This window comes from Pipistrellus hanaki (assembly GCF_964339955.1).
Source record: "Pipistrellus hanaki genome assembly, contig: scaffold_62, whole genome shotgun sequence".
Taxonomy (NCBI): Eukaryota; Metazoa; Chordata; class Mammalia; order Chiroptera; family Vespertilionidae; genus Pipistrellus; species Pipistrellus hanaki.
Window position 1 is genome coordinate 66,740 of NW_028182273.1, and position 67,906 is coordinate 134,645.

A 67,906-nucleotide genomic window follows, 5' to 3' on the forward strand; every position below is an offset into this window, starting at 1 on the left:
CCAGGGCGGTTCTGATGCTGCAGCCAGTGTCCTCGGAGGCTGCAGGGCGGGAAGGCCGCTGAAGCTCCGCTGCCCGAGGGCTTCGAGCATGGGGCGGGGCCTGGATTCCACCCGACGCCCTCATATGCCTGCCCTCCCACACACACAGGCACACACCGGGCCTCAGCTGGCCTGGCCTGGGGGCCGAGCTGGCCTGGGGGGGCTTGTGGGGTTTGGGGCCCTCCTGACTGTCCACGGCCACAGGCTGGCGTCTCCACCGGCCCAGGTGGGTGACCCGAACCCACCCGCCCACCAGCCTCAAGGCCTGAGGGGAGGGGCCGCACGGCTGAGTGGATGTGGGGGGGTTGGGGGGGAGAGGAGCGCGGGGACAGGCCTCCTGGGCCCCCTGGGGGCGGGAGAGCTGGCACAGGACGCCCAGACCAGCACCCGCTGATGCGAGTCCCCAGCGAGGGCCCTTCTCCTGGCCGTGTCCACCCCCTTCCCTCCTGCGCCTGCTTCGTGCGACCTGGGGCCCTCTCCGCTGGGGAGACCCCACAAGGCAGCGCCCCAGAAGCAAGCAGTGAGCCCCAGCTCGCAGACTGGGGGTGCGAGGCCTGAGAAGGGGGGAGACCCGGTGGGGTGGCCACTCTGGACCAGACCCTCCCGGGACAGGGAGTGACCCCCCCACCCCCCCGGCAGATGCCCGCGACGGGAGGCAAACACAGGGCCAGCGACCACACCCAGAGAGCCCAGGCAGGCCCCATGGCTCCGGCAGAGAAGAGGGGCCAGGCCTGAACCCCAGAACCCCACCCGCCTGCAGGGGGGAGGGACACTCCCCAGGCAGCTGGGAGGTGGAGCCTCCTCGCCCACCTGCAGTTCCTCCTCAGCCCACCGGGGGCAGGCCGGGCCCAGGAGGGGGCATGGGAGGCAGGCAGGGGAGCTCTCCCAGGGTGCACACAAGAAGGAAATGAGCCCTGGCCAGTGCTTCTCAGTGGATAGAGCATTGGCCTGCGGACCGAAGGGTGGTCAAGGGAACCTCAGTGGCAGGCTCCTCCCCGGCCTGGTGGGGGTGCTTGTAGGAGGCAACCCATCGATGTGTTGCTCTCCCATCGGTGTTTCTCTCCGTCTTCCCCTCTCACTTCCACTCCCCCTAACAGTTTACGGGAAATGCCCTCGGCGGAGGGTTTAGAACAAGGAAGACAAGGAGGCCCTCAGCCAGGCCTGTGACCCCAGGCCATCCGGCCCAGCAGCCCCTCCCTCAGGAGACACTGTGGGGGGAGGGAGAGAGGGGCCAGGGGTGGGCAGTGGGCAGCGAGCTTTCCCCCGGGGCCTGAGGGCAGCCCAGCACAGCAGTCACTCTGCCCGGATAGCCCAGCCCCCTCCCTGGCTTCTCAGTGCCCCCCTAGCCCTCCTGTGCAAGCACGGCCCAGGCCACCGGGTTTGAACTGACTTTATTATTCTGTAAATGTGAACTTTACAAAGCGCTTTACAACGACCGGGCGTGTCCTCCGTCTGTCCGTGACGGACACCCACACACGGGGTGGCTCTGAGCACGCCGGGAGCCGGGAGCCGGAGCCGGGGGCCGGGAGCCGGGAGCCGGAGCCGGGGGCCGGGAGCGCGGGGTGGCCCGGCGGGCGTCTCGGGGGCTGAGTCATTGGAACAGCGTCAGCCGTGGCGAGGAAGCCACAGCTGAGCCGGGCCCAGCGACAAACACCCGGGTTTCCTCCTTCTTCAAAGAAAGAAAAAAGCAAAAAAAAAAAAAAAAAGGCGAGGGTCTGAGGCCGCGGCCGCGGGGGCATGCGTGGAGCCGGCCCCTCGGCTCAGGCGTGCGTGTTTGGTTTATGGTTGTAACAGTCGAGGCGGCGGCGGCCGGCGGCCCACACCCCACGCCCTACGGCCACGGCTCCGGGGGAGGCCCGACGAGGAGGGTCCGTTTGCTCCCGGGATCGTCCGAAGGTTCAAGTCAACAACATCCGTCCGGCTCTACACTCAGCTCTCTTCTCTGGTGAGAACAGTATTGCGAGTTTTGGCTTCTGTGGACGTAGAAATTACAGTCATGTGCAAAACGCGAACAGGGAAGCGACCGGTCGGAATGCGAGCAGGTGGTCCAAGCCGAACCTTTAGATCCTGCGTAATTTTCCTTTCCAGGTTTTTTCCCCCCAAAGAAACACAACAAACAAACGAACAACAACCCCAAACCTTCGCCACGATGGAAACAACTCGCACTGGCCCTCGGTCTTGGTCCCGGGTGCCTCGTGGGGGTGCCGGGTGGGGGTGCCGGGTGGGGCCGCCGGTGCTGGGCCTGGCGGCAGCAGCTAAGGCTCAGGGCACCTGAGCGCCCTGTTCTGCGGGGTTGCTGCGGCAGAGGCAAAAGGCTTTCTCCGAGTTTCCAGGTGGTTTGGGGCCATCGGCCTTTTCCTACGGCAAAGGATTGCCATAAAGATCGCCCGTCGGAGGCGAATCGGAGCAGCCATTGCCAGGGAGGCCGGCCCTGGGCCAGTGCTGCTGCCGAGGGGGACAGGCCAGGGCCGCATCCCCGAGTCCCTCACCCGGGGACCCCAGTCCCCCCTCCCGCCTTCCTCCCAGCTCTCAACACTAACACACCCGCGCTCAGGAGCCCTGCCTGGTCGCCCCCTGCAGGGTCCCCCGCCCGGAGGCCGAGAGGGGCTGTGGGTCCGCCCTGAGGGCTCTCCCGGCCTCGCATCCGGTCAGGGCAGTAAGACAACAGGATCCAATGCACAGTTAGTGACCACAGAGAACTCTGGCCGAGGCCAGACACAGTGCAGAAAACAAGACAGAATTCAAGTACTGAGGCCGCCGGCCATGGCCGGGGCCCCACCGTGCTCACAGTATCCGTCCCACTGCTGGTCCCACCCGGGGGACCCAGGGACCCTCGCCCTCCGTCACCCCAGCCGCTCCCTGCAGGAGGGCGGGGCGCGGCCGGACCCCGGGCCCGTGGCCGCCACGTCAGCCACACCCGTGGGTGCCCGCCCCTCCCCAGGTGCCTCGCTCTGTGACAGATGCGTGTGGGTGCGTGTCGCTAACAGTCAAGCTCGGGAGAAGGTGCAGCTTCTCACAGACGCTGAGTGGCTTGTCTCTCGTCCACGGGGCGTGGGGTGAGGGCGTGGGGCGAGGGTGGCCGGCGGGACGGGAAGGAGTCGTGTAAACAGAGGAAGGGGCGGGTGAGGGGAGAGGGAAGGTGCTAAGGCACTCTGGAAGGCCTGCGGGCCAGGCCGCGCCGCCCCCAGGGACGCCCGGCCGGGCGCCAGCACATACAATCATCAGCCACGCCGCCCGCCACGCGCCGGGCCCACGCCCACGCCCACGCCCACGCGGGGCACTTAGTGCAAAACGCCGGCCTGGCCCTCGGGGCCGGGAGCTCAGGCCCATTCACATTGAACGATTCAAGTTTCACCTGCGCTCGGCCTTTCCCCCTCCCCGCCCCCCGGAGCCACAGGGCGGACGGCGATGGTCAGCCATTTGGGGCGGAGGCCACGGGACATTGTGCTGGCCTGAGCCTCGGCCCGGCCTTCTCTGTGCGGCCATGCTGGCCGGCCGAGCGCCCTCGCTTCCTGGCCCCAGGCGGGCCGTGCCCGCTCTGGGGTGGAGGAGAGAGAGGGAGACAGAGGGAGCCCTCCATCCGTCCGCAGCCGGGACGGGGGCCCGAGGTCCCCAGGGGGCGTCAAATTAAAGTGCAAATTTGGGTGGGGGAGCAAATCAAGGAAACTCCGCGGGGAGATGGGGGTCAGCCTCACCCACCACCACCTGCAGGGCCCCGAGTCCACCTGAGGGCACGGCCTCCTCTCACTCCCGGGAGGACCCAGGTCTGGTCCCTCATGGGCGGGGGGGGGGGGGGGGGGGGCGAGGCCAGGTGGCTGGACTGAAGCCCCAGAGACGCAGCCCCTTGGGCACAGGACCCCGGCAGGGACAGCGGTGGAGGGACTGAGCTCAGCTCCGGGTCCCTCCCACCCAGGGTCCTGCCCCCCCCCCCCAGTCTCCACCCCTTCCGGAAGCTGCCAGATCTCTCCGGAGGCCAGGCACAGGTGGGGGGGTGGGGGGTGGGGGGCAGGAGGCTCCGAGCAGCCTGGGAAGAAGCCCCCCACCCCGCCCCAGGCTGCCCCACCTTGGGACCCCATGTGGCTTGGCTTTGTGGGTCCTGAGTCACAGGGGGTGGGGGGCTGGGGAGGTGGAGCCCCATTCCTCCCCAAAACCAGCAGCCGAACTGCAGAGGGACCCCGCAGCCTCCAGCACCCGCTCCGGGGGCCCCCCTCGCCGCCCCTCCCCGTGCCCTCTGACCCCCGCACCTGCTGCCCGGGCGCCCTGCCACCTGCCGCGCTCGGCCCGTGCTCACTGCCCCCCGCCCCCCGCAGCCTCGGCGTGGGGCTCCCCACGGGTCAGCGCACAGCACGGGCCCCGCTCCGCCCCAGCCCGGCTCCTGCCCCACCACGCAGGCCCCCCACCTGCAGGCCGGCCCAAAGGCCTCCCCTCGGCATCACTCTGGCTGCCGTCCGGGGCCGCCTGCCCCCAGCGTGGCCTGTGCACAGAGGACCCGCCCCCAACCACAGTGGTCGGGGCAGGGACACCCCGTCTGCCCTCACCGTCCGCTCTTTGGGTCTGAAAGGTTCCAGGTCGTGCACGGAGGAGCTGAGTTCAGACCCAAAGGCACACACAGAATCCTAACACGGCCGAGCACCGGGCACCCGGGAGGCGGCCATGCCCCACAGGCCAGTGGCAGCCTGGCCAGAGCCGGGGAGGGGGCCCCGGTGCGAGGGGGAGGGGGGCCGCGGGGGCGGAGCCCAGGTCCAGCCAGGAGCCCTTTCTCCTGTCCCGGGACAGCAAGGCCCATCATGGCTGGTCACCCTCCCACACGCACACGCACACGCACACGCACACGGACCGGCCGCCCGGCCCGGTGCAGGAGGAAGGAAACAGCAGGGGTTCGGCCACAGGGGGGCGGGCGGGCGGGTCCCTGGCTTCGCCCTGGCAGAGGGGCAGGGAGGGGTGGGGCTCGGGCCGGGCACTGGGGCCGCGCGCCCGATCCGTCCAGAAGGGGGAGAAGCTACATGTGGAGACCGAGCTGGAGCACCCAGGGGCCTCCTGGCTCGCAGGCCGGGCGCCCTGTCTCCTTCATGAACCTTAAATACAAGCAGGGTAGGAATCACATTGTTTTCAGGCAGCGCCGTTCGTGGGTGAGTGGCTCGATCACATTGTTGTATTAGTAACGCATGCAAGCAGCTAGCAGGCCGGCCGGCCTACAGGGTCCCGGCGTAGGCGCCGTCCGGCCGGCGGGCCGCGGGTGTGGGGGGCCGGGAGCCCGGGCCGCCCTGCTCGAAGGGCCGCGGGGGGCTCTGCCCGTCGGCGGGCAGCGGCTCGGGCGCGGCCACCTCCTGGATGACGGAGCCGGCCCCCTCGGCCTCCTCCCCGGCCTCGAAGGGCGGGTTGGCGGGGGCGGCCAGGTCGGCGGCGGCGTTCGCGGCGTCAGTCCTCAGGGCCGCCAGGGCGGCCGCGTCGCCCCGCCGCTCGGCGTACAGCCGCTGCTCGAACACCTGGGCGGCGGCGGCGGCGGCGGCGGCGGCGGCCGGGAACTCGGGGTCCAGGGCCACGCCGGCGGCCGAGGCGCCCATGACGGAGCGGTACATCTCCACGCCCTCGGGCAGCATGGACTTGATCTTGGGCAGCCAGCGCTTGCGCACGCGGCGGGCGTTGGTGCACATGTCGGCCGCGATCACGTTCATCTCGCTCTCCTTGAAGCTGGGCGCGAAGTTCTGGCAGTACACTGGGGGGACGGGACGGAATGGGGGGGCATGAGGGCTGCCGGGAGCCCCATTCCTCCCCCAAACCAGCAGCCGAACTGCAGAGGGACACCGCAGCCTCCAGCACCCGCTCCGGGGGCCCCCCTCGCCGCCCCTCCCCGTGCCCTCTGACCCCCGCACCTGCTGCCCGGGCGCCCTGCCACCTGCCGCGCTCGGCCCGTGCTCACTGCCCCCCGCCCCCCGCAGCCTCGGCGTGGGGCTCCCCACGGGTCAGCGCACAGCACGGGCCCCGCTCCACCCCAGCCCGGCTCCTGCCCCACCACGCAGGCCCCCCACCTGCAGGCCGGCCCAAAGGCCTCCCCTCGGCATCACTCTGGCTGCCGTCCGGGGCCGCCTGCCCCCAGCGTGGCCTGTGCACAGAGGACCCGCCCCCAACCACAGTGGTCGGGGCAGGGACACCCCGTCTGCCCTCACTGGAGGGACGGGGGCGGGGGGAGCTGTGAGGGGCTGCTGCTCTCGGACTCCGAGCTGCCTGCCCGCCCCTGCCCTTGCGCGGGGGCCACCGCGCCCACACTGAGCCGACGGCACAGCCCCTTTGTGCTCTAAATGGTGGTCGGCAAGCTCCTTTGTCAACAGCCAAATGTCCACAGCACCACGACTGAAATTCCTCTGGAGAGCCGAACACCGACTTCTGCCCGTGGGCCACCAGGTTTCCATCACACTGTCCGTGCGCTCCCGCACGTGGTGCTTTGTGGAAGAGCCACACTCAAGAGGCCAAAGAGCCGCATGTGGCTCGAGAGCAACCGTTTGCCGACCACGGCCCTAAAACAGCAGATGCTGTTTAAGCGGGAAACTGGCCGCCTGCACCCGCGGCCACAGGAGGCCGCACGCTGGCCATGGCCGTGGCCGCCCGGCACCGCTGCTTCTCCCAGGGGGGGTCGGGGGGCGGCGTCTGCCACCGCGGCGGCCGGCCTCACCCCACGCCCCACCCCACGCCCCGGGTGCGGGAGGCAGAGCCGCCGAGCAGATGGCAGAGGCTCAAAATAGACGCCGTGTCAGGAACGCGTTTTGTTTAAAACGGAACGCCAGATCCATTTCACGTGCTGAATCGTCCCACGGACACTCTCCTCACACCTGGCACCGGCTCCCGGGAGCCGAGCCCCGAGAGCCATCCTTCCTCCTCCCCGACCCCAGCCGACCCGGGTGGCCACTCCCCAGGCCCCCCATCCCCCCGCGCCCCCATCCCCCTGTTCCCCCCTGCCGGGCCTCCCACCCCCCTAGGCCCCCATCCCCCTCAGCCCCCCATCCTCCCGGCCCCCCATCCCCCTGTTCCCCCCCAGGCCTCCCACCCCCCCTAGGCCCCCATCCCCCTCAGCCCCCCAGCCCCCCGCCCCCCAGCCCCCCCCCCGCGCCCCCCCCCGGGCCTCACATTTCACGGCGTTGAGGACCCGGCTGTCCAGCGGCTTGCGGCTGGGGTCGCTGGTGGACGAGCGGATGCCGGTGCCACAGCTGTTGGCCAGCGTGTTCCTGGAGGAGGAGGAGGGAGGGGGCGGTGAGGCTCAGAAGTCCGGGCGGCTCAGAAGTCCGGCCCCTCCGGACTGTGCTCACCCTGGGGGGGAGGGTCCGGGGGGTGGTCCGGCCCCCCGGACTGCGCTCACCCCGGGGGGGAGGGTACGGGGGTCCGGCCCCCCGGACTGCGCTCACCCCGGGGGGGAGGGTATGGGGGGTGGTCCGGCCCCCCTGGACTGCGCTCACCCCGGGGGGGAGGGTACGGGGGTCCGGCCCCCCGGACTGCGCTCACCCCGGGGGGGAGGGTACGGGGGGTGGTCCGGCCCCCCTGGACTGCGCTCACCCGGGGTGGAGGGTCCGGGGGGGGGGGACCAGGCCCGGTGGGTGGGAGGAAGGAAAGCCCTTGGGGAGGGCTGCTCGGTGCACCCCGGGGGGAGGCGGTGGCTCCTCACTTTGGGGGGGCCCCCCCGCGTGCTGGGTGCTGGGTGAGGTCAGAGGGGGGCGGGGGAGGGCTGGGGCTCGGGGACCAGCTTCCGGGCGGACCCACCTGTCGAAGAAGGTGGCGAGCAGCCGGCGCAGCAGCACCTTGTGCTTGACGCCCGCGCACAGGTGGCAGTTCATGAGCTGGCCCCGCGTGATGCAGACGCCGGAGCCTGTGGAGGCACACGGTGAGCCGCGCCGGGCACATTGGGGGGAGGAGAAGGGGGACAGTGGGGGCGGGGGGGGGCAGCAGAGACACCCGGTGAGCCGCGCCGGGCACAGCAGGGGGGGGCAGCAGGGGCGGGGGGGGGTCAGGAGGGGGCCAGCGGGGCCTCTGGAGCTCTGTGAGTGGGACCTGCCAGGCCCGGGGCCCTGTCCCCTGGGGCTGTCCCTCGGAGAGCTCCCTGCTGGGCCCTGTGAGATGCAGACACCGAGGTGGGTGAGGGCGGAGGCCGGCAGGGCCGGTGTCACCAGTGAGGGTGCCAGGCCCTCAGCATCGTCTCCCCTTATAGCGTGACAGCCTGAGAGCCTGGCTCAGGGGGTGAGCATCGACCTAGGAACAAGGAGGTTCCGGGTTCGATTCTGGCCAGGGCACAGACCTGGGTTGTAGGCTCGATCCCCAGTGGGGGTCGTGCAGGTGGCAGCTGATCCATGATTCTCTCTCATCATGGATGTTTCTCTCTCTCCCTCTCCTTTCCTCTCTGAAATCAATTTAAAAAAGAAAAAATAAATTTTCTGACAAAGACATGGACCTGATGGGCTTCTTGACCTGCTCACAACGCCTGGCCCTGCAGACACGGCGGGGGCACCATGGGGGTCGGGGGGCACCATGGGGGTTGGCAGGGGGCACCATGGGGGTCGGCAGGGGGCACCATGGGGGTCGGGGGGCACCATGGGGGTTGGCAGGGGGCACCATGGGGGCCGGGGGCACCATGGGCGGGGGGCACCATGGGGGCCGGGGGGCACCATGGGTGTCGGGGGGCACCATGGGGGCCAGGGGGGCACCATGGGGGTTGGGGGGCACTCGGGCTCAGGGTCTGGATGGGGGGATTCCAAACTGCATTCCTGGTTCTATCTTGGACACAGTCCAGGCTGCTGCCCGCCCTCCGAGCCGGCCCAGCCCAGAGATGGGAGTGAAGTGCTGGGTCCGCGCCCCTGACCGACCCCAGTGCACATTCTGAGGGGACGCCAGAGGGACAGAGACGCCCCGTCTGCCCTCCTGACGACAGCGTGGAGGACCTGGCTCGTGGCTCAGGGGAAAGCCGTCCGGGCTCGGCCCCACGGCCAGGGCCTCACCTGCCACCAGCTCCAGCTTCTCGCCCGGGTCGCCCTCCGAGTACAGCTTGGGGTGGCAGCGGTACCCGATCTGGCTGATGAGGCTGGCGGGCAGGGCCACCAGGTCCCGGCGGATGAGGACGCAGGAGCGGCTCTCCAGCGGCACTGGCTCCGGCTTCTCGGGCACTGCGGGCACAGAACCGCGGTCAGGGGCCCCGGAGCATGCCTGGCGGAGCGGCCGCGCTGACTCTGCACCCTCCCTGCCCGCCCAGCCGGGGTCCCCGCCGTCTGCAGGGAGGACCAGAACGAACAAGTGGGCGAGGAGGGCAGGGGAGGCGTGCCCGCCCGCCGTGTGCCCAGAACAAGTTGCCGAGGCCCCGGGGCTCCTGGGAGGGTCGATCGACCAGCAGAGGCTCGGGCGAGGCCCAGAGGAGGGGGCACAGCCCCTCCATGAGTGGCGGCCCCCGGAGGCTGCACCGTCCCTGCCTGGCAAGAGGCTGCTCGATCGTGTCTGCTAAGCACTTGCCAGCCACAATGGCAGGCGGCAGCTGTGAGCGTTCCTGATAGACCCCCCAGGGAGGAAGAGGGGGCAGTCAGGGACCCTGAGCCAGCAGGCCCGCGGCTACATGGGGCCGGGGGCCGGGTGGGGGCTCAGGAGGCAGGTCTACGGGGCACATGCTGGGCACCCACCATGCCCACTGCTGCCCAAGGGCCAGGAGACCAGGGGCAGGGGCGGGCAGGGCAGTGCCAACACAGACTACAGAGGGCCCAGCCCCCCAGGCCTGGTGCTGCCCGAGTCCCCCCAGGGGCCCAGGCCACTGCCCCCCTCTGCCCCCTGTGCCCTTGGCTCGGACCCTTCATAGGGGGACACCGGCCAGTCCATGACGTCAGTCCAGCTACGGCCCCATTCCAGGAGAGAGGGACCCCCCCCCGGCCCCCCAGTTAGCAGGCCTCAGCCGCACAGAGGAGGGCGGAGTCGGGGGGCATTCCCCAGGAGGCATGTGGGGGGACACAGCCGGTTGGGGGGGATCAGCCGACAGCAATAGAGAATCTTCCACACCCGGAACCCCCACCCCGGCACTGGGGGTGCAGGGACCCCCCTGGCATCTTACAGCATCCCCCCCTCCCCTGCCACTGTGGGCCTGGCGGGCAGACAGGCAGCCTGGCGCCCGTGCGTTTACAGAGCCGGGGCCGCCGCCCGCCCTGTGCTTTCTCTAAACAGCACGCCGCCCCCCGCGCCCCCCAGCCCAGCCCCAGGAGCCAGAGTCAGATCCAGAGCAGGCGAGAGCTCACTATCCCTGCTGGGCACGAGCCAGGGCCACGCCGGCTAAAAATACCAGCCCCAGGGGGCGCCTGGAGAGGTGCCCCGGTTCCTCCGTTAGCGGTTCTGAAACCGGGGAGCTGTGCCCGGATGTGTCTCCATGATGTGGCCTCTGGGTGGGTCACTCAGCCTGGCAGGCGGGGCAGCCCCTGGTGGGCGGGGGCGTGGCCGCTGCAGAGACTCCGCCCAGGACACTGAGGTCCTGGAGTAGGGACTCAGGGGCCCCCTGCCACCGGCCTTCACCACCCACGGCCCCACTTCAACCAGCAGCCACGGGGCCTCCGGGCGGGGGCTCCGAACAGCGGGCACAGACAGGGCGGGGGCTCCGAACAGCGGGCACAGGACAGGGTGGGGGCTGGCTCCGAACAGCGGGGACAGGACAGGGCGGGGGCTCCGAACAGCGGGCACAGACAGGGGCTCCGAATAGCTGGGACAGGACAGGGTGGGGGCTCCGTGCAACGAGCACAGACAGGGGCTCCGAACAGCGGGCACAGACAGGAGGCTCTGAACAGCGGGCACAGACAGGGCGGGGGGCTCTGAACAGCGGGCACAGACAGGGGCTCTGAACAGTGGGCACAGACAGGGCGGGGGGCTCCGAACAGCGGACACAGACAGGGGCTCCGAATAGCTGGGACAGGACAGGGTAGGGGCTCTGTGCAGCGGGCACAGACAGGGGCTCCGAACAGCGGGCACAGACAGGAGGCTCCGAACAGCAGGCACAGACAGGGCGGGGGCTCCAAACAGCGGGCACAGGTGCTGACTCACACCGGAGGCAGCTCGTGGCCCAGAACCAGGGCTGTGCACACGAACACGCTCGGCGGTCTGTGACAGAGGGCACACGCCACGTCACGCAGGGCATGCCTGGTCACCGGGCATCACACACAGAGCCCCGGCCCCAGCCTCACCCCTCGCCCAGCGACAACAGAACGGGACCTCGGACCTGAACCTCAGGCACGAAAGGATGACACTTTCCCGGAGAAAACAGGAGGCGGTCTCTGAGATCTGGGGTTCGCGAACAACGTGGCCGTGGCTACAAGCCACCCCAGACAACGACGACTGGCACGGTCGATCCCAAGGAAGGACTCCTGTCTGGGACGGAGGGAACCCCCTGGGAGTGGGCGGAGGGAGGGAGGACCTCGAAGGTGGGAACAGAACCCAGACACCCGAATGCAAACACCGCTCCCTGCCCCCCCCCCCCCCCCCCCCCGGTGAGACAGACGGGCCACAGGGGCCCAGGGCCCTGCTCGGGAGGTCCAGGCGCAGCTGCTGGGACGAGGCGGGCGGGCAGCTGTCAGGCCCGGGCGTGCGGCAGAGTCGCTGTGCCGCGCCGGGAGGTGGACACCCCCCCCGCCCCCCACAAACATGGAGCTCCGGGACCTCGACACCCAGGACAGAGCACTCCTCAAAGAGAGAAGCGAAGTGAGCGGCAATGGTGGAGGCGTATGCGAGAGAGAAAGACGGCCCCGAGGCCGGACTCGGACAGGACGGCACCCCGGTCCCCATCGAGGCCACGGCAGGCGCTCGGCCACACCGGCTCTGCCGCACACACATCCTTGTCCGCTTTTATTTTGTTAAAAATATATACATATATATTTTTTTGATTTCAGAGAGGAAGGGAGAGAGAGAGAGACAGAAACATCAATGATGAGAGCGAGAATCATGGACCGGCCGCCTCCTGCACGCCCCCACTGGGGATCAAGCCCACAGCCCTGTGCCCTGGCTAGGAATCGAACCCTGAGCCCCTGGTTCCTAGGTGGACGCTCAGCCCCTGGTCATGGAACGGTCAAATGCTCAGCCCTGAGCATGGACCAGGCACCCCAGCAGCAGTGACCTGCACAGAACCCTGACTCCAAGCCCAGCCCAGCCCCCGGGCTGGGGACGGGAGGTCCGGGCTGGGACTACTCTGTCGAATTTGAGACACACGTTAGAATAGAAACCTCTACATTAACACCAAGTACTTAACAGAATAAATAAAGGAGTAAAAAAGAAAGAGTAGGGGGCCCTGGCCGGTGTGGCTCAGTGGATAGAGCGCCGGCCTGTAGGCCATAGGGTCCCGGGTTTGATTCTGCTCAAGGCACGTGCTTGGCGGCAGGCTCCTCCCAGGCCTGGGCCGTGGCCCATCGATGTGTGTCTCTCACACGGATGTTTCTCTCTGTCTCTCCCCCTCTCTTCCACTCTAACAATCAAAGGGAGAATACCCTTGGGTGAGGATTAACAAATATATATATATATATATATATATATATATATATATATATATATTTATTTATTTATTTATTTTTTAAGAAAGGGGGTGGGGGGCGTGGGCCCAGGGCGGGGCTGGAGCGGGCGGGAGGCTCAGCGCTCCTCCGAAGGGACGGCAGTAACTCTCCCCGGTGGCGAGGTCACGCACGCTCAGAACCACCGGAGGCAGCATGGCGCTCGCACGGAGGACCCTCTGCAGAATGGCCGGGCGCTGGGCCGGGAGGACCGTGTCACAGGACGGAGGCGGGAGGTGACCCCAGAATAAAGCGACACAGACGATAGCCCGGTGCCATGTCTGATTCCGGTCAGCGCTGGTCCAGGCTCACACTGCCGTGGGCGAAGGGGAGGCAGCTGGAGGGTTTAACCTGGCGGTGCGCCCCAGCAACACCGCGGAGACAGAGCGTCCTGGGGAGCCATTTAAATATGTTTTTACTGACTTAGAGAGAGTGGAAGGGTGAGGCGGGGAGAGAGAGAGGAGAGAGAGAAACATCCATCAGCTGAGGAGGAAAGCTGGTCAGAAACAAGGAGACATGGCAAAGAGAACTTTTAAAAAATGTCAACAGCCCTAACCGGTGTGGCTCAGTGGACAGAGCGTCGGCCTGCGGACTGAAGGGTCCGGGTTCGATTCCATCAAGGGCATGTACCGTGGCTGCGGGCACATCCCCAGTGGGAGGTGTGCGCGAGGCAGCTGAGAGGCCGCACATGAGGCAGTGCCGGCCGCGGTGGCCCAGGGCGCAGACACCGTGTCCAAGAGACTAAGCCTGAGGTCAGCAAACCGCGGCTCTCGAGCCACATGCGGCTCTTTGGCCCTTGAGTGTGGCTCTTCCACAAAACACCACGGCCTGGGCGAGTCTATGTTGAAAAAGTGACATTAGAAGAAGTTTAAGTTTAAAAAATGTGGCTCTCCAAAGAAATGTCCATCGTTGTGCTGTTGATATTGGGCTCTGTGGATGTGTGAGTTCGCTGACCACTGGGCCACACAAACCCCGAGCAGCAGGCACCCATGTGAAACGGCACGGAGTCACATCACCCCCAGGGTGGCAGCCGCTTGAAAAGAAGACACTCCTGGGAACAGAGACGGGGGACCCCAACACCCCTGAGAGACGCTGCTGCCAGGAGATGAGAGAGAAGGACGGTCACCCAGGATTCCATTCCTGCCAAACAGCCTGTGAGGGCGAGGGCGAGGGCGAGGGCGGGGGCGGGGGCGAGGGCAGGGGCGAGGGAGAGGGCGAGGGCGGCTGGATGCACGTGAACCGGTTTTACATTAATATTATGCTTCCATCAGGAGATTATTTTAAAAGGTGGCATCATGACGTTTTAACGCTTTTCCCAGAATCCACCACGAGTCGTCACTGGGATGGTTAGGCACGTGAGATGCTGAGCAGGAGAGGGATGCCAGACGGGAGTGTTAATCTACACAGAACAGGCGGAACAGGGCGAGTGTGTGGGCAAACAGAAAAGGCTTTTAAAGACATTTTTAAACGCCTCCCACAGAAAACGGGACATTGCATAAACACCACGGAACCTGGCCGGCCGGTGTGGCTCAGTGGTGAGCGCCAACCTATGAACCAGGAGGTTGCTAGCTCAGCCCCAGTCAGGGCATGTGCCTGGGTTTCAGGCTCCGTCCGCAGTGAGGGGCTTGCAGGAGCCAGCCGATCCATATTCTCTCTCACCAATGTTTTTCTCTCTCTCTTTCCCTTTCCCTTCCTCCCTAACAAAGAAAAAAATTTTTTTCAATGAAAAAAAATAGAACATTGGCCTGTACTTTACACCTTATACAAAAATTAACTCAAAATGAAACCTAGATTAAATGGAACTGAAGCCATAAAATATCTAGAAGCAAACACAGGAAAAAAAATTCTGCAACCCTATTGAAAGAACTAAAGTCAACACCAACGCATAATTTGTAAGATAAACAGCTGATCATTTAAGTTCGTCAAAATTAAAAACACACACACACACCCCCACACACACACACACTACAAAAGACATTGTGAAGAGAATAGAAAGACAGCTGTAGTCTGGAAGAAATGTTTATAAGTCACATATCCAATCGAGGACTTTGGTCTGTAATATGTAAAGAGCACACAATACTCAACAATAGGAAAGGGGAAAGACTCGCCGAGGCAGGCCCTTGACAGGCGTGGAAGACGTTCACCGTCAGACCAGACAGAAAGACAGAAGCACCACAAACTGCCACCCCACTGCGGCTTCGGGATCGCAAGACAAAGCCAAGTGTGGGCAGGAGCAGCGGCAGCCGGCAGGCCTGGCGGGCGTGGCTGGTCGGACACAGCTGAGCACACGCTCCCCGGAGGACCTGCAGGCTGGCTCCGCGGCTCATTTACAGGAACGGAACGCTGACCTGTGTGCAACCCCTGGCACAGGTGCCGCCCAGCTTTATTCGCAACTCTGCAACGCCAGCCACCTACACACCCTTTAGCGGGTGGACACACAAACGGGCACGGCCCAACAAGGGACGGGGCTCAGCAGCAGCGGGGAATCCACTGGGAATCCACCCAACAGCACCGATGGGTCTCCTGGCTCGAAGGGACGCCGTCTGTCCGCCTCCATTTCAGGGACAGAAACCAGATCCGGCGGCCGGCGTCAGCGGAGGCGGAAGAGGAGGCGGTGAGGGCTCGGGAGGGCCTCCGGCCGGGACGCTGTTTTGTGTCTCGGTGTGGAGCGGATCACGTGACGCCGGCACGGTCAGGCCCAGAGCACCGTCTGGGTTTAAGTTTAAAAGGTGAGAGGACGACTGGCTGTTTCAGTAAAAATAACACGAGGAGGCCCGTCACCCACGAGGAGGCAGAACGCGTGACAGCGGCACCGGGCGGTGTTGTTGTTGATTTGGGGAAGGTTTTGTTTGTTTTTAAAGATTTTTTTAAATTGGTTGTTAGAGTCCAGGGAGAGGGAGAGAGAGAAACACTGATGTGAAAGGGCAACGTCCACCAGCTGCCTCGCTGGTTACAGGCTGTGGCGGGATTAGGAGCTGCCTGGGTGAGCTGACTCGGGGTGGGGTGGGGGGAATGGGGCTGGAGGAAGGCTAAGAGACGTCACCCCAACACGTGCTGCTAAAGAGAACGACACCCCAACTCGTGCTGCTAAAGAGAAACCAGAGCAGACAGGAGCCAGCAGCCACATCGCAGACCTGAGCCAAGGAAACCGTCAGAGGCACCGGGCCGGGGGCGCGAGGCAGAGCCGCCGGGCGAACACCCACAGGAACCGTCCGTGGGACACGAGAGGGTCACAGGCAGTCACAGGCGGTCACGGTGAAGAGATGGAGGCGCCAGGCCACGAGGCCGCAGGTGCACGGGAGCCGGACCGGCTGCATTCACACCGAATAGCCCAGAGATGGGCCAATGCCACCAAAGACACACACACACACACAGACACACACAGACACAGACACACACACACACAGACACACTCACACAGACACACTCACACTCACACACAGACACACACACACAGACACTCACACACAGACACACTCATACTCACACACAGACACACAGACACTCACACACAGACACACTCACACACACACACAGATACACACACACAGTGTCTTGATGCAGTGACCCAGCGGGGTTTGCCCAGGAATGCAAGGATGGTTCGCCGCTGAAAACTGGCTGATGCAACACCCCCCTCAGCAAAGCACGGCACGAACCCACGTCCCCATCTCCACAGACGGACAGAAAACACCGATTAAACGGAAGAGAGAGCTGGGCCGCCCGGCAGTGGGAGTTAACACGCCTCCCGGGGCCCAGCACGTCGCTGCCCACGACGGTCCCAGCAGCCCCAGCGGGGGCACGGGTGGTGACAGCAGCCCCCCCCCCCCCCCCCGAAGCTCCCCACGTCTGCCGCCGGCGGCACAGCCCGGCACGGGGAGACCGAGCGCCGAGCGCCGAGCGCCGAGGACCCAGCTTAGACCACAGGGCGCATCTCAGGCTGCAGTAAAATGTGGTTCCTGCTGCATACGCCCCTCACAGACCTGGCCACTGCGAACCCCGTGGCAGGGAGAGGGAGGGGGGAGGTGCGGGGGGGGGGGACCAGGAAACTCTCGGGGAGCCCAGTTCGGTGTCTGACCGGCCGGGATGCCGGCTGACGGCACTCCCAGCAGCGGCCCCGGCACTGAACGGCACGGTTACTGATGTGAACACGTCCACAAACAAGGAAGAGGAAAGGCAGGCGGGCCCGGCGGCTCCGGGTCAGAGACGCACTGGGCCGTGAGAGAAGCCAGACGCTGCTGAGGGGACGTTCTGGAACAGCCAGAGGACCCGCGTGGGGGGGGCGGCCGCTGCCGGTGGGGGGCGGAGCCGGGAGTGTCTCGGGGCCACAGAATCACCTCCCTCTGATGTGCCAACGGGGCCTCCCCGAGGCTCACAGGTTCTCTGTTCACTGACCCCAGGAAGTGAGTCAGTCGCCCCCCAGCTGGTTGGGTCAAGGACTCAGGGCGCCAGGGGCCGAGGGTGAGATGCGCTGCTGCTCAGAAGCTGGGAGGCCCCGCATCCTGGCAGCGGAGGCCGAGGCCGAGGCCCAGGCACCCGGAGGCCGCCCCGGAGGCTCTCAGGGACGACCCCCCCCATGGCACCTGGGGTGCCCGCGCCCTCAGGCAGCCTCCTGGGTGCTTGGAAGGACAGACACAACAGGACCGGCACCTCCTTCACCCAGGCCGCTGCCAGTGGTTGTTTCAAAGGGGAAGTTACATCCCCAGAGGCCAAGGCCAGGCCTGGGCCACGCACACGCCTGCTCCCGGCCCCGAGGTGGCTGGGCTCTCAGAGGCTGGAGGGACCACAGCTGTGGGCCGCTCTCCCCGACCCCCCCAGCCTTGGCTGCACGTGGAAGGTCAGAGGGCAGCGTGGCCTTCAGGGTGCACAGAGCGGGGCCGGCCCGGGCGGGGCTCGCACTCGGGAGCACGGGGAGGGCGCCCGAGCAGCCTGGCGCAGGCACAGCCCCCGGGGTCCTCGGGGAGGAGCGCGAGGCAGCCGTGGCTTTTAAAGAGGCGGCGGCCTGTTCTCAGACCTCCTGGGCAGCAGCTGCCTCTCCTTCCAGCATCTGCTGGGGCCGACCTGGGCGGCCGCCTGCAGAGCTGGCGCGGGGAACGCTGGGCCGAGGCAGGGGGTCAGGCACAGGCGGGGGCCCCTCTGCTCAGGGAACAGGGCAGGGACCCGGCGGTGCCACCCCACCCACCAGGCCCTGTCGGTTCTCTTCCCCACCTACCTCTCCCCCGGGGCCAGGCGGCCGGCCCTGCCTCCCTGCCACCCAACCACGACCCAGTGTGGTCCTTGTTCCGGTCCTTCTGCTGCCTTCTCCCAGTGTGAGGGCGGGCACCCCATCTCAGTCACCACTGCTCACAGCGGGAGCACAGACCTGCCCCGGGAGCCAGGGGCCCACAGGCAGACCTTCCCCGCCCTCGGTGCCCGCCCTCAGTGCCCGCCCTCGGTGCCCGCCCTCCGGAAACCAGCACGGACCCGGGCCCCTCTGCCTGGACCTGCAGGCACCCCCTCTCACGCCCCAGGGCTGGATGGAGCAGGGCTGACCTGAGCCCCCGGGGCCGGCCCCCAGCTACGCCTGGCGAGGAGGGGGCCTTGTGAGAGGGGCGGGGGCCCCTCAGCCCCTCGGCACCCCCATCAGGGCCCGTCCTTCGATGGGCCTGGCCCACGGCGTCACTGGCATCACCGGGCACGGGGCATGCTGGGAACACGCCGGGGCCGCGGCTCCAACGCCATCGGCTCTCCGCACGTTTACTTCCAGTTTCCAAAGCGAGGGGCTGGCCGCAGGGGCCCTGCCGCCTGTTCCCTAGGAGTGCGGGGGCGGGGGTGCCGGGGGTCACCCGTGTCCCCCTTCTGTGGCGGGTGCTCCTCAGATCGCCCTCCCTCCCATCGGCAGGGGCAGCTGAGCCAGAAGGAGAAGGGGGTCCCGGAGTCCAGAGACCATTCCAGACTCGGCCAGCCTAAAGCGAGCCCAGCCGACCCTCAGGGGGCCCAGCTGGGACCCCACGCTGCTCGGCCTCAGGGGGCTGAGAGGGGTCCCCGGACCCGGCCAGGCCAAGGCACGGGAGGAGCTGGGGTAGCGGCCCAGCACCCCAGGGGCAGCCGCGCGCCCGCTCACCCCCACGGCCCCTCCCCCACTACCCTCTTCCCAGCATGCCCAGCGCCCAACGATGCCAGCGACGTCACTGCCAATAACCTAGATTTTAACCAGGAAATCACACCCCCTCCTGCCCCACTTATGGCTCCGGAGGAGAGGGCCGGGCTGGGCGTCCTGGGCCGGCGTCAGGCTGCACCGGTCCCCCTGCCCCCGGGTCCCCCTGCCCCCCAACACCCAGGGAGCGGGGCCGGGCCGGGCGTCCTGGGCTGGCGTCAGGGTCCCCGGCTCCCCAACACCCAGGGAGGGGGCAGGGCGGGGGCTCGGGACTCCCACCTGCCCCCACCCAGGGGGCGAGCCTCTGCAGGTGCACAGCTTGGGGTGGCCCTGGCCCGGGCCTCCCGGGACCGGCACCCTGTCTGGGTCCTGGGTGGGGCTGGGGAGAGGCTCAGGCACCTCGGGCCATGAGACAGCTCGGCTGCCACCCCCCCTGCCCCTCCATGGCCACTTCTGTTGGCTCCTTGGAGCCCACGGATACGGGCGGCCACCCCTGACCGGCTCTTCCAGAGGGGCAGGCGGCCAGCGGCCAGCAATCCCGGCCGGCGTTTCCCCTTCCCCTCGGCACGCCACGCGGCTGCGGGGTGCTGGGAGGGCGGTCCCAATGTGCACCATCACGGCCCCAGCAGCAGATCCTGCCCTGACCCCCCCTTACCCTACTCCCCCCCTGGGGCCCCACTCAGCTGCAGCTGAGAACAGGGCACTCAGGGGCGCGGGTTCTGCCCTGGGCCAGGGCCTGCCTCCCAGGGAGGGGAAGCCGTGGTGGCTGCCCAGTGTGGGGCTCCCCGTACCCGCCCCCTCCCCCCCCGGCCTCCCTGGCGGCTGTCCGACACACAGGCGGGTGCCTGGTGGTCCCTGCAGGGCCTGAGGCCCATGTGGCCTCAGGAAAGCCCGGCCACTGCCTGCAGTTTCCTGGTCAGTACCCACGGGACTCGCACCAATACGGCCACACGCGTTTAAGAAAAGCAATGGCACCTCGAAGCCCCCCACCCGCCTGTGGAAGGGACCCCGCTGGCCGGCCTGGAGACCCGGCCACCAGTTCTCGATGGCCCCGTGGCCCAGCCGCCCAGGGCCCAGCTCGGTGCCCTGCCCCCAGGATGGAGGGAGGAGCCCTCGGGCATGAGGACTGGGGGGCGCGGAGAGTCCCCACTGCCCGGGGCCCAGTGCTGGGCGCTGCTTCCCGCTGGCCTGTGTGTCCGGATCCAGTGCCCTGGACACGGGCCCGCCTGCAAACCAGGACAGGCAGCAGGCCCAGGCACACGGCCAGATTTCGGGGAACACAGGAGGCAGGGGGACACCTGATCTGGGGCCCCAACAACAGGACCCTCAGCCCGACAGACCCTGCGCCCTCTCCAGGGACTGTGACGTGGTCTAAAGAGGGCATCTCGGGTTTGTGAGTCCCAGCGGGGCAGCTACCCCTCCAGCTGGGCCCTGCATGGGGGCGGCCGGCGGGCGGGGGCCGGGAAGCTCTGCCTTCTCTGAGGGGCAGACGGGAACTCTGCGGCTGCAGCAGGTGAGGGACCAGCTTGGGTCACACACAGTGTCTTGTGAGCCTGCTGGCAGGGCCCTGGTCCACTGGGGCCCTCCGTCTCTTCATCTGTCCGATGGGAGGCAGGGCCTCTGACAGGCTTCGCTAGCTGCCAGCGGGCTCTGCTCCGCTCTGCTCTGCCCTCCTGCGGCCCCTCGTCTCACCGAGGATCAAGTTTAAAGCCCTCGGAGGAGGCCTTGGAGCCCGGCCGAGGACCTGCCCCGCTCAGGTCTCGGCTCCTGCTGGCTCTGCCGTCTGGGTTTGGGGCCCCGTTCCTCCCACCCCCCACACACCTCCAGCACCGTGGCCGCCAGCTGTCCCCGGCCACCTGCCTGTGCCCGCGTGGGGCGGGCGTTACCTGCGTAGCCGCCGGACGCCTTGATGTACATCTGGCCGTACTGCTCCTCCGCCATCGTGTCGTAGGCCTCGTCCTCCTCCTCGTCATCCTCGTTGTGGTACGAGGTGGGGCTGTCGGTGGTGGGCAGGCTGCTGGCGCCCGGGCTGGTCCGCTCCCCCTGGGGGTAGGGCACCTGCTGGATGCCGGGGATGAGGGTGGCCAGGCCGGGCACCCCGTAGTAGGAGACGCGGGGCAGCTTGAGCGGGGCCGGGCCGGCCGCCACGGCCACCGCGGCGCCCGCCGCGCCGTCCCGGGGCCCGGGCTCCAGCGGGCGCTTGGCCGCCAGGCCCGGGGCGGCGGCCGGGGGCAGCTCCGAGGCTTCGTGCTTCACGCGGGTCAGCAGCGGGATGGGCACGGCGGGGGACACGGCGTAGGGGGGCGCCGGGGCGGCGGGCGGCAGCTGGTGGCAGGGGCTCTGGGGCTCGGAGCCGGCGTCCTCCATGGCGGCGGTCTGCGAGTCGCAGTGGGGCGAGCTCACCTTGAAGAGCAGGTCGGTGCCGCGCTCCACGATGTGCTGGATCTGCAGGAAGCCGGCCGTGTACATGACCACGAGCTGCTCGCTGGCCGCCATGGTCAGCCGGCCCGTGTAGCAGAAGGACAGGATCTGCTGGAAGCAGGCGGGCGGCACCGAGCCCGGCAGCTCGAAGGCGCTCTTGCTGTTGCCGCTGAACAGGTCGCGGAAGTACAGGCTGCTGGCGGCCAGCACCGCCCGGTGGGCCTTGAAGGCCTGGCCCTTGACCACGATGGACACATCGCAGTAGAGGCCCAGCAGGCGCTGCTCGTTCAGGCAGCCCAGCACCGTGTTCCCGAAGTTGGGGATCTCAATGTGCAGCATCTGAGACATGGCGGGCGGCAGGCAGGCGCCGGAGGCCTCCGACTCTCAGCGCGGGAGCGGCCCCAGCGGGCACATCTGTGGGAGAGAGCAGGGGCACCGGGTCAGCTTCCTGGACGCCCAGGCCCCCCCATCCAGCAGGGCCCAGCCCCCAGCAGGAACCCCCACCCAGCTCCCCGAAATGCACACACCCAGCCCATGGCTCCCGGACCCCCTGCATCCAGAACGGTCCAAAGGTCTTGGGGGGACCCTGGCTGGGCCCTCGCTCAGAGCTGCACAGAGGCTGGAAGCCCAGAGCCCGCTCTGTCCCCCCCGCCCCCCCCCCCCGCCCTTGGGGAGAGAGCGAGCCCTGGGGGACACCCCACAGAGCAGAGATGAGGAGGCCTGCACCGCGGAGGGAGCTGGGGAGGGAGGGGGCCATCAGCCCGGCAAGCGGGAGGGGGCGGGAGGGGCCGGGCAGCCGCCCGCACAACTCTTTCCCAGGAAAAAGTTAGCAGCCAAGCAGCCCCTCACCCGCCTTTCCCCAGGGAGGGGCCGGGACCGGGAGCGAGGGGCACAGCCCCCCGGCACCCCCCCTCCGAGGCTCTGGGTCTCTGGTTTGTTTTCCCCGGAGCAGCAGCAGCAGCTGCGGCAGCGCAGGGGACGGCTGGGGGCGCCCGGGACGAGAGGGGGAGCTGGGAGAACTCCGGCCGGCTCTGCCCCTCCCGTCCTGCAGAGGAGACTCCGGGGCGGAGGGGCTCCCTCCCGAGCCGCCCAGGCGGCCCGGCTGCAGACCAGGAGCCTGTCCCGGCCCCACCTGCACCGCCCGCCCCGGTCCTAACCCGGCCAGTCCTCATGGCTGTGTCCCCAGCCCAGGTGACTGCAGGGTCACGGGGACCGGCCGCCGGGATGCCGCTGGCTGGGCGCCCCGGGCCGGGGCCGGCGCGGATCCCGCGGGGTTCGGAGGGGACAGGGGCGGGCGGGTGGCCGCAGAGGGCGCCGACCAACTCCGCCGCGGAGCCACACAAAGGGCGGCTCTGTCCGGAGGAAAGTGCCGGAGCCGCAGAGGCTGGGCGGCCGCGGGGGCAGCGCGAGGGCGGGGCGCCCGGACCGGACGGAGTTGGGCAGGTGGGCGGCCGCGGTGGGGCCCTCCCCCGCCCCCGCCCCGCGTGCCCCCCGCGGCGGGGAAGTTGCCCGCCAGGCCGGAGGGGACCTACCTCTGGCCGCCCGCTCCGCCGGCCGTGCCCGCAGCCGCCAGCTGCTCGGGGAATGCAGCAAACGGCGCGGGAGCCGTGGGGCGGGGAGGGTGCGGAGCGGGGGGAGGGGCGGGGGGCAGCGCGCAGGCAGCCCGGCTCAGCTGCACCCAGCCCAGCGCTCCCTCCGGGCAGCGCGCAGCATCTAAATGAAGGGGCCGGATGCGGACGGACATCCAGGCAGCGCGGGGATGAATAGCCGCCTTTGACGGGCGAGCCGGGCCCCTGCCAGCGCCCGGGCCGGCTTTGAAAACAGCGGCATGGCGTGCCAGAGGAATGCGGGCTCCGGGTGTTGGTACAAGACAGACTTTTGATGACTCACTGCAATGCAAACAAAGATGGCAGAAATACTGTACTGTACGCCGGGACGCGGGAGCCGCGGCAACGGCCGGCCTGGGAATTTATGTGCCGCTTTGTGCAGGCGCCGGCCCTGCAGCCGGGGTGTCAAAGCATCTGAACTATTCCAAACAGTCCGCAGCGCGGCAGGCCGCGCCCGCCCGCCCGCCCGCCCGCCACGGGGGCGGGGGTGAGGGGCAGGAGCCGGCGAGGGAGGGGGCAGAGGGAGGGGCAGGGGCAGATGAGGATGAGCCTGGAGCCGGAGAGCCAGGAGACCCCAGACCCTGTGGGGAGGCAGAGGCGGTGCCCGTTCCCTCCAGTGCGGGGGGGGGGGGGGTGTCCCACTCCCCGCGTCTCCTTGGGGACCAGAGCAGCAGGCTCAGCAGGTCCCGCCCAACACCCCCACCCCACTCGCGGGGGGAGTCACGTCCCCCAGCCCTCCCTTGGATCAGAATGTAAGCACTGGGCAGCCAGGGGGCCTCGGACGACCGGCCTGGCCCCCCACGGACCTGCCCCAGCAGACAGGGCAGCAGAGCAGCCAACCTCCCCTGGGCCCGTCCTGCCCCAGAGCACGGCCCCTCCTCGGCTGGGCTGCTCAGTGGGCCCCGGGGCCAAACAGCCTCCGTGTCCCCACCTGCCAACTGTGGCCGGAGCATGACCACGGCAGCCACAGGAGGGATGAGGTCGCCATGAAGGTGGCCCAGGTCTGGTCCCTGCAGCGACACATCCCTGTCCTCACCTGAGGGCTAGCCCTGTGGCCAGAGCGGGGAGGCTGCAGGGAGGAGGCCGGGCAGGCAGGTCCATCCCGTGCTCCCCCCACCCCCAGCCTGCAGGCAGCAGGAGAGGAAGCCATGGGGCTCCCCATCTCCCCCACCCCCATATGAGGAGCCCCAGGTGAGAGGAACTAACGGGGGGGAGGGGGGGTTCACACAGGGACTGGGATTGGGGCGCTGGCAGGAGTGGCCAGGGTACACCAGCAAGGGGATGGACTCGGACCCCCCACACACTGCGACCGGCAGGGCCGAACCCCAGCCTGTCCTTGCCCAAGTCCCGGGGGCCTGAGTGTGTGAGCCCAGAGGGCCACACAGGGAGAGAGAGAGGGACCCAGAGACTGGGACGGGGAGGGAGGGGTGCACCCTGGCCTGGTGCAGGGCTGGGCCCGGGGCCCCAGGACTCAGCCGGCCTCTGCTCCTGCAGCTACGGCAGCCTCATACGGAGCCTCCACTGCCTTCAGGCCCTGCCCACTCCGCCGCCTCCAGGAAGCTCACCGGCGCCTCAGGAGCGGGGAGCACGGGGGTCCGCCCAGTGCCTTCGGAGCATTTGCTGACGCTGGGCGTGGTTGGGCACAGGAGGGGGCGATGCTGCCAGCTCACAGCCCAGCGTGGAGGGCCCCCCACAGGCCCCCATGCCCTCAGCCCTCACCGTGGGGAGCCCCACCAGAGCACCACAGGGTCACCTGAGCCAGACGGGGGGTGCCCGGCCGGCGCGTGGAGGCCAGCAGAGGCGTGCTGTGTCCCAAAGGCCCGGGGCTGGGCAGGCCAGGGGCATCCTGAAGGCAGCCTGGGCGACAGCACGAAGCCTGGGCACCTGTCCCTCCAACAGCCTGTCCCAGGTCCCACGGGCACCACCCCGTGCCAGGCCCAAGCCCCGCCCTGCCACATCCACGTCCACATCCACGTCCAGATCCACATCCACGTCCACATCCATGTCCTGTGGCCTCCAGTGAACGACAGAGCCCAGGACCTCACAGGCACCACCCCCTGTGCCAGGCCCAGGCCCAGCCACACCACGTCCACATCCACGCCCACACCCACGTCCACGTCCCGTGGCCTCGCGCGGACACAGAGCCCGGGACCTCATGGGCACCAGGTCAGGGCTCTCGGCGGTCACCGCGGCGTTCAGGGAGGCGGCGTCAGTAAAGCCCTCGGCCGGGCGGCACTCGCTCAGCCAGGTGAGCTGTTACCTGCCGTGACCCGGCGGGAGGCGGCGGTCCAGGGGCGGCGCAGCCACACGGCCCCCTCCCCCGGGCCCGGCGGCTCAGGGCCCACGCCGGAGCTGGGGCCGGGCCGCCGGCCAGAGAAGGGCCATTCTTCCCGGGAAGGTGCGGGCTCGCGGCCCCGGGGACTGGGGGACTGGCTGGCCGCCGTGTCCTCCTGCCACCTTGCGGGCGAGCCTGGCGCCCGGGGCCGGCCCAGGGGAGTCCGGCCGCTGGTTTTAGGTTGCTTTCTTAGAAGCCTCGGCTGGGGCGGGAACAAAGCTGAACTTTAGGAGAAAAGAATGAAATAAAGGCTTGGTTTACCCTGTGCGGCAGCCAGCGGGGGGGCCGGGCCAGAGCACCACCTGCCAGGAGGGGGGCCCCCTCACCTTCCCTGCCAGCGGGCCTGCCTGGCACCTCGTCCCTCTGTCCACCTGCCCCCCGACTGCTTCCCCAGCGACGCCCCCTCTTCCGTCTCCCTCCACAGGAGCGCCCCCTCTACCCCACCCCCCACTGTTTGCTTCCAGGGGGTCAGGAGGAGCCAGGCAGAGATCCCTCAGTTCCTGTGCCCATCCTCAAAGCGACTGCACCACAGAACCCTCCCCCCCAGAACGCCCTTCAGAATGGAACCCCCTTTTGGCACCCCCTGCTGACACCACGAAGCCAGAGTCCAGCCTGGGGGCACCCCACGTAGACCCAGGACCTCCGCTGGGATGAGAAGACGTGGGTGACCAGCGGTCTCTTCTCTGGACCCTCCCTCTGGACACGGGGTCCCAGGCCCTGATGTGTCGGCCCCCCAGGCAGTTTAGCCCCTGCAAGAAGGGGCAGGCACAGGCTCCGGGAGTGCAGGCACCCGTGTGCGCCAACACACACACTGCCATATACGCACACACCCTCATGCACACGTGTGTGCACACATGCACTCGTATATGTACATGTGTACATACTCATGCACACACACGTGCGTGCACGCACGGGCCCAGGGACCAGCTGGGCTGAGTCTCACAGAAGCCCAGCAGCCCCGCCTGCCCCAGCCTAACCGCCCCCGCGGCGAGGGCACAGCCAGGCGCAGGAACGCGGGTTTGATTTCTGTGGGATCACCACCACAGGAATGGGAGGTGAGATAAATTAAATTAAATAAAATCATTTTGCAGGATTTAATTTTGCCAATCTAAAGAGGTCTGGACCTCAGCTAACGCGCAGTCATCAAACACACCACGGAAGGGGGAGGGGTGGGGCCGGAGAGAACAGAGCCCCGGCCCCCCGCCCTGCCCTGGCCGGGCCCGTCCCCTCCCTGGCAGCCCCCGGCCCCCAGGCTCCCAGCCTCCCGTCTCAGCAGAAGCTGCTGGTGGCAGGGACACCCCCCCGAAGAGTTTGGGGGGAGGACCCGTGGCCACACCCCCAAGATGGTGTCTGGCAGGGAGGCAGCAGGTTCCTCTGTGAGTCAGCATGCACACACACGGGAGCACACGCCTCAGAAGCATGCCCCACTGCTGCATGTACACAGGGAACACACGGAGCACACGCCTCAGGAACAGGCCCCGCTGCTGCGTGCACACAAGGAGCACACGGAGCACATGCCTCAGGAACATGCCCAGCTGCTGTGTGCACACATGGAGCACACGCCTCAGAAACATGCCCCACTGCTGCGTGTACACACGGAGCACATGGAGCACATGCTTCAGGAACATGCCCAGCGGCTGTGTGCACACACGGAGCACACAGAGCACACGCCTCAGGAACATGCCCAGCTGCTGTGTGCACACACGGAGCACACGCCTTAGGAACACGCCCCACTGCTGTGTGCACACAGGGAGCACACGGAGCACACGCTTTAGGAACAGGCCCAGCTGCTGTGTGCACACACGGAGCACACGCCTTAGGAACATGCCCCGCTGCTCTGTGGAGGCTGATGGAGGGGGGGGCTTCACTTTGGGCAGCGGCCTGCAGAGGGCTTTTCCATCACGGCTCAGGCCACGGCGCTGCCTGCAGGAGGGAAGCGCCCGGACCTCCTGGTGCAGAGCAGGCGGAGGGCAGGTGGGCCCTCTGGGGGCCGAGGTGCCGGTTGGCGTGAGGCTGCCCAGCTCGGCATGCCAGGCCCCGGGAGCTAGCAGAGCCCCCCCTGCTCCAGGCTTCGGTGTCCATTACCGTTAATGCACCATCAGCAGGGCCTCCTCCTCGGCCTCCCCTCATGGGGGCCAGCTGCCCGTGAGCCCCGAGAAGCAGGAGCAAGGCTCCAGGGCGGGGTCTCGGCTGCCAGGAGCCCTTCCCCCGGGCCCTAGCCCACCCCCTCCAGGTGGGTGCAGAGAAGGAAACTGAGGCGCTGAGAGGGCCAGGGCACCCCATCCCCACGCTCCCTGCCTCCTGCTGTGCCCCCCGCGCCGGAGGACAGAGCCCGGAGGACAGAGCCTGCCCAGCTGTTGGGGCTCTGCTGAGAGACAGGTCCCACCGCGGCCTCCGCACGGGGCTGCTCTGCTCGGGAGACCCCAGCACGGAGGGACCCACAGGCCCCCCTCCCAGGCCCCTCCCGGCTCCGAGTCCCGGCCTGAGAGGCAGAGGTGAGAGGCCTCGGGCAGCCGGCCAGGCACCTGGGCAGCCTCCACCCAGACCACAGCCTGGGCCGGTGGAAGCACAGAAGCCGGTTTTAACTGCATAACAAACGTCTGCCTGGAAGCTCTTCTTCCCAAACACAGAGGGCAGCATGCCAGGCTCTGCAAACCCAGAGCGGCGCCCAGGAGAGGCAGGACCAGCCTGTCCCCAGACCCAGCACCAGCCAGGGCACCCCCACCCCGGCCCCGAGGCCCAGGGAGCCCCCACCCCAGACCCCAGAACCAGTCAGGGCACCCCACCCAGCACCAGCCAGGGCACCCCACCCCGGCCCCGAGGGCCAGGGCACCCCACCCCAGACCCAACACCAGCCAGGGCACCCCCCACCCCAGCCCCGAGGGCCAGGGCACCCCCACCCCAGCACCAGCACCAGCCAGGGCACCCCCACCCCAGCCCCATCACCAGCCAGGGCACCCCACCCAGCACCAGCCAGGGCACCCCCACCCCAAACCCAGCACCAGCCAGGGCACCCCACTCCAGACCCAGCACCAGCCAGGGCAACCCAATCCAGCCCCGCGGCCCAGGGCACCCCCACCCCAGACCCAGCACTAGCCAGGGCACCCCACCCAGCACCAGCCAGGGCACCCCCACCCCAGACCCAGCACCAGCCAGGGCAACCCAATCCAGCCCCGCGGCCCAGGGCACCCCTTCCCTCCACCAGGCCCCATCAGACCCCAGCCACAGGGCCCGGTTGGGTGCGAGCTGGGTGGACACCGTTAGGTGGACAGGGCCCGGCGTCCCGCAGCACACGACCTGTGCAGGGCCCTGCCGAGGGTCAGGGGAGGGTCTCTGGGGCTGGGCTGAGCGCCCGTCCGGGGGCAGGCAGCTGTGGCTCATCTCACACAACTCCCGCCCCAGCACTGAGGCGTGTGGGTGGGGGTGGGTCTAAGCAAACACCAGCAGGGTCACTCAGCAAAGCGCCCGTCCCGCCCCGCCCCGCCCCGGGGCCCCCACCGGCCCCACCTCCAGCCCCGAGCCCCACGGAGGCCGACACCGCCAGGAAAGGGTTCCCGAGGCTTCCCGGGAATTAAGCGGTGTTGTGAGCAGAGCTGACAAGCTCCCCGTATTTGTAATTTAAATAACGTGAGCTTGAAGAGTGTCTCCCTGGGGCGCAGTTTAATAACTTAAAAAGCCAGCACGCTCCTGGTCTGCACCTCCTCCTCTCCCATCACCCAGACAGGGTCGCCCTTAACCCCTGCGTGGGGGTCCCGGGGCCCCCCCCACCCGGCCCACGAGGCACCCCTTCCCCTCCCTCCATAGTGGGCCTTGGGGGTCTGACGGGGGGGTCCCCAGACGCTGGGCCGGGGTCCGGGAGCCCTCCCAGCCCTGGGCGGGGAGCGGTGGGGGTGTGCCAGCCGGTGGGGTCACTCAGCTCATTAAGAAGCCGCCCCCACACGCTCCCTCGTTAATATTCATCGCTCTCCTCATCTGCATATCCTGCCATAAATAGTCGAGGTAAGACACCAGCTCCCGCTTTTCTAATTATGCTTAAAAATCTGATGTAAATCAGCCAGACACACAAACACTAAATCAGCCACCGTGGGGGGGGCGGTTACACGGAGATGCACCCCCCCAGCCCCACTCCGGGTTCACAAGGCGGCGGCTGCCGGCGGAGCCCACCTGGCCCAGAGCTGGCGGCCAGGCCACGCGTGTTGCCCTCAGTAAAGAGACAGGACACGAGGGGGGCGGGGGAGACGCCCATAGAACCTCAAGGACCGCCACCCCTCCCCCGGGGCCTGCCAGCCTGCCCCACCTTCTCCCCAGGGGCTCCTTCGGCCGGAGACACCCAGGCTGGGCGCGCCCTGGCTCAGTCTTCCTGTAGGAGGGCAACCCGGGCCCGCACGGTGGCGCAGACACAGATCCAGGCCCCTTGGGCAGCGGTGGCCGGAAACCAGGGCACCTGAGACAAAGCACCATCCGGAGCCCGGGAGGGGCACCCACAGCGGGTCCCGGCCCCAACGCCAGGGCCGCTGACTTCCGACCTCCGTCTGGGAGCTGGGCCCTGAGCCAGCTCCTCCTCGGGGGGGGGGGGGGGGGGGGGCACCTCAGGGACCCCGGAGGCACGGGCCCGGGGACAGGAGGGCCGCCATCTGCCTTTGGAGAGCGATGCCGCCGCTGCCCGCCTCTGCCTGGCATCCTGCCCGGGCCTATTTTTAAGCCCATTTACTAGAAATCCCACAAATTAAAGGAAATACGGATAATGCAGCCGGGACCCTGGGGCCGAATAAAAGCTCCGAGTAACTGTCCTCCTGCGCGGCGTGAGAACGTAACCGCAGCCGGTCTCCCGAAGCCCTGCGCGGTGTTGTGGGGGGGAGGTGAATGGGGGGTCTGTGCTCGCCGGTACCGGAGGCCGTAAAAGGTAATCGCTGGTATGAAAAATAAAGACAGAGACGCCAGCTGACTTTACGGCCCAGGTAGCCACACACGGCGGGCGGCGCGTAGAAGGCGGGTCCAGGCTGGGGGGCCTCTCTCCTGGGCGAGGCGGCTCCCGTACAGGTACAGGAGGAGGTGAGGGTGCCAGGCCACCATGGGGATCCGCCCTCACCAGCGCCAGGCACCGCCCGCCTCAGCGCCTGGCCTCCCCCGGCTGGTTCCTGTGCCTGGAACCCCCCGGCCTCGTCCGGGTGGCTCCCTGGCTCCCCCGAGCCCCCCAGCCTCACCCAGCTGGCTCCCTGGCTCCCCCAAACCCCATTGCCTCACCCAGCTGGTTCCTGTGCCCGGAACCCACCGGCCTCGCCTGGCTGGCTCCCGTGGCTCCCCCGAGCCCTGCAGCGGGGGCTGCAGACACCGACGGCACACCGGAGCCCGGGGAGGGGCCAGCGGCGATGAGCCGGGACCAGGGGCCCTTTGCTCACTCCGAGAGGACCGGGACATACCGGGCACCTGAGGGGTGGGGTCCTGAGGGTCAGGCCCAGGCCACGGGCGCACCCGCCTCGGAGGCGAGTCCGGACAGGGGCCGGGCAGCCGGGCGCTCCGGGCACAGGGCACCGCGACGCAGCGGGTGGTGGGCAGCCCCACCGGGTCTCGGGTCCGCCGTGAACCCGGAGGCGCAGACCTCGGCCTTCGCTGACCCTCTCACCCTTTTTATTTATTTTAAAAATATATATATTTTTTATTGATTTTGTACAGAGAGGAAGGGAGTTAGAAACATCAATGAGAGAGAGTCATCGATCAGCTGCCTCTTGCACACCCCCTACCGGGGATATGCCCAAAACCAAGGTACATGCCCTTGACCGAATCGAACCCGGGACCCTTCAGTCCTCAAGCCGACACTCTATCCATTGAGCCAAACCGGTCTCGGCCCTCTTACCCTTTTTATTGTTTATTTGCCCCAGGACCGTGGCCGGTTCTGGTTCTCAGCCACGTCAGTGGGGCCGTCTGTACCTGTAACCTGTGGTTTGGGCCACACCTCTGGCTAATTTACTTGGTTTTGATGAGTTTATTCATAAGGCAATTTTTACTTATTTTTATTGATTTCAAGGGGAAGGGAAAGGGAGAGACAAACATCCACGATGAGAGAGAATCATTGATCGGCTGCCCCCTGCACGCCCCTTACTGGGGGTCGGGCACACAACCCAGGCACATGTCCTGACTGGGAATCAAACTGTGACCTCCTTCCTGGTCCATAGGCTGACGCCCAATCACTGAGCCACATTGGCTGGGCTGGCAGGTGGGTGACCGGTCCTGGTCCCACAGCCCAGGGCCCAGAGGGCAGCCCGGCTCTGGGCAGTCTCCGCCTCCTCTGGTGCCTGAGGAGCCAGAGGGACCCCTGGGAACTGGGGAGGCGGCACCCTGAGGGTCACCCGACCTGCAGCCCAGAGAGCACGCCGCAGTCAGCTGGCACCTCGGCTCCCAGCGGCTCCCGTGGGAGCACTGAGGGTAAATATGTTAATCTGAGCTCAATCACGGCTGTGGAACCAGGTGCTGCTGCGTCGGTGACGGCTCAGCACGGAGACACCACTGCGTGTCGGAGCGCCCGTCCAGGGCAGAGGGGACCGAGCACACGGGTGGGGAGGGCGGGGAGGGGAGGCCGCTGCAGGCTCCCCAAACGTGAGCCCCGCACCCCGGACCCCCGAGGCCCAGCCTGGCAGGAAACGCCCTCCGGCTTCTGGGCGCGGGCGGGACTCCGGGGCCGGGCCGGGCCACTCCGGTCCCTTCCTCCAGCCGTGACCGCATCCAGGTGCAGCCGGGAGGCAGGGCCTGGGCCTGCAGCCTGAGGGGCCTCTACCTGCCCCACGGAGCCGGGAGCAGGAGCCGGTGTGGGCGATGGGCAAGCTGGGGGCGGGCGGGCGGGCCTGGACACACCTCCCCGTGCCTCGGCGGCTTGGGGACCGCTGCCTGGTCGGGGCCGCTGGACGCACGGAGGCGGCAGGAGCGGGAGCAGGACACCACAGCCCCGGGCCAGGATCTCACATGATCTCGGGACAGAAACCCTCTGTCGCCCGAGCTCCCGATTCCGGAACTCCCATGGAAGCAGGCACCACACTCACACGAGACAGGCACCGTGGTCCCAGCAGCCCCCGGGCTGCCGACCGGAGAGGAAGCCGAGGGGCGAGCACGGCCCCAGCGCCCGGGCTCTGAGCAGGGGGGGCGGGTCAGCGTGGGGGCCTGACCTCGTTAACCTACGACCTGCCCTGCATGCCGTCCGCCCTGCATGCCGTCCCCCCTGCGGGGGCGCCGGCCGGCTGGGGCACCGGCCTGGGGCTCCCGCCGCGCTCCCAGGAGCTCCCCGCGAGGCTCCGTGGAAATCAGCGGTGGTAACGTAATCACAGCTGCGGCCGACAGGCCGCTCCGCGCCTCCTTCAGTTATAATTATTACCCAAGCCGGTGAGGACGCGGAGGAGGAACCGAAACCCTGAGGGATGCCCAGGGCCTGGGGGGCACCCCCTGCCCTGCCCTCCCCACCTCCGCCCCGGCCGCCCTCCCCACGCCGGACCAGGAGCGCGGACCTTCCGCAGGGCTGGGCGTCTACCCGTGGCCTGGCCAGGTGAGCGGGCGGAGCAGCGGAGGGCGGCGAGGGGCAGCGGCACCTGCCGTCCGCGTCCCGCCCCAGCCCCTCCAGGGTGGCACCTGGAACCCAGAAGGCCGTGCGGCCCACCCCCGGGACAGCTCCTCCGGTGGGGCAAGAGGTGTCAGACACCCTCCAGCGCCCCTGGGTCCTGGCTGACCCTCTGGCAGCTCTGGGCAGCTCAGCACAGAGCCGGCTGTGACCACAGGCCCCCAGCGAGCACAGAGCACAGGACCCCAGCGAGCACAGGACCCCAGCGAGCACAGAGCACAGGCCCCCAGCGAGCACAGGCCCGCAGCCAGCACAGGCCCCCAGCGAGCACAGGCCCCCAGTGAGCACAGAGCACAGGCCCCCAGTGAGCACAGAGCACAGGCCCCCAGCGAGCAGGGGTGGGTGGGCCACAGGCGTGAGGACCTGGCGGCGGCGGGGCCATCCTGAGCCTTGGCACACCCAGGACCGAGCCCCCACGTGGGTCCGGGAGAGCGAGGAACAGGCCCTAGAGCCGGGGAGGGAGTCCTCTGATTTTGGGACTGCAGACCTCAGAACAGGGAGAGCATACATTTTATTTATTTATTAAAACATGGATTTTTAGAGAGAGAGATCCATCCCGCCCCCTTCCGCCACGGACCAGGGACTAGGCTGTGGGGGAAGGCACTGTCCTGAGACACAGCCCGGACGGAGGCTGGGGGGCCCCGGGACAGCAGTGCCCCCCCCCCAGCCCCCCGCCCATCCCGGGAGAGCTGCTGGAAGCAGTGTGGCCCAAGGGTGCTCTGGCGGGAGGCGCTGAGGCTGCGGCGCTGAGAGCCGTCCCTCCGAAGCCGTGAAGCCGTTCCCTCACAGGAAGGTGTTGCAAACACAGACACGAAACCCGGCGGGTGCAGCCCCACCGCCAACCACCGGACCGGGTTCCCCACATGCCAACCGGCAACCGCCATGCCTGACACCACCCTGGACCTCCTGCCGCCTCGCCGCGGGCACCGCCCACCCGACCACCGCCGGCTCCGGCCAGTGAGGGCACGTCTGTGCAGAGCAGGTCATGGGGTGCCGAACGCCCTGAGGGGGAAGAAGGGCCGCCTGCACCCCACACCCCGCCCAGCGTCACGCTGGACACCCCAGGGCCCAGGAAGCCACCGAGTCCTGAGGACTCAGGTCCTGGGGCTCCACGAAGCCCTGAGGGCCTGGCTGGGGCTCCCAGCGCCCCCGTGCCCGTGCCCTCTCCCCAGGACAGTGAGCTCACCCTCACGCTCGCTCATCCACACCCAACTGTGGCTGCGGCACCGCCGAGAGCCAGGAGACATTGCTGGCAGGTGCCCGGGCCTGGCAGCCTCCACACCCCAGTGCCCCCTGGGGCGACTGTGGGAGCAGAGCTCCGGGGGAGGGGAGAGGCGGGGTGGGCTGGAGGTGCAGGGCCTACCACAGGGCACCCCCTCCCCACAACGGGGCAGCAGAAGCCAGGGGCTCCCCTTTCCTCCCTACAGTTAGGAGCCAGGCCACCCTCAACCTCTATTTTCTTAAAAGCTTTTTTTTCCGTTTTTATTAAAAAAAATCCAATTATAGCACAAATCTCTCAGCAGGGGTCAGTGTGGAATAAGAATAGCCCGAGTTAATGGACATGACACAGGCAAGATTAATGCCGGAAGGGTTTCCGAAGTTGTATGATGCAGATTTCATTAACATTTTAATTGTAATGTATCTTTTTAATCTCCTCTCACCCTAATGGTTTTACATCCAAAAGGAGAAATAGGAAGAAAAAACTGCTGACAACAACAAAAAGTATCAACATACGAAACTTAACAAAGGCGCTTAGCAGTGCCACGGAAACCAAATCAAATGAGCACAACTATGTTAACATTCTGTTTCCTAACGGCAAGGAAGTCAGAATGCAGCCAGAGCTGTCCCTGCCCCGTTCCGGGCGGGGCGGGCGGGGAGGGGGCCGGGGCGGCCGGGGCGGCCGGAGGGAGGGCCCAGCACCCCGCTCTCTGTTCCGACGGCTCCCTCGGAGGCCCCAGCAGCCCCTGCTCCCCAGGGCCGGCCGCCAGGAAATGCCAGTCTTCAGAACACACCAGCCTCGGGGCGGGAGCCCCCCGTACCACAGGACAGGATGGGGAGGGGGCTCCATCAGGAGGGGCATCTGCTAGGGCAAGAGCTGGGCGGAACACAAGCGGGCACCCGCCCCCCCCCAGGCCCAGGAGGAGGCCCCGAGGGCCTGGGCGGCACCACTACCTCCAGTTTCCAAAGGTGTTTTCTCTGGAAATACAACCAACCCTGACCACTCAGGGCCCGGGCTTTTATTTATTTATTCTTAATATATTTGCATTGATTTCAGAGAAGAAGGGAGTGGGAGAGAGAGAGAAACATCAATGATGAGAATCATGGCTCGGCTGCCTCTTGCACGCCCCCTACTGGGGATCGAGCCCACACCCCAGGCACAAGCACCCTTGAGTGGAATTGAGCCCTGGACCCTTCGGTCTGCAGGCTGATGCTCTATCCACTGAGCCACACCAGCCAGGGCCAGATTTTTATTTTCAATCAATAAACGCTCCTAGAGCACCGAGCTTGTGCTTGACCCTTCGGCCCAATCCGGCTCCCCCAGGACCACACCCCAGGCCCAGGCGGCCCTCGGGGACCGAGGCTGGGCCTGGGACACAGCTGCTCACCCGGTGACTATATATGGGCACTTTCAGCCCCTTCATCCCCGCCCCGGCACTGCCCGCTTCCCAGGCTCGGGCAGGCTCGGGGCGGGCCCAGGAGCTCGGCCCACCCATGGCCATGTGCCCTCCTGGATGCCAGGCCGGCCTGGGGGAGGGCAGGATTCCTCCGGACCGCCAGCGCCAGCCGCTCCCCCTGAGGCCGAGCCTCGGAGCAAAGAACACTGCCCTCCTCCCTGGGGACTGGGGAGCAGCCTCCCTTAAAGGAGCAGGCCCCCACTGGCTCCAGCCCACTTCGGGGGGGGGGTGGAGGAAGGCCCCCCAGGCCAAGCCCGTGCTGCACAGAGGCCCCAGGCCAGGCTGCTCACTCAGCCGCCCAGCACCTAATACGGAAGCTACCATGTGAGGCACAGGGAGAGCTCAGAGAGGGTGAGCTAACCCCCCACACACACAGCCTCGGGGCACACGTGACCTGGGAGAGACTGAGAGCTGGTACCCTCTGCTTGCCCGGACACAGGCCTGGCCAGCGGTGGGGGCGGGCAGGGCCGAGAGCCCAGATGCCCCCCCCAGTCCTTCTGATCCCCGTGACCCCAGCCCAGACATCCACGGGGCATGGTGCCCTCCCCCGGGATGCCAGCCACAGGCACCAGGGAGCCATGCTCTAAGCTCCTGTCCTGACCCTTCCAGACGCCCGTGTCTGCCCCGTCCCCCTGGGGAGCCCCTCCCGGGTCACCTGCCCCCAGGCCTGACTGTGGAAGACAGAGGCCAGCCCACGGAGAGGAAGCCCAGGCCCACCGTGTGTGTCGGCAGCTGCAGGTGCAGAGCAGCCGCGCCCCCAGCATATCTCACTGATGACCTCATCCGGCGGCCTGCTGAGAGCAGGACTTGGCTCACGGAGAAACCCGTGGAGGCCAGGCCTGCCCCCGAGGTGAGCCTGCCTCAGGCCGCGAGGCCGCCCCAGCCCCTGGGGTCCAAGGCTGGAGGGCGGGAAGGGCATGACCGCTCGGCACACAGTGAGGGGGTGAGGGGGGACCGGGAGGGGTGGGGCTGGGAGAGACTCAGGCCTCCTGGGTGGAGTGGAGGGCCCCCCCACTGCTCTGCTCCAGCCCACAGGCTCACCCAGGGGTGGAGGGGCCGGACCGCTCGCCTCAGGGAAGAAGAGAGGGTGCCCTTCAGGAACGAGGCGCTCCAGGGCCCCCGAGGGTCCCAGCTCACTGACCCAGGAGACAAGTGGCCAGCTGGGGTGTGAGAGGCCCAAGGGAGCCGGTCCCACCCAGGCCCTGCCGGCCCCTCACCAGCCGTCAGACCCCGGCCCAGCAGACCCTCAGCCCCTGCAGTGCACAGGCTCTGGGCAGCCTCTGCTCAGTGGGAGCAGCTGGGGTCTAAGGGGCTGGAATACCTGCAGGGAACCCCCAGGGGCACCACCCATAGGGTTCACTCCCCTGAGACCAGGCCTGGGAGCCAGCCCCAGGTTCCCGGGGATGAACAAAGGGCCTGGTTCTCCAGAGGAGCGTGCCGGAGTCTGGAGAGAGGGCCTGATCAGTGCTCCCTGGGCAGACTCTCACCACCCACCCCCAGCCCCACGCCCGGCAAGGTGCTCCTCTTACCCCCACAGCCCCAGGGGACCACACCAGCCGAGAGAAGGCCAACCAGAGTGCAGGTGAGAGAGCTCAGTGAGCAGCGGGCAGGTGGGTGGCGGCAGGGAGCCGGCCCCAGGTGTCTGAGGTCTGTGTCCCGTGCATTTGGGGAGCACGGGCCTCAGGGGGCGAGGTGCAGAGTGCAGCGGGAACCCCCAGAAGGGTCAATGCCCATTGCTGACCTTCTGTCCCCTCAGGGGCCCTGGGCCCACCCCAGCCCATGTCACAGGCTTGGTGAGCAGGACCCCAGCAGTGAAGGTCCTTGGGGCCATGGCCATCGTCCCTCTTCCTGGAGCCGCACGCTCACGTTTGGTGGAAGACAGGAGTGGTCTGCAGGGTTCTGCACGGTCGCCATGAGCCCCCCTCCCCAGGGGCCCCTCGGGCACACGTCTGTGACCAGAACCCGGGGCGGCAGCCTGGCGTTCCCGCTCCGCTGGACATGGCGTGGGCGGGGGGAGGGGTGGACGGCGTCACCAGCTGGGTGTCGGACCGCCGTCCAGCGCCGTCCGGCCGTCCTGGGTGTGACCACTGACAGAGGATCTCTGGCCCCTGAGCCGGGACAGGCGATACCTCGCTCTGCGTCTGCACGCCCTCCGGCGGCTCTGGGACATCGGGCGAACCCCCAGGTCTCATCTTCCGTGTCCCTGGCCCGGCTCCAGCTCAGGTGCCACCCAACGGGGGAACGGCCCGGGGAAATGCCCGCAGGCCGGGGGCACGTCCATGTGCCACCGGGGAGGGAGGGTGTGCTGGGAGCTGGGAGGAGCGCACCCCTGACCCTTCTCCTCTTTCCTGCCAAGCCTCGTTTCCTCATCCGTAAAATGGGCCAACAAAGGAGGGAGGCCGCTCCCCGTCCTGTGAGTCTGAGTAACACAGCCGCCCGGGAGGGGAGAGGGGGAGGGGAGCCCCGGAGGGAAACCTCCGCAGACCAGCCCCCAGCCTCGGGGAGCGGGAGGGGCCGCTGCGGGGGAGGCGGGAGGGACCCCCTTCACCGGATGGTGAGCTCTGAGCTGGGGGGAGGGGGCAGGAAGCAGCTACCCCCACCTCCAGGCTCACCCACCCCAACTTTCCACCACTCCACCCCCACAGGCTCAGGGACCAGGAGCAGCCCCCGGAGGCCCGGCTGGGTCCCCATGGTGGGGCAGGATGGGGCCCAGGAAATGCCCCTGGGAAGGGGGTGCCCGGTGCCCACGGGGCCGACATCTCAGGCCGGAGGCCGAGGGGGAGGGCGGCACTCACCAGCCGGACAGGCTTCCAGAGCCCAGCGGGAGCCGGAGGTGACCTCTGACCTCGTGACCCGCGCACCCGCGGACCGGCCGCAGCTGTGCGCAGCCGGTGCGGGTCACACCTGGGCGTCCCTGGAGGCCCGCGCCCCGGACACGGACACTGACCGCGGCGGCAGGGGTCCCCTCCGGGCAGTGCGGCCGCCCAGGCTCCCCGGGTGTGCGGGGGAGGGGTACCCCATCCTCCCTCCCCAGACTGGGGTTCGCGCGAGGACGGAGCAGGGGTCCCACCGGGGCCGGCAGGAGAGGTGATGGGACCCGCCTCGGACCCCAGCCAGGGTGGAGGGTGCGGCCTCCCGGCCTGGCCCCGGGGCCACCGCGCCGGCTTCCCCGCCCGCCGCGCCCGCGGGATGCGCTCACCGGCCGTCCGGGGGCGGCGGCGGCGGGAGGGGCCGGGGTCCGGGAGGCCGCGGGGGGAGCCGCCGGGAGGGGGTGCGGCTCGGGGCGGGGAGCCGCCGGGAGGGGCGCCCCAGACCCCGGCGCCGCGAACTTGGGTGCGGGCCGGCGGCGGCACTGCGGCAGCGGGCGGCGGCGCGGAGTTGGGAAGTCGGGGACCCCGCGCCGGGGGCGTACCTGGGGCCGGGGGGCACGTGCGGCCGTGGCACCTGCAGCGGGAACCGGGCCGGCCGGGCGGCCTGCGGCGGGGCGGCCGCGGCGGCAGGAAGTCTGTCCGCGGCTCACATGGACTTTCCCCGCCTCGCCCGGCACCGGCCGCTCCGCGGGGCGGGGCGCGCGGTTAAAGGGACAGCGCCGGCCGCGCTCCACCAGGTGGGCCGGGCGGCGGGCGGGGGGCGGGTTGGGAAGGCGGTGCCCACGTGCTGGGACCGGAGGCCCCAGGCCCCTGCCTCCCCCGGGGCGCCCTCCCGCGGCGGCCGCGTGCGCACGGAGCAGCCTGCGGGGCGGGGGGGGGGGGGGGTAGGCGCCCCTGGGGCTCCGGGCCGAGGGGCGCGCCTCGGGGGCGGACGCTGAGCCCAGGAAAGGAAGCTGCCGTGCGGGCGCCCATGGGCGCTGCGGGCCGGACGGGTCTGCTCCAGGCGGGTGAGCGGGGCTCACCAATGAAATGGGGTTCTGCTCTAAAGCCACCTGCACACCCAGGGGCACCCACAAAAGCCGCCCCCAAGTTGCCTGCACCTGCCCCGGGGCCTGGGGTCAGGACGCTGCCATAGTCCCCTGGCTCCCTCCCCCCACCAGGGGCCTTGCAGGAAAAGGGGGGTGGCACCAGGACGTGGTCCCCCTCACAGGGTCAGTGAAGAGCAAGGGCCCCCCCACCTCCCAGACTACATTCTGGGGCCCGTGAGGGTCAGAGGCTGAAGCCCCGCAGGACAGTTAGCCAAGGTCATTCCCAGGACAAATGTCAGAGCCTTTGTCCACATGTCCCCGGTGCCCAGGCTCCTGCTAGGTACGTGACCTTGGTGGCAGACCGACCCCAGGCCCAGCTTGAACCCTCGAAGACTCTGGGCACCCCCCGGAACCCCATTAGACATGGCCCCGGGCCTCACTGCCACCCAAGCCCTCGGGCAGCCTGTCTTCCTGTGTGGCTTGTGCTCCTGGTCCGGGAGGTGCAGGGGAGAGAAGCAGGTGAACTGCCCACCCCAGGGGCCAGCGGAGCCCGGGGCCAGGGGGGGACCACGCCCAGGTCCCGCAGCTCCGCGCCCAGGATTCCCGGGGCTCCTCGGTGCCGTGGTGACGCCGACACGCAGACTCACGGCGGTCCTGGGAAGGTGGCTTCCACATGTGACCGGTGTGAGCAGAGAGATGCTACCTGCTTCCAGCCATGACAGCCATGCACTCCCTCGGGCCCTCCCATAGCCGGGGTGTGTTTGTATGTGTGTGTGTGTGTGTGTGTGTGTGTGTGTCACTGAGGAGGGGACCCACACAGGACCTGGAGGGTGACGGCCTCATCAGCAGCAGGTGGGGACAGGGCTGGGTGAGGGGGCAGCTGGGGAGCCTGGCACCTGGGAGCAGCCCCAGGGCTTGTCATCGGCCTTCAGCTCCACCTGCTCGTGTTGGAGCCTCTGCTGCATTCCGTGTGTGTGTGTGTGTGTGTGTGTGTGTGTGTGTCCACCGCAGTTTTCACAATGATCTCTCTTTCCTCCTGTTTTACTGAAGTGCAGCTTGGATGGGCTCACTCACACAGGGTGCCGGCTGCCGCACTGGGCGGAGAGAATCTGAACCCCCGAGGGATGGGGCTGAGAAGCTCTGCCCTTCATATGGTCTGTGATTGATTATTCAGATACTGGGGGGGAGGGGGGGGTCCCCTCAGCCGAGTGCCTTCTCCTAGTCTAGGACCCCTCAGGGGATGTCCGCCTGCCAGCATAGGCCCCGGGGGATCGGGCCTAAGCCAGCAGTCACACATCCCTCTGGCAATGGGGCTCTCGCAGTCTGGGACCCCTTGCTCCCCGCCCGCCCACCTGTCGTAGCGGTAGGAAAGGCCTCCACCACCCTGCTGCACTCACCAGCTGTGAACCCTGCTTCTCAGGAGCTGCCCCCTGGTGGTCAGTGCACGTCATAGCGACCGGCCGTTGTGCCAGTTGTTCCTCGGCTTGGTTGATTTGCATATTAGGGCTTGATTACACAGGACTGTGACCAGTGAGCCTGCTGCTGGCTGATAGGCAGGTGTGGCCCCGAGGGGTCTGATTAGCTCTGAGCCCCTCTGAGTGCCCACAAGGTCAGGGCATCGGGGCCTGAGCTTTTCTGGCCTGAGGCTTGATCCCCTTTTATTCAGAGCACCTGGCTGGGGGAGGGACATCACAAGAGATAAATCTGCACATGGCTGAGCCACGGGGTGTGTGTGTGTGTGTGTGTGTTGGGGTTGGGGTGCTGGGTGCGCTGGAGCCATGCTTTGGCCTGGTCACCTGTCTGTCCTCCGCTGGATGGCCGAAGCCTTTGGAGCCTGAGGGGTGAGGGGCTCTGTGTGAGCCAGACCCACTGGGCCACCCCAATCCTGATTCGCTCCCTTCTTCCTGGGCTCCGGGTAGTTCAGAGCCGCCCCCACCCCACCCCCCGTCTGCGGCCACCAGGGCTCGGCGTGGACTCGGGTGCAGGGCCCTCACACTGAAAGCAAGCGGGTGGGTCCGCTGCCGCAGCCCGTGCTGGGAAGAACGCACTTCCTCCGTCCCAGGCTCCTCTCAGAGGGTGAGAGCGTCAAACTCAGCTGCTGCCCTGGCCCGTCTGCTGCGTGGTTGGCTGCTGCCTGGAATGAGACAGGGCCCCATAGAACCCCTCACCCCACAGGACGGGGCCCCACGGAGCCCCTCACCCCACGGAGCCCCTCACCCCACAGGACAGGGCCCCACAGAACCCCTCACCCCACAGGACGGGGCCCCACGGAGCCCCTCACCCCACGGAGCCCCTCACCCCACAGGACAGGGCCCCACGGAGCCCCTCACCCCACAGGACAGGGCCCCACGGAGCCCCTCACCCCACAGGACAGGGCCCCACGGAGCCCCTCGCCCCACAAGACAGGGCCCCACAGAACCCCTCACCCCACAGGACGGGGCCCCACGGAGCCCCTCACCCCACGGAGCCCCTCACCCCACAGGACAGGGCCCCACAGAACCCCTCACCCCACAGGACGGGGCCCCACAGAGCCCCTCACCCCACGGAGCCCCTCACCCCACGGAGCCCCTCACCCCACAGGACAGGGCCCCACGGAGCCCCTCACCCCACAGGACAGGGCCCCACAGAACCCCTCACCCCACAGGACGGGGCCCCACGGAGCCCCTCACCCCACAGGACAGGGCCCCACGGAGCCCCTCACCCCACAGGACAGGGCCCCACGGAGCCCCTCGCCCCACAGGACGGGGCCCCACGGAGCCCCACAGAGCCACACTGTGCCTCAGAGCTGCCCTCCCATCTCCACGCAGAGGAGGAGAGGGGGAAGGGGGCATCCTCTCCACAGGCTGGAACAAGGCTCAGGAACCCGCTCCTCTGAGCCTTGCCTGGGGCCCGCCCTGCGCTGCCGGCCACACTGCTCACCACACCTGGCCTGACTGCGACTCAGGAGCACAGCCAGTGAGCTCTCTGCACCATGCACTGGGGCACCCAGGGGAGAGGAGTGGTCAGTGCCGGCTAGAAGGAGCCCACGGGGAGAGCCTGGGTGCTGAGGGCACAGGGCCCCCTGTGCCAATGGGGGAGCTGCCCTGCCCCTCTTCCCCCAACACCCACTGCCAGCCCAGTGCCCGGGCTGGACGCTCACTGCTCCCGAGGGTGCGAGCAGCTGCAGACAGACCCTGGAGCAGGGCCTCTGTAACACCCACAGCGCTGCCCCTCAGTGCCCAGGGGAGAGCTTACTCGCAGCTGAAGGGCGAACAGGCAGCTGGGTTTACCATTCACCAGGCGGCCCCTCACTTACAAGTCCTGGGAAAGCTCGCCCGGTTCTTGTTCGTTCGCCGTGCAGACCAGGGCGGGAACGCGTCCCAGTCAGCTCCTCCTCGGGCCCTCGACTGGCCCGTACCTCAGGCACCGATGGGTCCCGAGAGCAGAGGTCCTCCACTCCCCAGAGGTGGGCACTGGGTCGGCCGCAGTCCTGCCACCCAGGCAGGGACAGCTCGCCCTGCACCGGCCCGGGGCTGGGCCGCTGTCCGCACCTCCACCGGGGTGCAGGGAGGCTGCACCAGGGAGGCCCCCACCGCCCTGGCCCACCCCAGCGGCCACACTGCGGGCAGGCCCTGCTCCTGCAGCCTCAGGTGGCTCCAGGCTGCCTTGAAGGTGAAGACTGCACACCTGGTCCCGGGCTCCTCCTGGTCCCGGTCTGGGGCGGCCTCTGCTCACAGCCACCTGTGCAGCCCACGCTGACCACGAGGCACAGTCAGCTCTGGGGCATCCCGACCCAGGCTCTGACCCAGGCCCGGGAAGACCTGGTGCCCTGCGTCCTGGGCCAAGGGCACGCGGGCTTGGGAAGGGTGTCTGCACAGGTGTCTCCTGTTCCCTGCCTCCGGGGCCCCTGCCTGGCCTGGGGTCGGCTGACCCGGTCTGAGCGAGCGGGCGTGCCCTGGCAGCTAAGGGTGCCCGGGAACCGGGGGCATCTGTGAGCTCTTCCAGGAGGCCTGGACGCGCGTGGAAGGAAACTGGGTGAGTATTTTGGTCCCTGAGCGAGAATCAGGGCAGCACGTTGCCTGTGTGTGCCTCTTCGGTTTAAATCGGATCCTCCAAGCATCTCCCTGTTTTGTCCTAAATTTCCCTCCAACATTTGGAGCAGCTGTTTGAGCAGCTGCTGCCTCCTGCTCCGGAGAGGCTGAGGGTCGGGCTGCCACCGTCACCCCCTCCTAGGCGTGCAGGGAGTGCACACGGCCTGGACACGGGTGAGAGCTGGGCACACACTCCCGGGGACGGGGCTGGACGGGGCTGGAGCGACCTCAGTGCAGCAGCTAGAAAAACCCAGAGGAGACAGGTGGATGGACTTCCGGGGCCAGGCCCTTCGGTGAGAGCAGGGTGGTGGGTCCTGCCCCCCACCCCACCTCTGTGCTTGGGCGCTCCTCTAGGTGCTGTTGGAAAGAAGGAAGGGGTGGGGCCGCGCCCCTGGCTGTATTCTCTTCCAGGGAGGCCCAGCTCTGAGCACAAGTGACCCTGGATGCAGCCACCCTTAAAGGGAGAGACACAGGGCCATGCTACTGTCTGCTGTGTGTCCCCCAAATTCATGCGGAACCCGACCCCCCAGCTGGTCAGGCTGGGCTCCTGGCGGAGAGGCTGTTGGGAGGTGGGCCTTTGGGGGCTCCGGGAGCCCCTGGCCCCTCGTCCGAGGCTGGCAGTCTGGACCAGGAAGCTCGGCGTGGGCCTGGCCAGGGCTTGCAGCCTCCAGACTGAGAAGTGAATGTCTGTTGCTCCTGAGCCCCCATCACAGCAGCCTGACGGACGAAGACCAGGTGACCCCCCATTTAACCGTGTGTGGGTGCGGTGCTGGGGAGAAGGGCAGTGTCCTCCTCTAGGCTGACCCCCAGGGACCCGAGGTCAAAACCGGAGAAAAGGTTTGGGCCCTGAGGGCCTTTCTGGCCAGAGCAGGCACGCAGCCGGGGCCCTGGCGGCTCTCCCCCCGGGTTGCTGGCCTCGGGCTGCTCTCCTCAGAGCCCCGTCCACTCCGGGCTGGGGCTCTGGCTTCCGCTCCCTTATCTCACAGGAAGGGGTGGGCGTGGAGGGAAGCAGACACCTCGCAGAGGCGCCGAACAAGGCCCTTCTTCACACGGGTCAGCCCAGACACTGGCCGTCTGACCTGAATGCGGGCGCCCTTGCCTCTCAGCACCAGGGAATACGGCCAGGGGCGCGGCCCCACCCCTTCCTTCTTTCCAACAGCACCTAGAGGAGCGCCGAGCACAGAGGTGGGGGGGGGCAGGACCCACCACCCTGCTCTGCCCAACTCAGGTGCACAGCCCAGGACTGGAACCTGAGGACAGCGGAAAACACACATGGCACAGGCACACACATGCATGCACACACAGACATATGCAGGCACACATATCCAGGCATGTATACACGTGTACATGCACGCACACAGGTATGTACACGCGGCACCCACACATGGGCGCACACACGTGTGCCACCCCGGTTTCATGGCGGGAGGGGTGTGAGGACCCAGGGTCTGCTCTGGCTGCATCAGCTCAGGTGTGGCCTCACGTAGGAAGAGGTGCTCTTTGTCTGCACGGAGGCAGCGGGGAGCACAGAGGGGTTATTCCAGGACAATGTGAAAACATACAAATAATTTATGTCGCCATGTCTGTCACGGGTTGTTGTGCATAATGAATTCACACCGTTTTCCGGGGCTAGAGGTGGCAGGAGGCAGAGCCCCTGACAGCAGGCAGGAGCCGGGCCTGGAGGAGCCCCACGCATCGTGGGAAACGGGGGAGCAGGTGCCACTGGGTCCTGGGGCCAGGCCGCCTCCTGAGGCCGCTCGGCTGCCCACTGCTGCCGTCCCTGGAGGTCGCGGCCGGGCTGGCTGATGGCTTTCTGTGTAAACATTCGCACGCCTCTCAGCCAGGCTGGTGCTCATGCTCTCAGAAAGCAGAGTGGGGCCCGTGCTCACAGTGGGTGCAGCCAGCGTGCGGCTGATGGGGTATGGCGTGGACGTTTCAGACCCACCCTGCAGCGCCAGGGCTCCTGAGAGTCTCCAGGCAGACCACGGAGCGGTGGGGCAGGACCCACTGCCCATGGGGTTCCCGTGGCCTCTCCTCTCCTCCCCCCGCATCCCCCATCTTCCTGGGCTCCAGGGCTGTGCTGCTCCCCCCTTCTCCGGGTGTCTGTCCCCTCCACAACCCTGCCTGCGGGGGGACACTGGGGAAGGGCCCTGTGTCCAGCTCACAGGGTGCTGGCCCTTTCTGCACCGTGTCCACGTGGGCTTCCGCACTTAGGAGCAAACCCAGCCCACGCGGGGCCTTGGGGTTCAGGCACATGCCCTGCCCCCCTCTGCCGAGGCTGCTCAGATCAGCTGGCTAGTCTCCGCCCCGTCCGTGCTGGGTGGCAAGTGACCCGGGTTGGATGGGTCGGGGGTGGAGGAACTCGGCCCCCGACCTGGCGGCTTAGGACGCACAGTAGCGAGTACCCAGGCGCCCTCTGTGAGGCCCCTCCTGCTGCAGACTGTGTGGGGGCGCTGGCTCCTGGCCCGCAGCAGCCGCCCCAGCACCAGCCGCCATCCCAGGCGCAGTGCGGCCACACACCGAGCCACAGCAACCTGCCAGAGGCCCGTGTGGCACAGTTGCCAGCAGGCCTGGGCATGCTGCCCGCTGGGGCGGGGGAGGGGCCAGCCAGGAGCTGCTGAATCAGCGGCACCGTCTGTCCCTGTGTGTCCCTGCCCCTCCCAGGGAGGATGCAGGATGCTGGTGAGGAAGGAGCTCCTCCTGGTCCTTTGGGGAGCTGCTGGGAGGCCTGCCAGCTTGCGGGGGGTGGGGGGCCTCTGGACGGTGTTTCTGCAGCCAGTGCCCTGCGTGGAGCCTGGTGCAGGGGGGGCGGGGCAATCCTGGGGGGCGGGGCAGGGGCTAGTGGAGAGGCCCTTTCAAAAGGCACCAACAGGGAGACAGAACAGGCCTCTGCAGATGGAAGCACGTTCCTCCCACAAAGTGCCGAGTCAGCACAGCCCCTGCCATCCTCTCCCCTCCTCCAATCACAGGCTGGACGCGGGGACGCTCAAGGTCAGGCACATCAATACCGTGGGCGCCCCGTCCTGCGCAGGGACACACACGGTCACACTCCAGGCCGCCAGCCTCCCGAGGGTGGGGCTGTCCCTCCCCCAGGCTGTCCAGCGGCTGCCACCACCTGGGGGGGGGGGGACAGGGAGGTGGGGGGCATAGGAGCCTGGACAGCACCCAGACTTTCTTAAATAAGCCTGTGGTTTCTAGAAACTTCCAAAGCATCACCCCATTCTGCGCCACCCCCAGACCCTCACCCCGGCTGCTCATTTCCATCACCGGCCGGCGGCTGGGCTGGCTCAGCTCCTCCCGCCCAGGCACCGCCAGTACCTCGCCCCGGGGAGCCCCCCTCAGTTCTCGGACTCTATTCAAGGGACAACTGCTCTCTCCTCCCTGTCCCTTCTCCGCCCAGCCCTGACCTCCCTCCCATCTTGAGGTCAGGATGCCTCCTGTTTTCCTGCCCAGTGACTGCCCTCCCCAACGTGAGCATCTTCCTTCTGGGCCTCTCGGCTCCTGTGCCCGCCCCCCTCAGCCGCGGCACCCGCTCTCCTGCCACAGCCACTGCTCTCCCTGGGGCCCCGTGGTGTGGCCCGTGCTGCCCACCCTCCGCCCTCCAGGTTGAAGACAGGGCTTCAGTGCACAGCTCCCCACGACCCCAAATCAACAGCCCGTGGTCTCCAGCCACCCGCCTGCAGGTGCTGCCTCCACCAGGTGGCAATGCCAACTCCGGTTGCCTGGGCACTCCCGGGCCTTGGAGTCCCCATCGTCACCTGCCTGCCTGTCCTGCTGTGCACTGGGCAGGTGGTCCTCCTCACCCTCCCAGGTCCTGGATCTTCTGACCACTTCTCTACCTCAGTGCAGTGGGCCCTTTGGGGGTGAGGAGGGAGCAGCAGCTGAGGCCTGGAGGCTCTGCCAGGATCAGTCCTGCCCCAGCCCTGCAGGTGCTGGTGCCTAATTCTAGGATCAGAAAGCTTCCAGAAGCCCTGACCACACAGGTCATTTGCTGCTGAAGGCCTGCAGGCTCTGAGTCTCCCCCTCTAGCAGAGCTACCCTGCCCCCATGCCTTGAGGGACCATCCCTTCTCTGGCAGAGCCCTAGCCGACAACGAGAGCAGCTTAGAGACCAGGCTCGGTGTGGCGCCTTTGGAAGTGATGACTGTGGTGCAGGGCCGGGGCGGATTCAGCCCAGAGGACAGGAGGGGCTTGTGCACACCACACACGACGCTATCACTAGGGAGGTGACCTGAGCCAGCGGGGCTGTTGGTTCAGCCTCGAGCTGCTCGGCCACAGCAACCCAGGGCTCAGGGTCCGGTGCTCCCACACTGGACAGCACGGTCCAGAAGACCCCCGGGGAAGCCAGTGAAACCCCCAAAATGAGGCAGAGCGGGTGGGGAGGCCGGTGTGGCAAGACCAACCTGGGACGGCGCCGGCCGCCCAGCACCACCCCAGGGAGGCGAGCACGTGGAGGGCTCTCGGGTGCCCTCCTGCGCCCAGATCTGGGCTCCCAGCCCGGGCAGCAGCACCCGAGCTCACTAGGCTTCTCACAGGAAGTTCACCTGTGGCTCCGGGCCGAGGCTTCTGAGGATTTCGCCAACTCCACCACCATAAGCTGGACACAAAACGAGTCGGGTTTTCTTCTAAAACGTTCAGTTCCTCAGACGTCCAGAGACAGCAGACAGGCCTCTGGCAACAGCCTGTCCCGCTCAAGGTCACGGGCTGCTCTGAAGGATATCCCCCTTGTCCTTGCACAGGAGCCAGGGAACCTCCAAGACATTTTCTGAGGAATCCTGTGTCGCTCATTCCAAACTGCTTTCTGGTCGAACGAGACTAACTGGGAAAATACCCTCGACACCAGCAGCAGCGTGTGGTGAGCGAGGGAAGAGGTGAGAGGCGGAAGGGGGTGCAGGGCTCATCAGCGGTGATGGAGGGGACTGACTGGGGACGCTGAGCACAACCCATGTACAGGTGATGTATGAAGAACTGCACCCCTGAACCTACCTGATTGTATAACCGTGTCACCCCAACAAAGACACTCAAGTAACGGTGACTTTCTGCTCCTTTCCTGCACACACCTGTCCTTAGCGTGACCACCAGACTCCCCCTCCCCGGTCTGAGGGTGTGGCCCCACACTCATCTGCTGGTGGTATGCAGTCCTCCCAGGCAGGCCCCCTCGGGCCGCTGACAAGTTCTCACTGCCATCCGCCATGTCTGCGGGGCAGGCTCCCTCTGTGGACCCGTGGCCTCAGGTCAAGGCACCCCCCCTCCAACCCCCCCCCCCCCCGCACCCCGCACCCCTTCCCAGCACCACAGATGACTGTTCTAAAACGTGACAAATTTTACTTGTTTGTTGTTAATACCCTTAAAAAAAGGAATAAGCCTCAAGCAATCACTCCATCAACACGTTAAAAAAATAAGTTTAATGCAGGTGGCTCGTTTCATAAAGAATTCACAGGCACTCGAGACCCCAGGCAACTCCTTGTTGGGCGTGTCAACTCCTAGCACTGCCGCGCAGACACCCGCCATCCTGATGGTGTGCACACGCCTGCCTCAGGCAGGGGACTTCGAAGGGACTGAGCAGCGTAACTTAACACAAAACAAAGCTTGTAGGAAACAGCATGACTTAGTGCAAAAGATGCTCCACAGGGCTGAGGGGTCCCCGAGGGCCAGCTCCTCGGCTCCTTCCTCCGGGAGCCCCCCACTGGCCTCAGGCTGGCCCCCGTCCAGCAGAGCTGGCCACAAACTGAGGGCACGGTCACAGCCAAGTGCTTTCTGCTTTCTCCACCTGATCTGGGGTTCCTTCCAGTGGCACTTAACTGTCCTGCCAGTCCCCCTGGGGCCACTGGCCTCCCTGGCCAGGCAGGGTCAAAGGGGCCACTGCCAGGGAGATAAGGGGGCAACTTGGGGTGAAGCAGCATCGGCCCCATGTCCTGTCCCTTCTCTGCCTATTGTCCCAGCAGAATTATTCAGAGTGCCCGCCCACTGGCCAAGGAGGCCCACGGTGGCCACTGAGCAACATGGCCAGCCTGCCCCCTCGCTGCGGAAGGCCAGAGGAAGGGTGGACAGGAGCTGGCTCTGGAGTGCGTTCTCTGTGACCGAAACAAGTCTCCCAGGACCACCGGCCCTGGTTCCCGGCCACAGTCCCTGCCGACATTCGTTTGCTCTCTGCTCCCAGCTGCTCGAACTGCCGGCAGGAGCAGAGGGCGGCCTCGCCCTCACCCAGAGATCCAGCCCTGGGCCACCCGACTCGAGGCGGAGCCTCAAACACACACCGCCCGAGACCTCCAACATCTGCTCCAGACGTACGTCCCAATTCTGTGTTCTGACCAAAAGCAGCCCCAGAGCCAGAGAGACTGAGGTGTCTCCTCAGAAACCCACGTGTGAAGGGGCTGGCACTCCCTGACCTGCCCAGGAGAAGACATCTGCCCCGGGCCAGACCCATTTCCCAGCTGCCAGGGCCTGCACAACCAGGGGACCCTGAGGGCTGGCTGGGACTCAGGCCCATGGTGGCCACTGAACATGGCCACCTCTCAGGGAGCCTAGGGGCGGCCCTGTGGCAGTGTGGTGGACGGAGCCTGATGCTTCCCAAGGCCAAGGCCGGGGCTGGGGCTGGGCCAGGAAGACCCCCCAGACTGGCTCCTGGGCAGCACACCCGTACACCACCGGGACACCAGTGTCCCGGGGGGTGGATGGGGACAGAGAGGCTCTCCAAGCACAGACTGATGGTAACTGCCCCCAAGCACCGCCTGGAAAAGTGTGGGCTGGATCCACGGGGGTGGCCACAGGTCAGTGCCCCGGAACACACACACACAGGAGGGTCAGTGGGTTAGAGGGGGCAGCGTCCGTGCACAGAAATCACAGCCCATTCCTCTTCGGGGCAGAGACCCGGCTACTGGACGCAGCGTGAAAGACAAGGCCCTGCCCTACCCCGTCAAACAGCGGCCGGCGCAGGCATCGGCCCCGCTGGTCACAGTGGCCGAGCCGGCCCAGGCCGCGCGCTCACATGTCCACGAAGACCATGAAGCACCAGCCCAGGCCGCCCACCAGCAGCAGGGTCACGTGGATGCCGTAGACCAGCAGCTCGTTGAGCAGGCGGAAGTCCACGCGCCGGCGGCCCAGCAGCAGCAGCAGCACCGACAGCTTGAGCTGGAAGCGCAGCAGGACGCGCACGCCCAGGTACTGCAGGCAGAAGAGCGCGGCCAGCGCGCCCCACAGCGCGGCCGTGAAGAGGCTGCAGCTGAAGTAGAGCAGGAAGCGGATGAAGCCGTAGAGCCAGCGCGCGCGCACGTACACGTCGAAGTTGTTGTACTTGGTGCGCGCCAGGCGGGAGGTGCGGAGGGGCCCGGAGGCCGCGTGCAGGCAGGTGGTGTGCGGGCCGTGGAAGGAGCGCACCCGCCGCGGGATGGGCATGACCGGCATCGGGGCCTCGGCGCTAGCTGGCGGCAGACGCAGCGTCCAGGCGGTGGTCAGCGTCATGGGCAGCTAGGCCTGCGAGCCCGCAGCGGGGGAGCCGTGAGCCTACAGGGAGCAACACGCAGAGGAGCCGAGTGAGCCCTGGAGCAGCCAGCGAGGGGGGCCGTTCCTGCCAGGGCATCTGCCAGCCTTGGGCGCAGGGAAACCAAGCTCAGGGGGCCGGACCTGCCACAAACGCCATTGAGGACACTCCAAAGGGACCCACAAGCACGTGGAAACCAAAGTGCTGATTTGACCAGTGACTGGGGAGGGGGGGCCAGGGTGACAGTTGGGACCCCTGGAGGCCGTCAGCCCTGAACCTGTGGAGGGACAACAGGAGCCCTGGCGAAGCCCCCCCTTCCACAGGCTCTGCCGGTCCGTTCCCTAGACTCACCCTCTCGCTTTCATCTGGGGGCCGAGCGCTGCCTGGACTTGAGCCCTTTTCATGCAGGGGGAATAAAGTCCCTCAGCGGCACCCCACAGGACCAGGACCGGGAGGGAGGGGCACCCCACAGGACCAGGAGGAGGGAGGGGTGCCCAGGCACACACGGAGCAGTTCACTTCAGCACCCTGACACCCAGGTGCTGGGAGCTAGACAGCTCTGCAAAGTCTAGGAGGTGCGGTGGGAAGCGGGAGCACTGACTAAGGACCCACCATGCCTGGCAGGTGACGGCAACCGCCTGCTGGTGTGTCTGCAGGATGCAGGGCATGCAGACCAGCCTCGAGGACAGAGCAGCAGCAGTGGCTCCAGGTTATGCGGTCCCTGCCTACATCTGTGGATGTGACTGCCATTTGAGGCTGCCTACATCTGTGGATGGAAACAGAGCTGGAAGGGCAGAATGTGCACAGGTTGCCGGGAAGCACCAGGGGCGGCTGCCTGCCATCAGGGGGACGGCAGCTGCAGCCCGTGGGAGACCTCCCCAACAGTCCGGCCAGCAGTCCCAGCAAATGGCCGCCGAGCTGTCTGGCCGGAGGCGGAGGAGTGGGGAGGCCTGCATCCCGCCCCCGCCGGCCCCACAGGCCCAGCCCTCCCCGTAGGGTTTGTCCCAGACCCGGTCTAACAGCAGCTGCCCTGCTCCCGGCGGCTCCATCCAGCTAACCCTCGGCCTCGGCCGCCCCCCAGGCCCGGCGATCAGAGCCGGTGCCCCGGTCCGGAGGGTCACGCACAGCCGCCCCTGCGGGACCGGCCCACCTCCCGTCTCCACTGGGCCCGCGGGCAAAGCAGCTCCGGGGGCCCGGAGACGCCCACGCCTCGGGGCTCGGGCCTGGAGGTCCGGGAGGCGACCGAGGCCGCGAGCGGAGCCGCCGCGCAACCGTTCCACCCCGCCGACCGCCCTGGGCCCCCTCTTCCCGGCGCTCAGCCGCGCCGGTGACCCGACTCCCGGATCAACGCCTGCCGGACGTGAGCGGCTCTGCCCTCGGGCCGCCGGGGGGCACCGGCGACCGCGAGGGCAGGACCCACGCGCCGGGGCCCCCGGGAGCCGCCCGCGCCCGCCCGTTGCCCTGGAGACGCCGGGCCGCCCGCCATGCCGCTCACCGGGCGCCCTCTCCGCGCCGGCGTCCCGGCCTGCGGGCCCCGCGGTCCCTCGGGGCTCCCGGCGCAGGGCGGCCGCATGGTGCCCCGCACCGTGGCTGCGGGCCCGGCGGCTCACGCGTCCCCTCCCGCCCCGGAGGGCCCGGGCTCCCGCGCCCGGTGGCGATTGGCACCGCGCGGGAGCCGTAGCCGCCCCTCGCGGCCGCCGTAGCGCTGCCCTCGCGCCCTCCGCCCCCTCCACACCGAGCGCGCCTCCGGCCCCCAGCTCGGGGCGGACGTCCGCGGCGCGGGGCGCGCTCCATGACGTTACCAGCGACGTCGCCGCCTCGCGTCAGCCGCTGGCGCAGCTCCCTCCGGCTTGCCGACCCCGCGCCGCTCCTCTGCGCACGCGCTGCTGCGACTGACGCGCCAGCTGTGCGCAGGCGCCAGCTGTGCGCAGGCGCCCGCCCCCCAGTGGGCGGGGCTGGGAGCGGCGCTGCCTGAAGGGGCGGGGCCGACGCTGGCCCGCGGTCTGCGCCCCTAGCACCGCGGAACCCGAGGCTGGTGGGGGACACCCACACGCTCTGGGGTTTCCCCTCTCCAAGGAGAAAGGATTTTTATGCAGATTTTTTAAAATATACATTTTTATTGATTTTATAGAGGAAGGAAGAGGGAGAAACTGAGGATGAGAATCATGGATCGGCTGCCTCCTGCACTCCGGCTCCTGGGGATCGCGCCCACAACCAGGGCATGTGACCCGACAGGGAATCAAATCGTGACCTCCCTGGTTCATAGGTGGACGCTCAACCACTGAGCCACACAGGCCAGGCTCCGCAGACGTTTTTAAAAATATATTAACCCCTCAGAGGTGTCAGGAGAGGGAGACACTTATCCTTGGATGGAGTCAGCAAGTGACATTCGCCTGAATTCCATCAAGTTCAAAGATGGTGCAAGTCCCACACCCTTGGGAGCTAAGTGCCTGCCTGTCACCTAGCTGAGTCCTCACGCCCAGCCCCTGTCATGTCAGAAGGACCCAGTGTTGAAGGGTCTGGCAGGGTCGGAGGAGAGGGAGAGAGGGAGGGAGGATCGAGAAGACTGGAGCCCGGAGCAGCTGTGCAGCAGCCACAGGAGAGGCTGAGAAAGAAGGAGCCTCCGGCAGGGTTTCTTACAGCGCACCTCTCTGCAGGCTGGGGCTCACCTGCTCTGCTCCCCCACTTGCCCGTGGTAGTTTCCTGCCCTCAGCCCCGGCCCAGCCCTCTCCTCTTGAGACGCCCCAGGCAGCCCCTCCTCAGCCCCTTGTTCTGGTCCCTGAGCTGCCCCTGCACACTTGCCTTTATTGCAATCACCCACTCCACCTGCAGAGCTCCTATTCAACCGTCAAAACCTGAATCAAATAACCCTTCCTGGGAAGCCACCTCCCACCCCGTGCCACCCCTTCTGGCCCCCACTACCCCTGGCAGGCAGGATTCTTACCAGCCCGACTTTCTCCACCCCCAAAGCTGCAAAGAATCCCACTCTCCCACCAGCTGCTCTCTCACCAGAGTAAGGTGTGTTTCTGCCACACCATTCAGCCCACACGTGCACGTGTTCAAACAGCTCTGGGAGCCCCACAAACAATGCTCTGACCACACGCTGCAGAAGCCAGGATGGCCCCGCCTGCAGCCTGCCCCCCGCCCCTCAGGAGGACTCTGGGCAGGACTGTGTGCTTGAACAGGCTCAGGGACAGGGGACGTGCTGTGCTTGGTTGTAGGCTTGCCCTGGTGTAGAGGTCCCCTGACCCAGGTCAGCACCAGGCCTGCGCAGGCCTCCCTCTGGCAGGGGCCTGGCGCCACCTGCTGGGACAGCATGAGCAGTGCGGCTAAGTTAGAGTGGGGCTCAGAGTCTGGGGGTCAGGAGGGCGCCCCAGCTGTCCGCGGCCGAGCTGAGTCTCCCTGACACAGAGACCCAACGGCCTGCAGGTCCGCAAACCTGGTCCTGGTCTTTCAGGGACATGTATTTTTATTTTATTTTTTTATTTTTAATATATTTTATTGATTTTTCACAGAGAGGAAGAGAGAGGGACAGAGAGTTAAACATCAATGAGAGAGAATCATCGATCAGCTGCTTCTTGCACACCCCCTACTGGAGATGTGCCCGCAACCAAGGTATATGCCCTTGACTGGAATCGAACCCGGGACCTTTCAGTCCGCAAGCCAAAGCTCTATCCACTAGCCAAACCAGTTTCAGCTCAGGGACATGTATTGACTGGCTATAAAGGACGTTTATCCTTGCTGTGCCCAGAGCCTCTGTAATGGCCCTGCAGACACCTCGAGAATCGGAGATTTCTCCCTTGGCTCTGGGCTGCCTTAGTGGCCAGATCCTGAGGCAACAGGGACCCCATGATTTCCTGGGGTGGGGTCACAGGCAGCTGTACAGCATCCACTTCCCTCAGCACCCAGCTGCTGTGCTGGGGGCGGGGGCATGCAGAGGCTCCAGTACTTGGCCTGGCTGAAGCCAGCCTTTGGGTGTTTGGTGCCAGCATCGGGCCTGTGAGTGAAGGAGACCCTAGTCCACACCCTGAGGGTTGTGGGTTCAATTCCCGGTCTAAGAGGTGTACCTGGGTGGCAGGCTTGATCCCAGTTCTGGTGGGAGACAACCAATCAAGGTGTCTCACATCGATGTTTCTCTCTCCCCCTCCCTCCCGGCCCTTCCACTCTCTCTAAAAATCAATGGAAAAAATGCCCTGGGGTGAGGATTAACAAACGTAAAAAAAAAAAAAGGAGGAGGAGGCCTGAACTTTGGAGAGCAACGGGCACAGCCTGGCATCTCCAAGTGAGGTCCATGGCACTGACCACCCAGTTTCCGCCTCGGCCCCACACACAGCCTGTGCTCAGGGCGGGAGGCCAGGCGCTGGGCCGCAGACCTGAGCGACGCCGGGGGCTGTGCAGGCAGCCGGGTTAGCGCTCGCAGTTCATAGTTCGCCCCCTTTCGGAAGTATGCCCCTCACCCGCCCCCAAGCTCCCCCTGGCGAAGCGTGCAGCCTTCTCTGTGCGGGCAGAGCGGCCCGGCCTGGCACAGGCACCGGAGGAGGCCACACCGCCGGCCGCGCAGCGGGCCTGCCCTCCTCCCAGGCCGCAGGCCCCTAGTTATCCGGAGACCCAGACCAGGCCACGAGGGGCCACGGGAGGCTTCCTTCGAGGTTGGCACCCACTGCCCGGTCTGAGCTACCATCACAGAACACACTCCTCCGCCGTCCCCCGGGGACTGGGCGGCGCTGGGTGGACGGGAGGGCAGCTCTGTGGCCGAGCTGTCGCCCGGCGTGGCGATCTGTCAGCTCCCAGGAACCTGGCAAATACAGTTTACCGCAGGCTCGGAAGACAGACATACCCGATTATATGTCGCTTGTTGCCATAACCCTGCGAACCTGTTCTCCTTTCAAAACTTTTAATGGATTGTACACATTGCGGGAGAGTTAAGGGGTAAACGCCATGGCTCAAAATGTTACTTTTAACGTCTTTGTCACTTTGATAACGGCACCAAAAAAAAAAAAAAAAAAAAAAAAAAAATCCGCAAGACATTACCCTCAGAAATCAATTATAAATAGATGCATCTTAAAAGAGGTTTATTTTGGTCATTAATGGTTGATGGGCCCCCCAGCGCAGGATTTAAAGTTAAATTATGCAAAGTCAAAAACCAACCTTATAATACGTAATCAAACATGCATAAAACTGTCAGGCCCAAATAAATTCTCTCAATTAACTTGCTTCAGACTGTGATTGCATCCACTAATCTAATCAGCCCAGAGCGATGCGAAGGTGGGGAGATGGATGACAGGTGGATAGATGGCCATGAGGGCGAACCCCAGGGGAGCAGGCGCAGCACACCCCACACCACCCACCCCCGGAGAGCATGGGGCAGGACCTTGGAGGGTGGAGGGTGGGCCCACGTTCACCGGGTGGGCTTGGAGGCAGCGCCTACCAGCCAGGCACCATCTGCACGCCTCGTAGGCCGGCTGTCCTGGGCACAGGCCGCCTTCCTCTCGTCCCCTGGATGGGCCAGGCCTGGAGTCGCCCTGGTCTGTGGGGCTCCGGAAGCCCAGGTGCTCACGTCAGCTGCGAGCTTGGGCTCCCTCTGTCTTTTCCAGAACAATGCGAACAAAATGGGCTGGGATAGCTCATTCTCACCCACATCTCCCCACAGAGCCCCAGGGGCTTCCCCCAGCACAGGCCCCCCCACCCGGCACAGGGCCCCTCCCCCAGCAACAGGGCTACCCCCCAGCACAGGGCCCCCCCCCAGCACAGGGCCCCCCCAGCACAGGGCCCCCCCTAGCACAGGGCCCCCCCCAGCACAGGGCGCCCCCAGCACAGGGCTCACCCCAGCACAGGGCCCCTCCCCCAGCACAGCACCCCCCCCCCAGCACAGGGCCCCCCCCCCAGCACAGGGCCCCCCCCAGCACAGGGTTCCCCCCCAGCACAGGGCTTCCGCCTCCCCAGCACAGGGACCCCCCCCAGCACAGGCCCCCCCAGCACAGGGCGCCCCCAGCACAGGCCCCCCCAGCACAGGGCTCCCCTCAGCACAGGGCCCCCCCCAGCACAGGGCCCCCCCCAGCACAGGGCGCCCCCCCCAGCACAGGGCTCCCCCCAGCACAGGGCCCCCCCCAGCACAGGGCCCCCCCCAGCACAGGGCCCCCCCAGCACAGGGCCCCCCCCAGCACAGGGCGCCCCCCCCCAGCACAGGGCTCCCCCCCAGCACAGGGCCCCCCCCAGCACAGGGCCCCCCCAGCACAGGGCCCCCCCAGCACAGGGCCCCCCCCAGCACAGGGCCCCCCCAGCACAGGGCTCCCCCCCAGCACAGGGCTTCCCCCCAGCTCAGGGGCCCCCCCAGCACAGGGTTCCCCCCCAGCACAGGGCCCCCCCCAGCACAGGGCCCCCCCCCAGCACAGGGCGCCCCCCCAAGCACAGGCCCCTCCCCCAGCACAGGGCTTCCCCCAGCACAGGGCCCCCCCCCAGCACAGGGCCCCCCCCAGCACAGGGCCCCCCCCAGCACAGGGCCCCCCCCAGGACAGGGCTCCCCCCCAGCTCAGGGGCCCCCCCCAGCACAGGCCCCCCCAGCACAGGGGGGGGGGGGGACTCCGCTGAGGGCCGAGGGGCACCGGACCCCAGCTCCACGTGGGAACAACCAGGGTCCCGCCCAGCACCTCCTCCTCCTCCGCCCCCAGGCTCCCCTCCGCCTGCTGTGCGCGCAGCGGCCGGCAGGGGCGCCCTGGGTCACCGAACCTCCGGGGACTGCGCGGGGGCCGGCGGCCAGCACCCGGCCCCGTTCCCCCCTCCTTCCCCGGGGGCCCCGGCGGCCGCCCCCTTTCTCCGTCTGTTTCCGCCCGGAGCCGGCGGAGCGGTGATGGGCGCTGGCTCCGGGGCGTCAGCAGGACGGGCTGCGTGGGTGCGCGCATGCGCGAGCAGGAGGCCTCGAGCAGCTCCGCCCGCGGGCGCTAGGGGGCGACCAAGCCCTTTCCCGCGGTTCCTTCGATCCGGTGGAGGTGGGGACAGGCCTTCCTCTGCAGCCCCTGCTCCCAGCGCTGAGACCCCACCCCCTCCCCACGGAAACAGGGGTGCCATGGGGCGGCCAGGAGGGCCAGGGTTCGCCCTGTGCAGAAGACGGGACGCAGGCTAGGGGTGAAGGACCCGCACCCTCCACCCACGGCGGGCAGCCAGGCTCCCTTGCAGGGGACACAGCTGGGACGGACACACACCTGGGGCGGACACACCTGGGAAGCGGGGCTGAGCCACGTCCTGCAGGTGGCCCTCAGCTCCCGGGCACAACCACGGCTCCCGGGTTGTTCCGATGCTAAAGGGACGGCCAGGGCAACGACAGCTGGGCCCCGAGGGAGGGGGTGCGCCGGCCAGCTCCCCTCAGGTGCCGGGGAGTCCGTCAGTGCTGAGCGGCAGCTCCGAGGTCAGAGATCTCCTGGCAGCCCCCTGCTCCTGCTCCTGGGTCTGGAGGCTCCCCTGGGGCCCTGCCAGCACCTCGCTTGCTGCTGTACCCACACTCTTGGTGGCCGCAGACATCCGTGGATGAATGAATGGCTGCATGAAGGACGGCGTTTCTCTCCCACGACCCTCTCCTGCCCTGGAAAGCAGGACCAGAGCCCCCCGCTCTGCTGTCAGAGCTGGGGGGAGACCTCGAGGCTCCCCAGTGTCCACCCCCCACCCCAGGGCCATGTATCTGCAGACCCTGTCCCCACAGGGACTGAGCTCTGCAAGGGCCCCTTAGACCAGCAGAGTGCTCACCCACCTGGCGCCAGCTCGGGGTCACAGTTGGGGGTTTGCCACCTCTGGGGGGCTGGTCCTGGCAGGGACAGGGTGCTGGCTGCCCCCTGCATTAGCATTGAGCAGGGTCCCTGGGCTGTTGAAATCAGCACTGCAGGGTTATTTATGAATTCATCTATTTGCTGGGACAAGCCTTTCTGCATTCCGTTGCCATGGTTTCCTTAAAGCCAGCATCTTATTAATCCTGCATGTTCTGAAATAAATATACATCAGACAATCACCGTGCAGCCGGGTCCTCAGCCCCAGGAAGGACGCTTCCACACAGTCACGTGGCCACACGCTCCTCAGATTCAGGGGTGCAGGGGCTGCTCAGGCGCCTGAGAACGGGGGGAGGGGGGCGGGCAGCTGCGGCCGCAGGACCCCAGGGTCTCAGCACTCCCCGATGGACCCCACAGCTGGAGGCACGTGCCCCCGGGAGGAGCTGGGTTTCCTCTGGGCGCTCCAGCCAGGGTGGTGAGCTCAGTGGGCTGAGATCGGCCGGCCTGCAGCGTGGCCCTGCCCGGCCGAGGGGGAGGGAGGGCAGGTGCTGCCCGGGCACCGGAGGCCCCGTCCCTGCCGAGTCTCCGAGCGGCGGAGACAGTTCCTGGGAAACGGGGCTGTGTGCAGGAGGGCCGCAGTCGCTGACCGCTGCGGGCCCTGGGGCTTTGGGACAGGAACGTGGGTGCGGTGCCCGCTGCCCAGTGCCACCTGCCACACCCGCATCGCCTCCGGTGTGGGACCCCTCGGCCCCTCCCGCCAGGGCCACCGTGGTCTCCTCGGAGGGCCCCTCTCCCCCCAGGAGCTGATCAGGGCATCGACACAGCCTCGCTCGCGTGTAATTAAGCCTGGTTTAATTAAAACCGGGCTCTTCATTACACTCGGAGATTGATTTAATTTTCTGCGGAATTCACATGCCAAACACCTCTATCGAGTGAGCTCCCAAATTCTGGGATTGGGGCGGAGGGCTCCCTCAGCTCAGGTGGCAGGGGCCCCCCCAGCTGCCCCCTCGTCACTGCCCCCCACCCCTCCCCACACACACCCGTTAGGCTTTGTCAGTTTCGGGTCCCAGTGAGCTGCGGGCTCCCCTCAACCAGGCGGCTCCCGTGGGGACAGAGGGCCCGGCAGGAGGTGTCCGGCCGCAGCAGGGTTCCTAGAAACCTCACAGGACAAGTCGCTGCGGCAGCTCAGCCTCTGTGGGTGCCCCCAGCTGGGGGGGGGGCGGTGAGGGAGGCAGGGGTCTCCCCACGTGGCCCCGGAAGACAGTGGCACATGCTCTGACCGATGGGCCTCTGGATGGGGAGGTCGCAGGGCGGGCCACGAGAAACCCTTTCTTCCCGCCCAGCTGTCCTGAGCCGGGGGCGTCCTGGTCGGTCCCATAAAGTGCCGGCGGTGGCTGCCTGGGGCCTGATGGGAAGCCGGGCAGCAGGAAGGGCCGGGGGTTTGCATGAAGAGAATGGCTATCTGGGCGGCGGCTGCAGGGCCACAGCCGGTCTCAGAAGCGTCGTCCTGGTCCAGCGCTCATGCAGCCCAGGGGTACCCGCCTCCCCGAGGCCACAGCCCAGGCGCCATCCCCTCAGCGCGGGGGCAGGGGACCCGTGGGCCAAAGCCCGGCACGTGGCTGGCGCCCAGAGGAGGCTGGGGGACCGGCATGGAGAGGCCTCCGGCCACGTCTGCGGCGGGCGCGCCATCTGCAGGCGGAAAGAGGCTCGAGGTGCGGAGGCTGGAGGAGCGCAGGGAGGCCCGAGGGCACTGGCTCTGGGGTCCCCCCACCCACCAGCCCCCAGGCTCCCCCTGAGGCTGGGAGGACCCTCCCAGACGCCCACTGTCCGCCGTGTGCCCAGCCCTCCCCCAGGCCACCGGCGGTTCCGTCTGCTCTCCATCGACTGGCTGTGCTGTGTCCCGTGACATTGATTTTGCTGTATTTTACTGGTTTTAACCTAATGACTAGAAACCCCAACAAATAAAATTTCCTTTAAAAACTCCGGGAGATCAATGGCGGAGGCCAGAACCACTCTTCTCGGAGCCGAAGGGACCGTCCCCTGGGCAGCCCGCACCATCGGTCACGGAGCTGTGCGGGGTGGTACGTGCCTGGACCCCCCACCTCCCTCGTAAACCCAGACCCCACGCTCACCTCTGCCGAGGCCGTTTGAACCCGGCTCCGGTTGTAAAACCGGGAATCCGCACACGTGATTCATGGCCCCGCGCGGCCCAGGCGGCGCTGCCCTCAGCGACCTCGGGGCTGACCAGGGCGCCCGGGACGCTGATGTCCAGGGAGGAGGGGGTGGCCACGCACAGGGCGCGGGCTGTCGACCCAGAAGGACCTGGGCTGCTGCCCTCGGGGACGTGTGCAGGCCAAGCTGTGGCAGGAACTGTGGGCACCTGTGCCGGGCCCCAGCACCCAGCTTCCCTGTCCCTGCGTGTGGCCTGGATGCCCTAGGCCCAGGCTGCTATGAGGGTCCTGCCTTCCTCGCCGACAGGCAGCCCCTCCCACCGCCCCTCCACCTCGGAGACCAGGAAGATGCCAGCCCAGCTCTGTCAGCTGCTGCTCCCGCCGAGGTGCAGGCCAGATGAACTGGAGGACAAGGAAGGAGGTCCCCGGAGTGAGGGCGGAGGTGGCAGAGCCCTCATGGAGGGAACGTTCACGTGTGTGTGCTGTGTGCGTGTGTCGTGGGGTGCCTGTGCGAGCACACACGTGTGTGGGCGTGGGCGCACAGAACCGTGTGCTGCGTGTGGCCTGTGCGTCTGCACGCGTCTGTGTGCCTGAGTTGTGGGAGCCAGCCCAGCACCCTGAGTGAGAACACCTGGCCCCAGCGCCCTCGCCTCCATGGCATCGCCGCCCCCTCCCCCAGCAGAGTCAGTCTCACCCAGGCTGCGGGCGGCCCTGGCCTCCAACTGCCAGGTGTTCTCCGGGTTGACTGTTAACACCCGCCATCAATTATTTAAGGATCAGGTCCCCCTTTTCTTAAAAAAGCAGCAGAGCCAAGGGCTCAGGTTACCGCCTGCAGGTGCCCACACAGGGTCCAGGCAGAGCAGCCACCCACGCAGGGCTGCAGGGAGACTCCCCGGCCCTGGGTGGCCTCCCCACCCTGACCCCACACGGCCCGGCTTCCAGGGACCCACCGGCCCCGGGACACAGGCCGGGCTGCAGCGGGAGGTCCCGGGGGATGCCGCGTGGCCGGGGCGGGGAAGGGGGGAGGATCTGGGTGCTGAGACCCAGGAGCCACATGTGAGAGGCAGAGCCGCCTCCGGTCTCCCGCGTGGAGGGCATGGCGTGGGGAGGGCAGGGTGCCACGGGCCAGCCAGGCTCCAGGACGCCAGCCTCGCACTGACCGCCGTCCTCACACCCTCCAGCCCGGAGCAGGGCTGTCCTGGGTCCTTTCACAGATGAGAAACGGAGGCCCAAGGGCTGAGGGGCGGAGGGGCTGGGTCCGCGCCCACCGCCTCCCACCCTGAGCAGCCTGACCACAGGCTGTGTCTCGCCCTCACACCCCAGGCCCGGGGGAGCCCCCACGCTGCCCCTGCCCGGCTGGCCCGTGGCCCCGATGGAACAACAGGACACGGGTCCTGTGCGTCCGTGTCCAATGTCACGACACCCGATCGGGCCCTGGGGCCTCGTCAATACCACTTGCTGGGGCCTCTCCAGGCCCCTAAATTATGCAGGAGGCGCTGCCCGTAGGTGGCAGATGGCGGTGCCACGGTAACCGGAGCCCGGGGTGGGCGGGCGGTCAGGGGCCACACGGGAGCCCCTCGCCCCCAGATCCCGCCGAGAGGGATGTGGCCCTGGAGCTGGGCCGGGGCTGCTCCTCTGCCTCTGGCTGTGCTTTCAGTTGCCGCCGAGAGGGCTCAGAGGGGGACATGGCACCGGAGGGCAGGCTCCTGGCCCCACCCAGGGAAGTGGGGAGCAGGGCATGCCAGCTGTTAGCCCCGGGTGCCCTGGGAGAGGGTTGGCCTCGCTGGGCAGCCGGGGCCGGGCTAGCAGTGCCCTTGGGCCTGGATGAGCTGGGACAGGGGACTGGCATCCAGCTGTCCCCGGAGCTGGTCTGTCTGCCCAGGTGCCCCTCACCCCCAGCCACCGGGAGAGCCGGCAGCATCCGCCTCCTGGAAACGCCAGGGTCGCCACGTCCCTCTGGCAGTCACCGGGTGGAGGGTGTCCCAGGGAGTGAGTTTTGGCGGCACCAGGTCCTTGGGTGTCAGGAGGCGCTCAGCCTGCAGAGGGCGCTCAGCCTGCAGGGGCGCTCAGCTTACAGGGGGTCCTGGGCTGGGGGGGGGGGGTGCATGGCTTTGCCTTGAGGGCCTTGAGGGCAGCATGACCCGCCCCCCAGGTCCAGGCCGGAGCCTTCAGGGGGGTGCCAGGCACAGTGCGAGGAGTCTCTTGCCGTCAGCACCCCAGGTCCCCCCCACATTTCTGCACCCCCACATTTCTGCACCCCCACACCTGGAAGGACATGCTCCTGGGAAGGGCGGACCCCTCCCGCCGGGCGGGGGGCGGGGGCACCATGCCAGTGCCTGCCCCGCGTCCTGTCTCCCCGAATGATGATTTATCCCGGAATTAAGTGTATTACATCGAGAATGTGCCAGTTCCGTCCCGCCAACGTGCACGGGAAACCTGGCTAATTAAACGTTACGCAGCCTCGCCTTGATTGTTGGGAAAGAGTCAGCTTAATTACGGGCGAGAATCACGCGTCATAACGGACGGTGACTGCTCTGAAGCCCACCCCGGCCCCCGACACAGGGGCCCGCGAGACCCGGGTCGAGGGCGGGTGAGAACAGGTCTCTGGACACCACCATTCCTGGTCGGCCGGTTCCCGCTGGAGGGACCCCTCTGTGTCCTGGGGCAGGGAGCAAAGCCTGGGCTCAGTTCTGTCCGTAAAAAGGGTAATGACCGACGGAGCCCGAAGGGGGCGCTGGGAGGATCGGACGGGCAGGGGCCAGGTCCTCCCTGCTCACCGTGAGGGCACGGTGAAGCCACAGCCTGAAGGCGAGGGTGTTGGGAAGAGGGCACGGGCCATGGCCGGGCGGCCCCCGGGCGGTGACCTGTGAGTGACCCTGAGGAGCTGCCATTCGAGGGCCAGGGAGGGAGTGGGGGTGCAGAGCCCCGAAGCGGGATGAGGGCGCATGGGGGTGGGGCACGCCGGCCACCCGCCTGGCTCTGCTGCCACCTGCCTCCCTCCCCAGGGCACCCTCAGCTCGTTCAGACGCTCCGCCCTCATCCCGACGCCAGTGTCCACCCCAGCGGGCGGTCTGGCCTGAGCTGTGCGGCTCCCTGGGTACCCAAGTGAGATTGGGACCCACGTGGCTCACAAAGGTGACTGTGTCTTTCCAGGCCCTTGGGGTCACCTCAGGTCACCCGAAGCCCAGGGGATCCCCATCCTCAGGCCACCCCACACGCAGGCGCTGCCCCCTGGCCCGGTGTCCACCTAGGGGAGGCGGGGCTGTGACCCCAGGGACAAATGGCAGGGGACTCCCCTGAGCGCCTGCCCCGCCCCCCAGCCTGGAACCACCCACAGAGCCTGGGGTGGGGGGGGCATCTTGGGAAGCAGCTGTCTGGTCAGCTCTGTGGGGGGATGTCTCTGTGTCTTCAGGGTCCGGCGCCAGGGCAGGGCAGGGCAGCATGCAGGCCGCCTGTGGAACGAGTGAGTGGGCACATGGGGGCAGTGCCACAGGGAACAGTGGTTCTACGTTGACCCCGGGAGAGGGAAGTGGGGGCAGCAGTCCGCACCCTGTTCCCAGGCATCACGGGTCCCTCCGGGGCCTGGATGCTCCCCCTGCTCACGGCCAGTCTAATGGGGGCCACGGCCAGTCTGATGGGGGCCACGGCCAGTCTGATGGGGGCCACGGCCAGTCTGATGGGGGCCACGGCCAGTCTGATGGGGCCATGGCCAGTCTGATGGGGCCACGGCCAGGCTGATGGGGACCACGGCCAGTCTGATGGGGCCACGGCCAGTCTGATGGGGGCCACGGCCAGGCCGGGGAGATCAAGTGGCCCCTCATTGTAGGGACCACCGTGCTGCTCCAGAGCCCTGACCCATGGGGAGTGCTGCAGCAGGCACCCCCCTCTCCACACCCTACAGAAGTCCTCAAGGTCAGGGCCATGGCTGACAGGCTCAGGCCCTGGGGTAGCAGGGGAGGGGGGGTGAGGAGGGGGTGGGTGGGCGTGCGTGTTGGGGGGCCAAGTGGGGGGGGGTGGCCGTGTGGGAAAAACCGAAGCAGCTGAAGGGCAAAGCGAGAGGGGCAGCCAGGGCCCCATTTCCATTTCATTTCCCTGATGAAACGGCAGAATCAATCGCCCGCTAGCAAGGTGTCCCCATTTGCATACTTAAACGATGCGGGTGGGAGGGGCGGCCGGGAGGAGGCCACTTCCCGCTGATTGAAGCCAAGGCCTCTCTGGCTAAAGAGAATGTAATTTCCCGAGGCACCTGGGAATGGATGGGGGCCACCCACAGGACGCCCCAGCCCGCATGCCTGCATGCCCGCACGGGAGGAGCCGAGAGCCGGCTCTGTGCCACTTCCCGCAGCGTCTCCGTCCGCCCTGGCCCTAGCCGGTTATCATCCATCTTTGGGGCTAAAGGTTTCCCAGCCTCTGGAGAAAGCAGCTTCATCCCGGTGAAGGGGCAGGTGTGCGTGGCTCCCTGTGTCCCCATGCCCCCAGGGCAGGTGTGTGTGGCTTCCCTGTGTCCCCATGCCCCCAGGGCAGGTGTGCGTGGCTCCCCGGGTCCCCATTCCCCCAGGGCAGGGTCCCCCATCCTATACCCAGCCCCACACCAGGGCCAGGGAGAGCCTGTTCCTGAGAAGAAGCTGGCCTGCCCGGACTGCCCGTGGCCACCCCCCACCCTCCTGGTAGCTCAGCCACGGAGACCCCTGCTTGGGCTCAGGAAGCGGGTGGAAGAGGTGGGGCTAGTGGGGGGTTAGGGGTGGCAGAAGCCCGGGCCCATCCCAGGGAGACCTGGACACGGAGCACCTGGTCGCCCTCCAAACCCTGCAGACACGGGCCTGCTCAGCCCTCGGCTAAGCACAGGAGCCGGAGCGCACCAGGCCTTTCCGGCGGCTTCTTCCAGTTCTAAGGACACCTCGGGGGCCTTGGTCTCCATGTTCATCGCAGCAGCGGCAGCGCCATCATCATCATCAGCAGCATTCGCATTCTTATTCGTCCACGGACATTTTTCTGCTGATTTTTAGAGAGGGTGGAAGAGAGCGAGAGACAGACAGAAATGCATTGATGTGAGAGAGACGCCTTGATTGGTTGCCTCCTGCAGACAGGGCGGGGATAAGCCTGCGACTGAGGTACAAGCCCTTGACCGGCATCAAATCCGGGACCCTTCAGGTCTCAACCGGTGCTCTATCCACTGGGCTACACCAGCCAGGGCCATGGCAGCATTAGTCACAGCGGTCAAGACACGGGGACAACCTACTTCTCGGCTGTGAAAAGAGGGGCGCCCGCTCTGTGACCACACGGCCTCTGCGTTCACCCCCCGTCTGGACGGGCCCGGCTCACTGATCCCCACCTGCCGACGTGTCTCCCGGCTCTGCAGGCTGCGTGCACGCCGTGGGCGGGGCTCCCGTGGGTGTGGGTTCTCAGCACCTCTGGGTGCAGACGAGGTCGTGGGGACAGTGTGTGTGGTTCTGTATGAACCCCCGCACGGTCCCTCGTGGGGATGGAATATTCCGGAGCCCATGGTCCCTGCACAGGCGGGCACAGCCCCTGGCAGGTGAGTTCCATCTCAGCGAAGCTGTTTTCCTGAAACACCGCAGCAGCCCTGGCGGACGGGGAGGCGGCGGCAGGGGATGGAGCCCTCCCCCGGTCCTCGCCGCATCCTCGGGAAGGGCGCCCGTGGCGGGCAGATGGCGAGGCCGGCCGGGCCCTGTCCCCCGGGGCGGGAGCGTCCGGCCGTAATCAGGGCAGTGACAGCCGCGATGCCAGATTAAAAGCGCTGACGGGACCTCCTCGGGTCGAGGTCAATAAATCTTGCCGGCCGCCAGGCCCCCTCCCGCGCAGCTCGGCAATCTGTCCGGCCTCCTCCTCGGGCCCAGTTGCTCCCCATTACCTCGGGGGAAGAGCCACAAATCACTGTGACAGACCAATCAACAGGCCGGGAAATTTTTATACACGCTGCCTCTTGAAGGATGACCCTCCCTCCGCAGCACATCAGAATAAATCTCTTCAAAACTTTCCCGAGCTGCCTCCCCGCCCCCCAGTGGCTGTGGCCACCTGGCCCGGGCCGACCGAGAACGGCCCTCGGACCCGGAAGTCCGCCCCCACCCTGTCGCCAACCCTGCTGGCGGCTCCCGCCCTCGGCCCACAGCCCAACGCCGCCCTCGGCAGGCCGGGACACCCCTTTCGGCAGGAAGAAAGAAAGCTTTATAAAATAATTCATAGGAAACTTAAAACACTGAGACACAGAGAAATTGCAAATGGGGAAATATGATGGATTGTGGGTTGAAAGAAGGCGACTTCTCCAGGCGAAATTGATCCCTCGGAAAATGCTTTTGTCTGCGGTGAAAAATGGGCCCCATCTTGCCGGGGCTCGGGAGCCATAATCCCGAAAATAATTTGCTTTTGGTTTCCTTTCCCTCGCTGCCGTGCCTCCCTCCCCAATGGCAGAGCCCGGCGCCAGGCGTGCCAGGGGAAGGCCTGTCCTGCTGTGGGCACCACCCAGGCTCTGTGCCTGGCAGTCCCCTCGGGGAGGGTCGGCACCCTGCCTGCCACCTGCCCCCCCAGCCCTCCCCGTCGTATTCTCTACCAGCCTGTCCTGGGCTGGGGCTTAAAAACAAAGCAACGCCAGGCAAGGCCCCTCTTCCTCCCCAGGGAGAGCTTGTGTGAGCTTTGCCTCGGGGGCGCACTCAGCGTGCTAGAGCCGCAGGGGCCGCCCAGCCCTCCCCTGCAGACTGGAAACCGAGGCCGAGGGAGGGCTGTCACGGCCGGACGCGGAGCTGCCCGGGGGCCTGGCTTTGGGAAGGAAGGTGGGCGTCATGGCACCCGGGTCCAGCCACGGGGGCCGGCCTGCGGCTGGTGAAGCCAGCAGCACGCAGGGCCTGCTTCCCGGACCATCGTGAGTCCTGTGACCTCCCTCCTCCCTCTGAACGCTCCTCCCGGGCACGGAGCAGGGAGCCTCCCCGAGACTGATGCTCAGCTCAGAGGGCGTCCGTCTGTCCGTCTGTCCGTCTGTCACAGTCGCTCTTGGCCCTCAACTTCGAAGGTTCAGACGTCGGTCACCACTGGGAGGCAGGAGGCTGGGGCCCCGGGGAGTCCAGCTGGCGCCCAGGGGACCCCGTCACCCAGACCTTTCCAAGTGTCGCCCTTTCTCGGTTGAAGGAGGAAGAGGAGGAGCCTGTGCGGTGGCAGCAGGTTTGGGTTCCTGCGT

The 67,906-nt window shown here is 67.2% G+C and overlaps 3 protein-coding genes across 10 annotated transcripts; 1 reads left to right on the forward strand and 2 right to left on the reverse strand.

Moving 5' to 3' along the window:
* Positions 1-1,411: 1,411 nt before the first annotated feature.
* NACC2 (NACC family member 2) lies at positions 1,412-52,617 on the reverse strand. Of its 4 annotated transcripts, none has more exons than XM_084907347.1 (6): positions 52,595-52,617; positions 20,595-21,543; positions 9,018-9,182; positions 7,789-7,894; positions 7,162-7,259; positions 1,412-5,755 (listed from the first exon to the last, which is right to left on the reverse strand). In XM_084907347.1, the coding sequence occupies exons 2-6, from the start codon at positions 21,475-21,477 to the stop codon at positions 5,232-5,234; spliced, it is 1,776 nt and encodes a 591-aa protein (XP_084763473.1). In that variant the 5' UTR covers positions 21,478-21,543; positions 52,595-52,617; the 3' UTR covers positions 1,412-5,231. The 4 variants fall into 4 exon arrangements, with proteins under 4 accessions (XP_084763473.1, XP_084763471.1, XP_084763472.1 ...); XM_084907345.1 differs by lacking the exon at positions 52,595-52,617 and adding an exon at positions 38,762-38,899; XM_084907346.1 differs by lacking the exon at positions 52,595-52,617 and adding an exon at positions 38,145-38,495.
* LOC311616120 (uncharacterized protein) lies at positions 16,421-18,103 on the forward strand (the record flags this gene model as incomplete). Its single annotated transcript, XM_084907343.1, has 2 exons — positions 16,421-16,771; positions 16,816-18,103. The coding sequence occupies exon 2, from the start codon at positions 17,039-17,041 to the stop codon at positions 18,101-18,103; it is 1,065 nt and encodes a 354-aa protein (XP_084763469.1). The 5' UTR covers positions 16,421-16,771; positions 16,816-17,038.
* Positions 48,699-52,681, reverse strand: TMEM250 (transmembrane protein 250). Of its 5 annotated transcripts, none has more exons than XM_084907351.1 (3): positions 52,595-52,681; positions 51,405-51,558; positions 48,699-50,816 (listed from the first exon to the last, which is right to left on the reverse strand). In XM_084907351.1, exon 3 carries the CDS (start codon positions 50,772-50,774, stop codon positions 50,298-50,300), a length of 477 nt encoding a protein of 158 aa, XP_084763477.1. In that variant the 5' UTR covers positions 50,775-50,816; positions 51,405-51,558; positions 52,595-52,681; the 3' UTR covers positions 48,699-50,297. The 5 variants fall into 5 exon arrangements, with proteins under 5 accessions (XP_084763477.1, XP_084763475.1, XP_084763476.1 ...); XM_084907349.1 differs by lacking the exon at positions 52,595-52,681 and adding an exon at positions 52,288-52,569; XM_084907350.1 differs by lacking the exon at positions 52,595-52,681 and adding an exon at positions 52,288-52,569 and having other exon boundaries at positions 51,405-51,576.
* Positions 52,682-67,906: the final 15,225 nt, after the last annotated feature.

Bases quoted from the DNA above. Each gene is read 5' to 3' on its own strand.
- NACC2 (XM_084907347.1), bottom strand. From the start codon at position 21,477: ATGTCTCAGATGCTGCACATTGAGATCCCCAACTTCGGGAACACGGTG. The intron at 7,260-7,788 runs GTGGGTCCGCCC...CTCCTCCTCCAG, and splicing joins CTCGCCACCTTCTTCGACAG to GAACACGCTGGCCAACAGCT. The intron at 5,756-7,161 runs GTGAGGCCCGGG...CCGTCCCCCCAG, and splicing joins GGTCCTCAACGCCGTGAAAT to TGTACTGCCAGAACTTCGCG.
- TMEM250 (XM_084907351.1), bottom strand. From the start codon at position 50,774: ATGACGCTGACCACCGCCTGGACGCTGCGTCTGCCGCCAGCTAGCGCC.